General features: G+C 38.2%; 6 protein-coding genes across 6 annotated transcripts; 5 read left to right on the top strand and 1 right to left on the bottom strand.

Annotated features, from left to right (window-relative positions):
- Nucleotides 1-9,786: 9,786 nt before the first annotated feature.
- On the top strand, nucleotides 9,787-10,737 carry LOC131488641 (olfactory receptor 52A1-like). Its single transcript, XM_058690503.1, has one exon. The coding sequence runs from the start codon at nucleotides 9,787-9,789 to the stop codon at nucleotides 10,735-10,737; it is 951 nt and encodes a 316-aa protein (XP_058546486.1).
- A 6,286-nt stretch (nucleotides 10,738-17,023) lies between these two features.
- LOC131488640 (olfactory receptor 52A1-like) lies at nucleotides 17,024-17,962 on the top strand. Its single transcript, XM_058690502.1, has one exon. The coding sequence runs from the start codon at nucleotides 17,024-17,026 to the stop codon at nucleotides 17,960-17,962; it is 939 nt and encodes a 312-aa protein (XP_058546485.1).
- Nucleotides 17,963-25,682: 7,720 nt separating this feature from the next.
- LOC131488639 (olfactory receptor 52Z1P-like) lies at nucleotides 25,683-35,652 on the top strand. Its single transcript, XM_058690501.1, has 2 exons — nucleotides 25,683-26,603; nucleotides 35,641-35,652. The coding sequence occupies exons 1-2, from the start codon at nucleotides 25,683-25,685 to the stop codon at nucleotides 35,650-35,652; spliced, it is 933 nt and encodes a 310-aa protein (XP_058546484.1).
- On the bottom strand, nucleotides 33,846-34,787 carry LOC131488638 (olfactory receptor 51V1-like). Its single transcript, XM_058690500.1, has one exon. It carries the CDS (start codon nucleotides 34,785-34,787, stop codon nucleotides 33,846-33,848), a length of 942 nt encoding a protein of 313 aa, XP_058546483.1.
- A 23,862-nt stretch (nucleotides 35,653-59,514) lies between the features above and the next one.
- LOC131486589 (olfactory receptor 52A5) lies at nucleotides 59,515-60,462 on the top strand. The gene has a single exon (XM_058686496.1). The coding sequence runs from the start codon at nucleotides 59,515-59,517 to the stop codon at nucleotides 60,460-60,462; it is 948 nt and encodes a 315-aa protein (XP_058542479.1).
- Nucleotides 60,463-66,980: 6,518 nt separating this feature from the next.
- LOC131488637 (olfactory receptor 52A1-like) lies at nucleotides 66,981-67,919 on the top strand. Its single transcript, XM_058690498.1, has one exon. It carries the CDS (start codon nucleotides 66,981-66,983, stop codon nucleotides 67,917-67,919), a length of 939 nt encoding a protein of 312 aa, XP_058546481.1.
- The last annotated feature ends 4,170 nt before the right edge of the window (nucleotides 67,920-72,089 follow it).

Below are 72,089 nucleotides of genomic sequence, written 5' to 3'. Positions count from 1 at the left end.
TTATCTGGGTAGCTGAGCAGTAGCAGATATAGAGATACTATGGAGTCAGAACAAATCTTTCTCCCGATGGTTTCTACTGTGCCCTAAGTGGTCTCAGACATGGTGAAACGCTGTGACATGAAGCATAGGGTATTAGGAAAATGTATCCAAAAGTGGGAAGAGGCTAAAGATACTAGTTTGCCATGTCAAAAGTGTTGCAGAATAATATCGTGTTATAATTGGGTTTTAGCTAATATAAGTTAAAGAAGTATAAGAAGTGGGGAAAGAAGAAGACAAATCCTAGGTTTTGTGTCCTAATTTCATTTTCCTTATTTCTTTATTTAATTATTTTCCTAGTCTTTGTAAAGCCAACAGAGTTCCATAAAAAACGGCATAGAAATCCATATTTTCTTATCCTGTATTGTGTACTTGAAATTTTTTGAGGGGTAGACCTTGGGTAGTCTCATCACAAAAAAGAAAAAACATAGGAAAATGGTGCAGGTGTGAAGTAATGGATATGTTGATTGGCTTCGTTTTAGTGAGTATTTCATAATGTATACATATATCGGATCATCAGTTACACAATCCGATATAAGCAATTTCTGACTGTCAATTATACTTCAGTAAACTTGGGGCAGGGGTGAGGGAGAAGACAGTAGTGTTTTATTGTAGCTAGAATGATTAGAGACATGAAATGGAAAAAGACATCATTTAAAATGGTAAACAAAACTGTACATGTGTCTGAAATACATGTAAGAAATGTTTACTGCATATTATTCATTGTAATGATAATATGGCATCCACAATGATCTACAAATTCCCCATAATCCCAATAAATGCTAATATATTTTATCGTTTGCATGCTGATATATTTTTTTTAATTTTATTATGGCAAAATATCTGTACCATAAAGTTTGTTATAATAATGATTTTTAAGTGTATGGTTCAGAGCAATTAATCATATTTGCAATGTTGTGTTACTACTTCAACCAGTTGCAAAAGCTTTCAACACCCAAAACAGAAACCCTATGTCTCTGAAGCAATAATTCCCCACTCCCCTGTTAACCTATAACCCACTTTATATTTCTGTGAATTTGTTGACTTGTAGAGGTGGAATCATATAATATTTATGCTTTGTGTCTGGCTTATTTCACTGAACATAAGATTTTCTTTTTTTTTTTTTTGAACCTCTTAACTTTATTTATTTTTTCAATATATGAAATTTATTGTCAAATTGGTTTCCATACAACACCCAGTCCTCATCCCAACAGTGCCCTCCTCAATACCCATCACCCACCCTCCCCTCCCTCCCACCCCCCATCAACCCTCAGTTTGTTCTCAGTTTTTAACAGTCTCTTATGCTTTGGCTCTCTCCCACTCTAACCTCTTTTTTTTTTCCTTCCCCTCCCCCATGGGTTTCTGTTAAGTTTCTCAGGATCCACATAAGAGTGAAACCACATGGTATCTGTCTTTCTCTGTATGGCTTATTTCACTGAACATAAGATTTTCAAAGGTCATCCATGTGGTAGCATGTTTTTATCCTTCATTCCTTTATACTGATGCATAATGTTCCCTTTATATATATATATATGTATATATGTGTGTTTGTGTGTCTGTGTGTGTGTGTGTGTGTGTGTACATCGTTTTGTACATTCATCTATGGATGTGCAGTTTGGCTGCTTCCACCACTTGCCTACTGTAAATAATGCTGCAATGAACATCCATGTACAAGTATGTCTTTGAATACCTGTTTTTTGGGGGCGGTACATACTCAGGAGTGGAATTACTGCATTACATGTAATTCTGTGCCTGAGTTTTTAAGAAACTGCCAATCTGTTTTCCACAGAATGTGCACCATTTTTCATTTCCTCTGGCAATGTATGATGGTTCCAATTTTTCCCTATTTTGTCAAAACTTGTTAGTGTTTTAATTTTTTAACTGTGTTTTACATTTACTTATTTATTTTTGAGGGGCACAGAGAGAGAACAAGCGGGGGGGAGGGCAGAGAGAGAAGGAGACACAGAATCCAAAGCAGGCTCCTGCTCTGAGCTGTCAGCACAGAGCCTGACCTGGGGCTGGAACTCACAGACCGCGAGATCATAATCTGAGCCGAACTCAGACGTTCAACTGACCGAGCCACCCAGGCACCCCTAGTTTTTAAATTTTTAAAAAAATTATACACATTTTAGTAGATGTGAAGTGGTGTCTTATTGTGGTTTTGATTTTTATTTCATGTGCTATTGGCATTTGCATATTTTCTTTAGAGGATTAATTATTTAATTCCTTTGCCTATATTTAAATTTGGTTGTTTATCTTTTTGGTTTTGAGTTGTTTGAGTTCTCTGTATATTCTGGGTATTAATCCCTTACTAGATATATAATTTGCAAATCCCGTTTTGTAGCTTATCATTTCACTTTTTGTTAATGTCATTTGATAATGTTGAAATTTTAATTTTGATGAAGTCCATTTATCTATGTTTTTTATTTTTATCCTCAGGCTTGGGTGTGGCATTTGAGAATCTATTGTTCAATCCAAGGTCATGAAACTTTATGTCTATGTTTTTTCCCAAGAATTTTATGATTGTAACTTTTATATTTGTGTCATTGCTCTATTTTTATGCATTCTGAGTTGTAGTGTTTATGTAAAAGATGAAACATAAAAATTAGACAGAAAAATTAAAAAAAATACTTGACCAATTAGATATGAACTTACGTATTATAAAATCAGATACTTGCAGCACTGTGACTCTGACAAAATAGGCATTGGATCCAAAAGCAGGATACAGAATCAAGATATAGATCTACATTTACATAAAGATTTAAAATGAGACCTATAGTTGCTCAAAATAGTTGAGGAAACACCAGGCTATCCATTAACACATGTGTTAAACGTGGTTTCTACATTTGTGAATAACTAAATGAAATCCTTAGTCACCCAAGTCCCCAAAACAAATTCCAGATGGAGTTAAACTTCTCTCCTTTCTCCTTGTTCTTTCTGTCAACTCTATTAAAATCTCTGTCCCATTTTCACTCACCAACTCTATCTCAAGCCTGATCTTGAATTCCACCTCTGGCTCCTAACCTTAACACCCAAGGCTCTGCTACTGATGAGTAGAATTTTAGTGTTCATGAACTTGTTCCCAGATAAAGAACCCTCGCCTTAAACTCCATCCTCGCCATCATATTCAGCCTGTGAGACCCTATTGGCTTTGGTGTTGCTCTCAGCTTTGGCCCCGGGTTCCAGCAGGAGACACTTACCCTCCTACAAAATATAGAGAAGGTTTCATCATCATCCATGGAGAGTAGGGGGAGAAAGAGTGAACTGGTAAGTTAAATAAGGGCATTGGAAAATTCTAAAAACTGGGAGAAACTACCTTCCTTTTCTAAGAGACTTAATTGTTTCTTTTATTTCCTGTGTTGAGTATTTACTGTTCCAAATATAATGGTAAACAATTTACATACATTATCTTATATAAGTATTATTTGTTTATGTCAAATACTTGGATCTCAGATAACTTAAGTGGTTCTCCCAAGGTCACAAGTCATTAAGTGTTAGAACCATGAACTCTCTTTATCACTGTGCTACATTACTTTTGCTACTTCCATCACTCTTGCACAAACTGCAGAAAGTTACCAGATCCTTCCGTCTTCCATTTCCACAGGAAGCTGTCATTTCTATGCTTATTATCACCACCTTCACTGCCATAAATGACCCTGTGGAGATTTCTCTCAATGCCTTTTTTGTTTGGCATGTGGCCCGTGTAGAAACACTCTGCCCGGCATCTAAACACATTTCTCTCCCACACAGTGTGCTTTACATGTGTCCTTGTTTCAGAAATACGTTTTCCATCTCTTTTGTAAGGAAATATCTTACATATGATATCAAGAGCTTGACATTTGACATACAATAACTGACCAGAGATTGATATTCTCCAGTCCCCACGTGTTTCCCTGTATCGTCAAAGGAAGTCTTGCCATGACATTTTCGACGGTTCCACTGAGTGCGCACCTGCAACCTTCAGTCTTGTTGGCACTCCAGGGAAGAGGCAGAGCACATCTGGATATCTATCCCTTTCTGCCTGGTGTACATCATCATTCTCCTAGGAAATGGCACCATTCTTTCCATCATCCGGATTGACCCTGCTTTGCACCAACCCATGTACCTCTTTCTGGCCATGCTGGCCGTTGTTGAACTTGGTGTCTCTATGAAGTGTGGTACTCATGTTCCCACTGCTCTTCCCCGTGAAAGGTCTGCTTTTCTGGGGCTACAACACCCTCACACACTCTTACTGTCTCCATTCAGATCTAATCAAATTGCCCTGTGGAGACATCCGCCCCAATAGCATCCTGGGTCTGTTTGTCATTACCTCCACATTTGGGCTGGACTCCTTGTTCCTTGTTCCTTAGGTGTTGATTCTTCATAGGGTACTGGGAGTAGCTTCTGGCGCTGGGAAGTGGAGGGCACTCAACACCTGTGTCACACGTCTGTGCTGTTCTTGTGTACTATGTGCCCATGATCAGCTTCTCCTTGCTGCATCCTTTGAGTGGCAATTACCTCCACTCTTCCAATCTGTCATGGCCAGTGCCTACATGTTCTTCCCACCTGTGGTCAATCGGGTCGTCCATAGTATCATACCCAGGAAATTTGGAATAGCATTGTCCGTACACTGACTAGAAACTGGGATGAGGTCTAATCAAGACAGATAATACGCTAAGAACATAGGAACTTACATCAGGTCAATTGGCTGGATATGAGCCCTGAAAATGGAAAAATTCCATAGTTTATTATTGGTTATGAATAAGCTACAAGGTTTAGTAGATGAAGAAAGTAAAGTAGCCTCACCTTTCTCCCTGAAAATAGAGAATGTCATTACTTTGATGTAAGCTTTTAGAAGGAGGCATGGGCCATGAGATTTTTCCTGGTGAGGAAATCATTTGACCATTCAATACTTAAATACTTGTTTCCTTTGTTTTTATTCCCCGAGGGATAGGCAGATTGGGTCCTAGGGATGTTTTTGTTTCCAAGTACATGCAACTTAGGGATACATATTTGTGAGTGGAAAAGAATCAGGACACAAAAGAGTGTGTGTTATTATTATAATGGGTGTATTACGACAGTGGTTCCTTCTGATGGATTTGGAGGTGACCGAATGACTGGGGAAACACATGAGAACATTTGCCAGAAGATGGAAATGCCATATGTATGTTAGGATTGGAAGGTACATGGTTGTATTCATTTGTCAAAATGGTACAGCTCAGGTTTGCACACTTCCATGAATGTCAATTTTACTTCTAACCCTCTAAATAATAATAATGATGACGATAATATTAATAACAATAATTATTGGGGTAGATACTGGCTGTGAGTATGGAAGATAAAAGAATGGTATAATGTTGATAATTATTGCAGCCCGGTGACGGGTAGATGGAATCTCATTACAATGCTTGTTTTGTGCCTGTTTAAAGTTTTTGTAATTAAACAATTTGGAAACATACTAATTGTGCTGATACTAAATATTCATTGAGTGTGTGCCCTGAAGAAGAGACACCTTTCAACTGGTACCTTACAAAGTGATTTACACAGGTGAAAATAATTTAGTACACAGAACAAATATTTGCAGTCAAACCTATTTGACTTTAAGAAACCATTTTGTTTTTAATTAGCTAATGGTTAGAAAAAACAGTGACCTGAAAACAGTGGTTTCAGCAGGAAATGACTAAAATATGTAAGCCTCTACTTTTTTCATAGCTCTGGTAGACACCAATCTTCCGGTAGTAGACATTAGGATACCTGCTTTTGATCAACAGGAAGGGAGGGAGGGAAGGAACAATTTGAGACAAACTTCCTAGACAGGGTCTGCAGGACTCACCTTTTCTCGTTTTTTTAGAACTCATCATTTGTTCTCATGATTAAAGATATACTAATTCTTCTCCACACATTTCTAAAAATTTTAAAGCATATATCATATCTTCTTTTTATTTGCATCAAGTTCAGAATGTCATGATTGCCTCAAATCTATGAGGCATAAAACACCTGCAATCTGAAGGAAGAGTGCAAGAAAAGCGGAAGAAATGTATGAAAAGGAGGGATGGAGAAAAGTTCAGTCCAATGTGCAACAACTGATTCACGGCTCAGTATGGAAGGATTTAGAAATGTCCATCATAACTGGTCATTTGAGAAAATCACTGAATTTACAAAAAAAGCTTCAATAAAATAAAAATCTGAGGAAGGAGACTGCAAGAGAATTAGAGTGAAATATGTGATAGAAAGCCCTGGTGGATACAGACTTTTCTTTCCAGAAGTGCCTAAGTGAAACATGGGTCAAAAGGATACTTATAGAATTCATGGCATAGAAACATGCCTACATTTAAAGGTTCTTTAGATCTTTTTCCAAAGGAGGACAGCAGGAAAGGAACTGAACTCTTAAAAAATACAACATGGGTACTTTAATTTCTCTGCATTTACCCCGTGGGAAAGCGAAAAGAGGAGAGCAAGGAGATTCTGCAAGTGTTAGAAATGATTTCAGAGACATGAGACGTGATTGGACCCAAGGGGTCTTAATTATGAGCTGCTGGGCCTCCTGTGGCTTGGGCTACTGGCTAGGAAGTCTCTCAGTCCGTGTTCAGACCGGGTCCTTCTCACATTCACTGGGGAACATTACAAGTGGTGGTCAGGGGCTTTCCTCTACAGTTTGAGTTCAATAAATTTATGCTGCTGCCTCAGCATGATACAAACCTTGCTGGGAGTTTTCATGGAGATGAACCCACCAACATGATCTCAGATAAACTGACAGAACAGGGAGCATGTCTGTTCTGCAGCAACAGAAGAAAACCAAGAAAGGCTCTCACAGAGATACTTCCCACGTATTGGCAGATAGCCCAGCAGCAAATGGCTCAGACTTCATGACATTGAAGAGGGCTGTTATAGAGGGTGCAGATAGTAAGAAGAGGCATGGCCAGCACGAGATGCAAGTGAATGAGATGGGAATCTCAGGGGGAGAAAGAGTGGATGACAAGTGAGTGCTGAGTGATTGTATTATGAAGACTGACCTTGGTCTTCAAGAGTCTGGTAAGAGCAGAACTGGCTCCCAACAAGAAAGGGCAAGGAAGTCTCACTCTCGCCCAATTTCACCCCATAATGTTTCATTTCCAGCCTTTCCAAGGATAACCACTCCACCACCCCCCCACCCCTGCTCTGTACTCATGCAGATCCTCTCCCACCTGCCTTCCCACCTTCTGCACCTGTCAGGTAATGCTCCTATGTCAGCTCCTAACTCTTGAATAGGTCAGACAAGGTGATCATTTCTAAAGGATTTCTATGCTTTGGAAATCGAGGACTTTGCTGACTGACTAGTCTACCCTAAATACATGTCAGGTGATACAGCCTGTCTTCATAAATGGTCCTTCTGACTATGATTCCTCACTAGAGTTTTAGCAGCATAAACCACAGCTATTGCTGAATTACTGGTATATTTGGTGACTTTCGGTATATGTTTAAATTTTTAAAAATATTTTTTTTAATGTTTAGTTTTGAGAGAGACAGAGGTAGAATGCGAGTGGGTTAGGGGCAGAGAGAGATGGAGACAGAATCGGAAGCAGACTCCAGGCTCCAAGCTGTCAGCCCAGAGTCCGACACGGGTTTGAACTCATGAGCTGTGAGATCATGAACCGAGCTGAAGTCAGACGTTCAACCGACTGAGCAACACAGGCACCCCTAAATTTTTTTAATGTTCATTTTATGTATGAGAGAGAGAGAGAGATAATGAGCCAATGAGGGGCAGAGAGAGAGAGAGAGAGAGAGTGAGAGAGAAACAAAGAGAGAGTTCGAAACAGGCTCCAGGCTCCCTGGTGTCAGCACAGATCCCAACACAGGGCTTGAACTCATGAACCACAAAATCATGACCTGAGCCAAAGTCAGTTGCTTTACCTACTGAGCTACCCAGGGGCCCTAACATTCAGTATATGTTTAGATGATCATGAGCTTGCTGACATAATGTAACACTGTTGGAGAGACTAGGAATGAATGGAATAACTAAAAGCTGTTTTATACAGGATAGCAACTATTTTTTTTTCATAAATGGTTGTTTGTTTGTTTAGAGAAGTGCATGGGAAGGAGCAGAGAGAGAAGGAGAGAGAATGCAGAGCCTGACATGGAGCTCAATCTCATTAACCATGAGATCATGACCTGAGCCAAGATGAAAAGTTGGAAGTGTGGGGCACCTGAGTGGCGCAGTTGCAGTCCCTTAAGCCTCAGACCGTGGCCAAGGTCATGACCTCACAGCTCATGAACTGGAGCCCTGCATGGAGCTCGGCTGTGAGTGGATCTTCCCCACCCCCATCCCCGCTCCCCTACTTGCATTCTCTCTCTCCAAATAAATAAACATTAACAACAACAACAACAACAACAACAACAACAACAACACAGAATGGGATACTTAACTGACTGAGCCACCCTTGCACCCAGCAGATATTTTTCTATTGTATAACTTGAGAATTTCATGATTTTACATATGCAATTCTTAAAAGCAATTATCTTTATCGGGAAAGAACGTTCATATAGGGACTAAGAACCCAAATTTTGAGGAAATTCAGTCATCAGGGAATTGAAGCAACTAAAGTTTCCTTAGTTGCTCTACAGCCCTCTCTCCTGCATCATTTCTGGAACCCCAAGGTCTGCCTTCTGTCTTCCATTTCTACTTCTATCTTGCACTCTTCTTAAGGAGACTGTCTTTTCACCCCTTTATTTTTATTCGTTCTTTAGGCTTGAGCTCACAATATGAGTGAAGCAATCAAATGGTCTGCATATTATTAAGAATCAATGAGCCTAAACTTGCCAATCTTTTGGTGATAGTAACCTGAGCACTTTCAACCCCAGAAACTAACCTTTATTCTGGCTAAGTTACCTGTTCACCTATTTCCCCTAGTCAGCAAGAATGAGTCCTCTTGCCTATGCACTGTTTCTCTAGATTTTTTTGCCTTCTAGAGATTCCTCCCTTCTAGTCATTCTGAAGCATGTATTTCAGAATTTCCATTATTTGAAGTGTACAATTCATGTCAAAGAATTCTGCCATTACTTACATAGGCAAAATAAAATTAAGTTTTACTTATAATGTAAAAATCAGCATGGAACTTTGATTTAGATTAAGATTACATGGATTTGATCATCTTTTCTCAAGCTCTATTTCACATTTTTTTAAAAGGACAGCCAGTCCTACATAAATACATAATACACAGATACAGTTATCTCAATATATTATGTTCCTGGGTGAAGCTATTTCTATCTCACTTCTCTTTCATAGGAAGCCTTTTAAACCAAAATACTGGTTAGAGTCTGATTATGTGATTGTCTAAACTGACGGTTTCTGACTCCGAGAGTTTGGGGGAAAAATAGAACACTAAGGTCTGCTGAAATGTGGGATAGGGAGAGATTTATTAAAATCTGATTAAAGTGCAATATCCAAGCAAATAAACAAGTATAATTATTTTATCCGCAGGTCCAGAAGAACATAACAGAAAGATTAGCAATTTATTCCTTTACCACGTGATCTGGGTGGTTCTAATGCAGTTGGCCTGCCTTGTACATAACTTCTAATTGTGGTACACTACTTATGGATGTCCTTCTTGAACACAGTGATGTGTAAGTATGGATCTTTTTCCTTTGATAATATAAACAAGATGGATGAGATGTCTTTGAATTCTGACAAAATCACAGAAACTCACTATGATGACTTTGAATTAAAACAGGAGTAGATGAGAAGAGTGGCCCTGAGAACCTTCTTTCATTTTCATCTGGAGGCCGGAGGACATTATGTCCGTTTCCAACATCACCGTCTTCAGGCCTTCTGTGTTGACGCTGATAGGGATCCCAGGCCTAGAGACTGTGCAGTGCTGGATTGGGATTCCATTCTGTGTCATGTATCTCATTGCTATGATTGGAAACTCCTTGCTTCTGATCATCATCAGGTCAGAGCGCAGCCTCCATGAGCCCATGTACATTTTCGTAGGCATGCTGGGAGTCAAAGATATTGTACTTGGCACGAGCATTGTGCCCAAGATGCTTGGAATCTTCTGGTTTCATGTGCCAGAGATTTATTTTGATTCTTGCTTGCTTCAAATGGGGCTCATCCACAGATTTCAAGGCATAGAGTCAGGCATCCTTCTGGCCATGGCTCTGGACCGTTATGTGGCCATCTGTTATCCACTAAGACATGCTGCCATCTTCACCCACCGCCTAGTCACCCAAATAGGGGCTTTGGTAACACTCAGGGCTGCCCTTCTCGTAGCCCCATTTTTAGTACTGATAAAATGCCGGTTTCAGTTTTACCATACAACCATCATCTCCCACTGCTACTGTGAGCATATGGTCATTGTGAAAATGGCTGCAGAAAATGTACGGGTCAACAAAATTTATGGCTTGTTTGTGGCATTCACCGTTGCAGGGTTTGACCTCATATTCATCACTTTGTCCTACATACAGATATTTATTACCGTTTTTCGTCTGCCACAGAAGGAGGCTCGGTTGAAAGCATTCAATACATGCATTGCTCACATCAGTGTGTTTCTCCAGTTCTACATCCTTGCCTTCTTCTCCTTCTTCACACATAGGTTTGGTGCTCATGTTCCCCCTTATATCCACATCCTCTTTTCTAGCCTCTACTTGCTGGTCCCCCCATTTTTAAATCCACTTGTCTATGGTGCCAAGACCAAGCAGATCCGGATTCACCTGATAAAGATGTTGTATTCACAAAATGCACTGTGATTAACATCTTCAACCTTCTCCTTTATGCAAAATAAGAATCCCTCAAAACAGATTAAAACAGAAAAATGCATATTATTCATGATATTTGACTTGTCTCCTTAATTGTTTTGTGAAATTTGCCTGCATTTTAGGCAGTTTTCACATCACAGCCCATGGCACCTATCAGTCAGTGAGATTTAGATCCTACTAGGTAATGAGAATGGGAGTGGTAGAAACAGCAATAGTGAATATGCATCATTTACCTTTTTTTTTCTTATTTTGCAATTCCTGATTGAATTCTCTCATTCAAATATTCTCCACAAGGTACCACAATATCTATTTCTCAATGAATTTCCAAGCACCCAAGACTCATTGTCTTGGATTGTCCAGATACTTGATGAAATCATGTTATTGATTCTATTTGTTTCTGGATCATCTTTAAAGTAAATGACAGGAGGGGTTCCTGGATGCTTCAGTTGATTAAGTGTCCAACTTTGGCTTAGGTCATGATCTCCTGGTTCATGAGTTCAAGCCCTGCACCGGGTTTTTTGCTGAGAGCACGAAGCCAGCTTGAGATTCTCTCTCACCTTCTCTCTCTCTGCCCCTCCCCACTTGTGCACTTCCTTTCCCTCTTTTAAAATAAATAAATAAACTTAAAATGTAAAATTAATGAGAGGAAGCATTTTGTTCTTATTCAAACAAAAAACCTAAAGAAACAAAAAACTGTATTCAATCTAATGACACATAGTCATCAAATTTCAACATTTCTGGTGTCATTCAGGGCATTAAGGTTTGAACGGTATGACCAATACAGTATTCTATTTCACAATTCAGTACTTTTTATGCCCAGTCACCATTTATGTCTTTATTAATTCCTCAAGTGTTATCAAAACCCTACAACATTATAAATGTATACTCAAGAATAGAAGCATATTCTATTGTGTTATATTAGTTTCAGATGTGCAATATAGTGATTCCACACTTCCATACAACACCTTGTGCTCATCATGACAAGTGGACTTCTTAATCCCCGCCACCAATATAACCCATCCCTCCACCCACCTCCATGCTGGTAACCATCAATGTGTTCTCTACAGTTAAGAGTCCTTTCTTGATTTTTATCTGTCTCTTATTTTTTTCCCTTTGCTTGTTTGTTTTGTTTCTTAAATTACACATATGCTTGCAATCATGTGGTATTTGTTTTCCCCTATAGGGGGGCTGATTCTTAAGGAATGACAGATGAATTGCTGGTAGGTAAGGACATACCATGCCAGGTAGATGATCCTGGAGCTTAAATAGAGAATCAAGAAATGGCACAGTTTTTCCTCAATGTAATGCACAACTTGTAGAGACAAGAAAACTACAAATGTCAAGAATGGCTATGGACACTATGCGAAATGGGTGAACTTTATTCTGAAAGCTATCATAGGTCACTGGCCAGTTTTGACTCCAAATGCGCATGTGTGTGAATGTGCGTATCTATTTGACATACAGCAGCGTATGTTCTCAGTGGACTTAAAACATTATGCTTTTAAATCACTCAAGGTTATTGCGTTAATGAACACACAAAGTGTTCTGTCCAAATTAATGACTTGAGAACTTAAGGCTTGTGGGCTGTTCCAAAAACCTGATCTCATGGATCATTTTTAAAAAGAGCATGGAGGGGCGCCTGGGTGGCGCAGTCGGTTAAGCGTCCGACTTCAGCCAGGTCACGATCTCGCGGTCCGTGAGTTCGAGCCCGGCGTCAGGCTCTGGGCTGACGGCTCGGAGCCTGGAGCCTGTTTCCGATTCTGTGTCTCCCTCTCTCTCTCTGCCCCTCCCCCGTTCATGCTCTGTCTCTCTCTGTCCCAAAAATAAATAAAAAACGTTGAAAAAAAAAAATTTTAAAAAAAAAAATAAAAAAATAAAAAGAGCATGGAAAATATTCCCATGTGTGCAGGTGTCCATACTTTTATTTATGACACTTAAATCAATGTATACATAAGAATTTATTAGACTGCATGTCACATGGATGTAGATACTCTGGCTTGTTTTATGGACTGGGCCTTATCAGTGAATACTGAATTTGATCACTTTGTAAATCTAGAGGCTATCTTGAAGCATCTTTGGAGGCTGTTTTAAATGTCAGTATGTATTATGGATTGAGCCTAAATATCCATCAACTGATGAAAGGATAAAAAAATTGTGATTTATATACACAATGGAATACTACTTGGCAATGAGAAAGAATAGAATGTGGCCTTTTGTAGCAACGTGGATAGAACTGGAGAGTGTTATGCTAAGTGAAATAAGTCATACAGAGAAAGGCAGATACCATATGATTTCATTCTTATGTGGATCCTGAGAAACTTAACAGAAGACCACGGGGGCGGGGAAGGAAAAAACAAGTTAGAGAGGGAGGGAGACAAACCATAAGAGACTCTTAAAAACTGAGAATAAACTGAGGGTTGATGGGAGGTAGGAGGGAGGGGAGGGTGGGTGATGGGCATTGAGGAGGGCACCTGTTGGGATGAATTGGGTGTTGCATGGAAACCAATTTGACAATAAATTTCATATGAAAAAAGAAAGAAATGTCAGTATTTATCAGATAGGATTTGCTTGGATAACCAATAGGCGTTGTGGTTCTTTAATAACAATTTCTTTGAAATAAAAGTAAAAAGAAACATCGGAAGTGATTTTAATATTCTAATCAGAGTTCAGCAAACTTTTATGCAAATAAAGTTTGGGTTATCGTGGGCAAAGAAACAAAAACTATTTTGTAAGTATTTATATAAAAAACGACAAAGCATATTTCCACAAAGATTTCGATGAAATTATATATAATTATGAATCATTTATAATTGACACTAATAACAATTAGGTGTGTAGTTTTCTGTAAAGAAAGTCTACTAATCAGGGGAAGGTGGAAATGTCCGTCATAAGTGGTCATTGTGAGAATACTACTGAATTTACAAAGCTTCAATAAATAAAGATCCAAAGAATGATACTGCTAGAGAATGAGTGTCAAATGTGTGATAGAGATCCATTGTGGATACAGATTTTGTCTCCAGAAGTGTCTCAGTGAAAGAAGGGTCACAGAATACTTATTTATATGTAACTCATTGGCACAGGAACATACATTTAAGTACATTTAAGTGTCCTTTCGATCTTTTTCCAAATGAGGACAGCAAAAAGAAACTGACAAAAGTAAATGTAATTACTTAATTTTTACAAAAATCTTTTTATTTTGTAAGGAATGTCAAAAAAAAAGATTGCATATATTAATTTCTCTACATCTCCACTGTGGGGAAAAAGAAATGAAGAGACCAAGGGGATTCTGCAAGTTGCAGAAATGGCTTCAGGGACATTAGATGTGGATGGACAAAAGAGGGCTTCATTATGAGCTGCTGGGTCCCTGGAGGCTTGGGTGAGTGGCTGGGAAATCTCATATTCAGACCTCCTCCCTCTCCATGTACACTGGGGAACGTTATACTTGCCAATTCAAGCTTAATAAAGTGATGTTGTGTCTAGCAAATTACAGACCTTCCTGTGAGTTTTGTTGGAGTGTGATTCCACCAACAGGAGATCAGACACATTTACAAAAGAGGGTGTAAGTCTGTTTTTCAGGGACAGAAGAAGAGAGGAAAGTCTATTCCAGAGATGTCCACATTTTGGCAGATGGCCAAGCAGCAAATGGATAAGAGTTCATGATATTTACAGCGGGCTGTTCTAGAGGGTGCAGAGAGAAGAAAGAGATGCTGCCAGCATAAGCACAAGTGAATGAGATGAGAGTCTCAGGAGGAAAAAGAGTGAATGACAGGTGAGTGATGAGTGATGAGTGATGGTGTTACGAGGACAGACCATGGTTTTCAGTTGTCTTGTAAAAACACAACTGGCCCCCAACAACAAAGCATGAAGTCTCTTTCCTCAATTTCACCCAATAATGTTTCACTACCAGCTTTTCCAGTGATAACCACTCCATGCCCCCTGCTCTGTACTCACTTAGGTCCTCTCCCACCTGCCTTCCCACCACCTGTGCCTGTCAGGAAATGCTCCTACATCAGCTTCTTTCTCTTAAATATGCCAGACAATGTGAATTCTAATAAAGGACTTCTCTTCTAATTCTGATTAACTCTAGAAAGAAGAAGTGAATGAAAGAATACATGATCGAGGTATCTCTAGGATTAAGCATTAGGGAGCAAAGCTTTGGAAAATCAAGGAAATAGTTGACTAGTGTATTCTAAATATATATGAGCTGATACAGACTTGCTTCTGGAATGGCCCCTGTTGAGTGGGTTCCTTCACTGAGGTTTAGCAACATAGACCACAGCTCTTCCTGCATTACTGGCATTTTTGGTGACAATAAGTATATGATTAAATGATCATGGGCTTGCTGACAGAAAGCAACAGTGTTGGACCAACTAGGAAAGAGTGAAACAACTGAACCCTGCTTTTCACCAAATAGAAACTTTCTAATGTAGCTTGAGGCTTTCTAATTTAAGATATGTGATTTTTAAAAAGCAATGATCTTTTCAGATACAAATGTATCTGAACTAGACTAAGACCCAGTTTTTGGAAAAGTCAGTCATCAGTGAATCGAGGTGATTAAATGTTCTTTAGTTGAGCCCTCTCCTCCATCATTTCTGGTATCCCAAGTCTGCTCCCTATCTTCCATTCCTACTTCCATATTAGACTCTTGTTGGGAAACATGTCCTTCACCCCTTTATTTTCGACTCATTTCTCATGCCTGTGCTCATGAAATTCAAATGTTCAAGTGATATATATTTCATTAAGAATTAATGAGCTTACATTGGCCAAATCTCATGCTACTGGCAGCTGTGAGCAGTTTAAGCCCAAGAACCTAGCCTCTAGTCCATGAATTACCCATATACGCATTTTCCCACAATCTGTTGTCAGGAAGATTGAGTCCCCTTGCCTCTATACATTGTCGCCTCTGAGTTTCCATGTTTTCTAGAGATTCCTTCCATCTAGGTATTCAGAAATGGGTATTCCAAAATGTCAGCGATTTTAAGCACACCACTAATTTTCAGGAATTCAATTGTTAGTATGTGGGCAAAATAAAATAGAGTTTTACTACATGTAAAAATGGCATGAATATTTCACCCAGACTCACCAAAAGTTCATGGGGTTGGATGATCTTTTCAAAGCGCTTCCTTTACTTTCTTTTGAACGGACTTCTGGGGAAGGGAAGGAAATATAAGATAAAAATAGAGGGGGACAAATCATGAGAGATTCCTGGGAATAAAGAACACTCTGAGGGTTACTGGAAGGGTGGGGGGGGGATGGGTTAGATGGGTGATGGACATTAAGGAGTGCACTTGTTGGGATGAGTTCTGGGTATTATATTTAAGTGACGTATCACTAAATTCTACGCCCGAAACCCTTCTTACACTATATGTTAACTAATGTGGATTTAAATTTAAAAAGTGAAATTGCTATTGGAAAAGAAAAAAACAAAGAAAAGAGAGATATCCAGTCTTACGTAGATACAAATGCTATAGATAGATGAACATATTGTGCTCATGGGTGTCACCAGTTTCTGTTTTCTCTTTCATAGGGAGTTTTCTCACTTAAAAAAATCAAGAAGTAAACAGAAAAAGAGGCTCCTGGGTGTCTCAGTTGAGCATGCCATTCTTGATTTCAGGTCAGGTCAAGATCTTGGGGTTGGTGAGCTCAAACCTCATGTCAGGCTGTGTGCTGATGGTATGGAGTCTGTTTGGGTTACTCACTCTTTCCCTTCTCTTTGCCCCTCCTGTGATCTCTGTCTCTCTCTATTAAAAAAAGCACCTTAAAATATAAACCTTATGGAGATTTATCTACTAATATACTTGTCAGAGTCAGATTTGTTGATCCAAAGTGTCAGTTCCAGACCTAGACACAATGGAAATAACAGAATATTATCAGGTTGTTAGAATGTGGAATACGGACATTCATCAAACTCTGCTTGAAATGCCATTTCCAAGCAAGTTTAACAGGTATAATTATTGTAACCCCAGGTGCAGAGGGACATAACAGAGAGATCAGCAGTTACTGTGTTACCCACGTGATCTGGCTGGTTGTAATGCAATTAACTTGCCTTCTACATAACTTTTTGCGCTACACTACTAGTGGATGTCTTTCTGAAAAGAATAATGTGTATCTGCGGATTTTTTTCCTTCCATAACATACATAAGAAGGATGATATGATCTTAGAGTTCTGACAAACTCAGAGACCCACCATGATGACTTTCTCCAAACAAGAGTAGCGGAGAAGAGTGCCACTGACTGAGAAGCTTCTTTCATTTGCTTCTGGAAGCCCAAAGACATTATGTCCACTTCCAACATCACAGTCTTCATGCCTTCTGTGTTGACGCTGATAGGGATCCCAGGCCTAGAGACTGTGCAGTGCTGGATTGGGATTCCATTCTGTGTCATGTATCTCATTGCCATCATTGGAAATTCCTTGCTTCTGATCATCATCAGGTCAGAGCGCAGCCTCCATGAGCCCATGTACATTTTCGTAGGCATGCTGGGAGTCACAGATATTGTGCTTGCTACCACCATTATGCCCAAGATGCTCGGAATTTTCTGGTTTCGTGTGCCAGACATTTATTTTGATTCCTGTTTGCTTCAAATGTGGCTCATCCACACATTTCAGGGCATAGAGTCAGGCATCCTGTTGGCCATGGCTCTGGACCGTTATGTGGCCATCTGTTATCCACTAAGACATGCTGCCATCGTCACGCACCGCCTAGTCACCCAGATAGGGGCAGTGATAACACTCAGGGCCGCTGTCCTAGGAGCCCCGTGCCTGATACTGATAAAGTTCCGGTTTCAGTTTTACCATACAACCATCATCTCCCACTCTTACTGTGAGCATATGGCCATTGTGAAACTAGCTGCAGAAAATGTACAGGTCAACAAAATTTATGGCTTGTTTGTGGCATTCACCGTTGCAGGGTTTGACCTCACAATCATCACTTTGTCCTACATAGAGGTATTTATCACCGTTTTTCATTTTCCCCAGAAGGAGGCTCGGTTGAAAGCATTCAATACGTGCATCGCTCACATCTGTGTCTTTCTCCAGCTCTACCTCCTTGCCTTCTTCTCCTTCTTCACACATAGGTTTGGTGCTCATGTTCCCCCTTATATCCACATCCTCTTTTCTAGCCTCTACTTGCTGGTCCCCCCATTTCTCAATCCACTTGTCTATGGTGCCAAGACCAAGCAGATACGCATTCATGTGGTAAAGTTGTTCTCTTCATAAAATTCACTGTGATTAACTCCTTCAACCTTCCGTCTTAGTAGCAATCTCTCAAAATTAACTATAATATTTAAAAATCCAGACTGTCGGGGTGCTTGGGTGGCTCAGTCGGTTAAGCATCCGACTTTGGCTCAGGTCACGACTTCACAGTCTGTGAGTTGGAGCCCCGTGTCCAGCTCTGTGCTGACAGCTCAGAGCCTGGAGCCCGTTTCAGATTCTGTGTCTCCCTCTCTCTCTGCCCCTCCCCTATTCATACTCTGTCTCTCTCTGTCTCAAAAATAAAATAAATAAAAATAAATAAAAAATAATAAAAAATAAAAAAAATAAAAAAATTCAATTCTTCAGTTTTGTATATTTGTTTTGTTTAATTTGTCTGCATTTTATGGTTTTCATATCATTATACCCCATGACAACTATTATTCGGTCGGTTTTGGGATGCTACCGCCTAATAAGAGGAATAAACATAAAGATCAAAATAGTGAAAATATATTGTTACCTTTCCTCTTTTATTTTTTATTTCCTGGTTGAATTTCTTCTCTATGGATTCTTCTCCAGAAGAATTCATAAATATGCATCTATCACTGAAATTAAATGCAGCCAAACTCTTTGTTTTAGAATGTGCAGGTACTCAAAGAAAACAAGGTGTTCATGTGGCTTTTTAGTCACCAAAAGGTTTTTTTTTTGAGGAGGTGTATTTTAAGCATATTGTACTAAAACAAACAAAAAACAAACATGTTTACAAAAAGGTAATTTGTAAATTAAACAACAATATGAGAAATAAAAGAAAAAAACAATGAAACTCCCAGAAGATAGATATAAGAAACCAGAACAAAAGGACACATGTTAACTTTGGGGGCTGTGATTAAAAACTATATAGGGTCAATCCAAGAACAACAACATATCACTAAACAGGAGTTCTAGAAATCAGGGAAGATAAAACTATAGGTGGACTGTAGTAGACCAGGAACATATTAGAAAATTATACAAGACTATTACAAAAACTAAAGGACACAAATCCAAATTGGGAGTATCCACCGTGTACCCAGGGAAAAAAGAATACAGTTTCATAGTAAGTTAAGAAAATGAAAAGCCTATGGCTACAGACTGGCAGAAAGTATTTGCAAAATACATGTTTAACAAAGGACATATATCCAAAATATACAAAGAACTTTTAAATCTCAACAATAAGGAAATAAACAAGTCGCTTAAAAAGTAGGCAAAAATCTGAAAACATATTTCACCCCAAAAAGACATAACAAAGAGCATTAAGCATGTTTTAAGATGCTCAATATCATTTGTCATTAAGGAATTGCAAAGTAAAACAATGGGATACCATACACACCTATTAGAATGGGTAAAACCTGAAATACTGACAAAACCAAATGCTGGTGAGGATATAGAATAATAGGGACTCTCGTTCATTGCTGGTGAAAACACAAAATAGTACAGCCACTTTGGAAGAGAATTTTGCATTTCTCACCGAACAAAACATAGTCTTATCATGTAGTTGGCCTTGCACTCCTAGATATGGTACCAAATGGGTTAAAAACTTATGTCTACACAGAGACACGCACATAAATGTTTAGAGCAGGTTTCTTTTTAATTGCCAAAAATTGGAGGCAACTAAGATGAAGGGAAAAACAGACTGTGGCACCTCTTTAAAATGTAATGTGAGTATTTGATTAAAAAGAGAGAGAACTAGGGGTGCCCTAGAGGCTCAGCGGGCTGAGCATCTGACTTCGGCCTAGGTCATGATCTTGCCATTTGTGGGTTCGAGCCCCACGCCGGGCTCAGCGCTACAGCTTGGAGCCTGGAGCCTGCTTCGAATTCCATGTCTCCCTCTCTCTCTCTGCCCCGCCCCTGCTCACATCTGTCTCTCTCTGTCTCTAAAGCAATTAAACATTAAAAAAAATTTAAAAAGAAAAGAGCTATCAAGCTATGAAAAGACATGGAAGAGCCTTTAATGCACAGTTTTGAGTGATAGAAGCCATCCAGAGAAGGTTACATCTGTATATGATTCCAACTATATGACTTTCTGGAAAAGGCAAAACTATACAAATTAGAAATAGCATAAAGATGAGTGTAGCCAGGAGTGTAGGAAGACAGAGGGAGAGTTGAATGGGTGGAGCACAGGGAATTGTAGAGTAGTGAAAGTGATCTGTATGATACTGTGATGGAGGGTATATGACATGATGTACAGGTATCCCCCACTTTCTGAAAGTTCACTTTATGCCCCTTAGCTCTTCGGAAAGACCTACATCAGTACCTGTTGTCACTACTTGAAAGAACTCTGAAGAGTATTTTCACTTTTACAACAAAAGCGAAACAAACGTTCAGTGTGTGTTTTGCATTGAGCCATAACAGAGGGAGCGAGAGGAGGCCAGCCTTCCTGGGACCCACACTCAACATCACAGCATCAACCCCCCAAGTTCTGAACCGTGTCTCTGAGCATCTGTGCTTTATCCGGATTAATTTTGTGCATCTGTTAGCAAGACATGTCTAAAGGTGCCAGAAAACCTTAACAGAGGTTATTTTGGGGGACTGAAAATGCTAAAACAATTTTTCAAATGAATTAATGGTAATTGCTTCTTTGTTTTATGCCATTTAGGCTCAGGAATAGTTCCATAGGAAAGTACTATTTTTGGATAGATCTGTGCTTATCAGAACCACAGAACTGTAACAGAGAAGGTGAATCTTGATGTAAACTGTGGGCTTTGGTTAATAATAATGCATCAATATTGGCTCAATTGTTTACAAATCAGACAGGCAATCATTAAGTTTTTACATAAAATGGGAGTAGTAAAAAGGACACACTAGTAGCTTCAAAAGGGAAACAAATAAGTTAGTAAACAAAGAGCTGATACCTATTGGATTGGAAAACAGAATGGCCTTGCTGATTTCCACAGTAACACAGGATCTAGAAGATAGCATAAAATCCCTGTGAAATGTTGAGGAAAGCTACTGGGATCTTGACGATAACAGTAGACACTTGTATCACAGTATGTTTACACATTCCTTGCCCTCCCTCAATCGAAAAGAGCAGAAGAAGAGCCAACCCATATTTTCACAGATAGGGAAAAAAACAATCTCCTACTTTCTGAGCCAGCCCCCAAGCCACACCACAAAAGACTGTCTAGGGAGAGAGGGTTGGGGGACAGTAGCCTACTGTTAGCGAAAACACTGGAAATACCACAAACCCCGACACAAATGCCAAAAAAGAGAGTCCACCTTGTCATGGAAAGTAGTGAGAACAGGGTGAGGCCTTTTGAGTCAGACATTCCTCAAACGGGGAATTAATAGGAGTATTTGCAAGTGCATGGAAACAGGCTTGAAAATACTCTTGAGCAAGTGTTGTTTTTGTGGGAGGAAAAACCATGACAGAAATGGTTGTCAGTTAAAACTGACAAAAAACTAGTAACCACCTTACTCTGAAAGAACCCCCTCACTCTCCTGTATACAACTGTTATCAATATTCCTGGAAAACAGGAAGCATTTCCAGTGAAGAGCTTCTGTCGAAAATAGGAAACAAAAATAAAAATAAAAATAAAAATAAAAATGTTTCTGGTGATAAATGCTCTGTCTCCCCTGCAAGAACACCCACACAACACACACAGACACACTCACACACCGGTGTGTCCTAGAGAAACTACATTATATTGCTTCAATCTGAAGTCATTCTCTATGAATAATTGGTAGATATGGGAATAAAATAAGAAAATAAAGACAGTAGAGAAATAGACAAGAAATAGATCATATGATATAAGAATCGTTTAAAGTTGGGGTGCCTGGGTGGCTCAGTTGGTTAAGCTGCCGACTCTTGATTTCATCTCAGGTCATGATCTTGCGATTAGTGGGTTCAAGCCCCACATCAGGTTCCGTGCTGATAGCACAGAGTCTGCTTGGGATTCTCTCCCTCTCTCCCTCTTTCTCTAGCCCTCCCCCGTTCATGCTTGCTCTGTCTCAAAAATAAATAAACTTAAAAAAAATTAAATTTAACAAATTGTTTGCAGTCAGGACCAAAAGAAAATTATGAAATCATTTCAAAATGTTTGCTATGTTATAATTGTTATCTCTTCTGTGACAAACCATCCCCAAACTTAGTGTCTCCAAACAACAATGACTTATTGTTTCTCACAAGTCTGTGGGTCAACAATCCAGGCAAGGCTTGACTGTATGTTTCTGTTTCCATAAGGAGTGGGCTGTGGTACCTCAATAGGCAGCATTCAACTAAGAATTCAGCTTCAGCTGAGTTGAAAAGTCCACGGACTTCAGTCCCATGCCTGGTGCCTTTGGGCTCATCTCCACAGTCACCATCTCACCATGGGGATAGCTTCTTCATACTATTAGTATGATTTCAGTGGAGTTCTATTCCTAAAATGGGTGCCTGGCTTTGAATAAAAAACAAGGTAGAAGTTGCCAGACTTCATATTACATTGGCTCAGACAGCTGAGAACATCACCATCATTCCTGCTACATTATGTGGTCACAAGAACTGTCATCCCAGGTTCAAGGGGAGGAGGATTGGGCTCCACCACAGAAGATAGCAGCAGCACACACAGAGAGATAGAGAAGGGCATGATTGCAGTCAGCTTCTCAGATTACCTTCCACAGTGTGCAGAAGTGAAAAGCGAACCTATTGTAATAGGAATGGAGAAAGAATAATAACCAAGAGAGACAAAATTCGTGTGAGGGTCCGTGATAGATACAGAAAAGACAAAAAAGGTTTACTACATATATGAAAGGATTCTCCAAATTTTTTTTAAAAGCAAAATCAAACAATAAAAGAAATGTGAAATTAAGATTATGATTGTAATTAGAACCTTAGCCCTACCCCCCAGACAATCCCAATGCATTTAGAGAAAAGTTACCCGGACAGAGAAAGTTTAAAAAGAAAAAGGAAAAGGAAAAGAGAGGCACCTGGGTGGCTCAGTCAGTTAAGCGTTTGACTCATCATCAGGTCATGATCCCAGGTTGTAGATCAAGACTCATGTCAGGCTCCACGCTGAGCACTGAGCACTGAATAGGGATTCTTTCTCTCCCTTTTCCTATGTCCCTCGTCCACTCTCTTTGTCTCTGAAAGAAGAAGGAGGAGGAGGAGGAGGAGGAGGAGGAGGACGAAAGGGAGAAAGAAAAGAAGAAGAGCAGCTCAGGCTGAGAAAATAAAAATCCACATAAAAATCCAAATAAAACTCTCTATGGTAGCTAATGGCATTTCTGGACCCTTCTGATGCGAATTCTACCACTTGACCAATGGAAGAGAGAGAAAACCAAGGAGCCTTAAAATTTCAAGGTAAGTAAGGTGACAGAATCTAGGCTTAGGTGCCCTCTCAAAAGCATACAATCCTTCCACATGTGGCATTCACAGTCTACATTTGCAGATGCCTCCATGGGAACAACACAGTATTGCACTGGCAGGAATCTCTGCCATGCAAAGGAGATCTGGGTACTCAATGCAAGTGTGTGCTAACTTGGATGTCCCAGAGTGCTGGACCAAGGAAACCCTGCACATGTTGTAGAGGGAGAGACAGTGGGCGTGTTTCTCCCAGGAGCCGACTCTGGGCCATCTCCTTCCACCAGTGTGTAAAGTTCAGTCCTCTGGGGACTGAAGGTCTAGGGCCTGAGAGATGCCTAGAGGAGGTATAAATAGCTCCACATTTGCTGTTTGTCTTCTGAACATCATCTTGCTTTTATTTTTCCCTCTCAACCAGTTAAATACCTTCAGGATCCAAGAAAGTATAGGTAAGTAAGCTGAGTTTTGCTCAGCAAAGACATATAGAAAAAGGCACCTGGAAACACAGGAAAAAGAAAGAAAGAAAGAAATCTTAGGGAACTCCAGAGGCAGCTCTGTCTTCCTAGCACCTGATCATCTTGTATTTCTCTCAGCCTTGCCCTATGAGGCATTGGATATGGCTGTAATGGGACTCGTGGACAATTGTAGTATCTCTTTGTGCACTTTTCCTAAATGGGCCATCTGCAACGGGCACAAATGGGCATTTTTCCTTTTAGAATATGTTACGCAATGGTTCTTTTTCTTTGAAATGTGGCCCTGAATGCTGTGCATAGATGCAATGAATTTGGAGTCAAGTTCCAGTAGTAAAAGCAAGGCTTCGTAACTAAACAAGTCTAGTAGTTAAAGACAATGCATATATATATGTATGTATGTAAATACATGCACGCATTTCCCCCTAAAATTTGCTGACCATTCATTATACATCAGGTGCTGGGCTAAACACAGATTAAAAAACTGAACCTCAGAGATTTCAACTCCCTTCCCTATATAGACGTTACACTGAACATGAGGCTAGAATAGAACCCCATTTCTTTTTGTTAATGTTTGTTTGTATTTGAGAGACAGACAGAGTGAAAGCAGGGGAGGGGCAGAGAGAGAGGGAGATACAGAATCCAAAGTAGGCTCCAGGCTCTGAGCCTGAGCTGTCAGCACACAGTCTGACCAAGGGTTCCAAGGGCTCCAAGTTACAGACCATGAGATCATGACTTGAGCTGAGGTCGGACGCTTAACCAACTGAGCCACTCAAGTGCTCCTAAAACTCCATTTCTAAGCCAAGTTCACCATGCTGAACCATCTGTACCTGTAAGACAGAAATGATAGATTGGGGGTGAAAATTACCAATTCACATTTGTGTCTAGCATACGAAAGTAAGTCTTGGCCTTTATGGATACTCTAAATTAGCTCAATCTCTGTCTAGCGGATCCGAAGCTTAAAGTCCAAAAATTTGAACTTGTTCAATGTAATAATTATTTTAATCTTAATGATGGTAATTTTGTAAATTCCCTAATCTCATCTGTTGCTGAGCTAAAAATGTATCTGACTTATGTGGCAACCACCCTAACATACTGACCCACATTTGTAATTGATGTTTACTTTTAGGTGTTTTACAACTGGAAACCAAGCTTCCCATGAAGTAGTTTTTAGTGGTAATACAGTCAGAATAGGATGTTGGCATCACTTAAATATAATTCTATGGGCCCCAGATGTACACAATCCCTATTAACCACACTGCCTCTATGCATATATTCACGATTCAGTCAGAATCTGCCATAAGTAATATTATAAAAAATGCTTCCTTGAGGTCCAGAGTTAAAGTTGGGGAGCTGCAGTGATAATGCTATATCACAACAAAAAGGAACACAATAAAATAGATCACTCACTGGTGTCCCAAAAGATCACTGGGGAATTTGAAGAAAATCTGTAAAATTTGTCTTATGTCCCCTCTACCTCTGTTTCTGTTTCCTCCATCATTTAGACTCTCTACTCCCCCATCTCGGATATCCTAATGAAGCCCCACTCACTAAACATCCCCTCCCCATAACTGCACTTCACTCACAGAAGCTGAAAGTCTGTGGAATATTTTGCATCTGTTGGAATAACAACAGTATCCATGTTGAGGATCATTGTAAAGGTCTTTTCAACAGGCTATTGTGAAGATTTAATAAGGTGATATTTATAAACTGCTATGGCACATATTAAGCACTTATTAATGTGAAGCATTTTTTTCCCAAGATACGACTTAATTCTTCCATGGAAGGAGTCAGAGTGCAATATTAGGCGCATTAATACATCTCACTATCTTTTCACAGAGAAGAAAATATTGTGAAACAATCTAATCAGACGTCATTCAACCTAAAGTGGTGCTGCCTCTCAATCCTCAGTCAGCCCTGTGGTCTTTAATCCAGATACTAGGTCTGGAATATACTGCCCCAGATGGCCCCTTTCTCTTACAATCACACCCATCCCCAGGACATGTGGTATGTCCTGACTGGAATCCCAGGACTGGAAGATTCTCATACCTGGATCTCCATCCCTATCTGTTCTATGTACATTTTGGCTGTCATAGGCAACATCTTCTTGATCTTCCTGATTGTAACTGAGCGCCGTCTCCATGAGCCTATGTATGTCTTCCTTTCCATGCTGGCCTTATCAGATGTCCTGCTCTCCACAGCCACAGCCCCCAAGATGCTGGCCATCTTCTGGTTCCATTCCACGGATATATCCTTTGGGAGTTGTGTATCTCAGATGTTCTTCATCCATTTCCTCTTTGTGGCAGAATCTGCTATTCTCCTGGCCATGGCGTTTGACCGCTATGTGGCCATCTGTCACCCACTGAGATATACCACAATCTTAACCTCCTCAGCCACTGGGAAAATTGGCATCGCAGCTGTTGTCAGGAGCTTTATCATCTGTTTTCCATTCATCTTCCTGGTACACCGACTTACGTATTGTGGGAGAAACATCATTCCCCATTCCTACTGTGAGCACATGGGCATTGCCACATTGGCATGTGACAATATCAGTGTCAACATCATTTATGGCCTGACTGTGGCCCTACTGTCTACAGGACTAGACATTGTGTTCATCATTATGTCCTATGCGATGATCCTTTGCACAGTGTTTCAGATACCTTCCCGGTCTGCTAGATTCAAGGCCCTCAACACATGTGGTTCCCACATCTGTGTCATACTTATGTTCTATGCCCCAGCATTCTTTTCCTTTTTTGCCCATCGTTTTGGGGGTAAAACCGTCCCTCAGCACATCCACATCCTGGTAGCCAACCTCTATGTGGTAGTGCCCCCTATGCTAAACCCCATCATTTACGGGGTGAAGACCAAACAGATTCAAGACCGAGTAATTTTGCTTTGCTCCCCCATCAGCACGCATTGTTAAAATGGAGAATAATGCATAATGCTGGCTATTTCTGAATAAACCCCCCCGCCCCACTTCTCTCTCTTTCTTTTCTCTCTCTCTCTCTCTCTCTCTCTCTCACACACACACACACACACGCGCGCGCGCACACACACACACATACACACACACTGAATGAGCAATGGGAATAAAGAGAATCCATAAGTAACTCTCAATAAACCAGAAGGATAATAAATGCCAAAGTTTCCAATGTATTTTCCTAAAGCACATAAAATTTTTGAGAAAAATAAATTAATGATATTCTCACTTCTCCTAGATATCCTATTATCTTGCAATTTAACTTATTCTTAAGCATACATAAGATAACGTAAGAAAAACATATTTTAGGGTTAAACCCAGATGGAATTGTCTTGGGTAGATCTGGGAAGTGAAAATAGTGACTCACTGAGTGTTTGTATAGACAGTTGAAATTCTGCTGAAATATTAAACACTCCCACCACAGTCAGTAAATACTTGGGCCAAGAACATAAAGCCACAATAAACAATAAACAATAATTATTTCTATCTGTACCTTTCACGGCAATTAAAATGTGAGTTCTAAAGGGATATTTTCTGAATCTCTGATACAAAGTCTATGTATAGAAAAGGCACACCGTATAGGTTTATTGAATGAACAGATAATACTGAATGAAAACAAGTAATAAGTGAAATCAACCCACCTCAGACCACACTTTGTTCCCTACATAGTGATGACCTTGGGGCCAAATCATTAATGAAGCATCCTGGTGTCAACAGACTTCACCAAGGGAGGGACTAACACATGAAAAATACCATACCCAGGTCCAAAATTAAAAGGCAGTGAAAGACTAAATACAATGTTTGCACATATTTGTATTTAAAAGGTTCTATTCACACCAAATATTATTTTATAGAAGCTTGTCTCCAGATTGTACCTTAATTTCTTCATTCAAGATAGTATTTTTACAACCTCTCCTTCAGCAGGCCTTAGCACATGCTCTGAGAATGTGCAATCTGACCTTACATACCCTTGAAGATAGACAAACAATGAACTTTCAAGCATTACCTTGAACACGTGCAACCTTTTCCGGGTTAGCCTCTTTATTTGTTTTTCTATTATGTATATATGATGTGTGTTTGTATACACTACACACATTAATATATGTACAATGTTATATACACATTATAAAAACACACATATATACACATGCATGTTCATGATATATATATGATATATATGTATATATACATATATATAGATGTATATATACATATATATGTATAATATCAGATATATATATATAAAACAATCAATGTGGGAAATGAACGTGTGTTGCCTTGACCCTTGGAATCCTGGACAACTACATTGGTTTGAAATATATGTTATATTCACTTGAATTTGAGCAAGGAAATCTATTTTAAGATATAAAAAAAAAAAACCCTTTGATATGAGAAATCCTGGTTTGCCAGTCCCACACTAACTGTATAAGTTTGTCCTGTTATGTAACTATTGGTTCTTGACCAATAAAATGGAATTATTTTAGTACCTTCCTTATTGGCTTGACAATTAAATGAAATATGTCATATGATGTATTTGTAATTTAATAAAAGCAAATTTTATTTTGATGGTGTTGGTAACTTTTATGAACAGAAACATCAAAGAACTGACCTCACCAAACTCAACATAGCCCTGCTAACAATAATTCATAGAAAAATGGTTGGAATGGGTCATCACCATAGATACGGAAGTCACATAAAATGTTGCTAAAAGTTGTAGCAAATAGGATTCTGGTTCAGAAGTAAATTCTCCAAGGATTGAAGGGGAGTCAGAGAGGAAATACAGTACAGAATGATAACAAAATATATTTAATGAGTGGTGTAAGTGAGCCTTCAAGGAGAAAACTTTTTAAGGGGGTACCTGGGTGGCTCAGGTGGTGAAGCATCTGACTTCGGCTCAGGTCATGATCTCATGGTTTGAGGTTTGAGCCCTGTGTCGGGCTCTGTGCTGACAGCTAGGAGCCTGGAGCCTGCTTCAGAATGTGTGTCTCTCTCTCACTGCTCCTCCCCACTCAGGCGCTCGCTCTCTCTCTCTCTCTCTTTCTCTGTGTCTCTGTCTCTCTCAAAAATAAACATTAAAAAATAATAAAAAAGAAGCCTTTTTAAGGCTTGATTTTTGGCAGTGAGGTACTAAGAAAATACCAATTTCCCACCCAGAATGTATGAAATATGACAGGAATAAACAATGATTGAATCATCAGCCTTAATTGTAGAGAAGCTTTCAGGGTGAGGGCTCAGGGATTGGTAGATGCTGAAGGAGTCAGGATATCACTGTGTGTGCTGAGCTGCTAGAAGCACAATCACTGAGTCGTTGCCCTGGAAATTTTGAAGGGGATGCTCCTATCCTACCATTCTACCATCTTCTTGACCACAGAGTCCCCCGCTGGGTAACAGTGAGTAAGAAAAACGGTATACCATGCACGATAGAAACGGAGAGCCCTGGAGGGGCTTAGAGAAAACTGACCTACTCTTCCAGATACAATTAAAAAAGAAAAAGAAGTGGAAGAAAAAAAGCACTAAGAGATTGTTAAAGTGAGTACCATGTTTCATGAGAGGAAGACGCCGGGTCATTTAATATCAGACTCTGAGACCCAGAGATTCAAAGAATACATTACCTGGGTAGCTGAGCAGTAGCAGATATAGAGATACTATGGAGTCAGAACAAATCTTTCTCCCGATGGTTTCTACTCTGCCCTAAGTGGTCTCAGACATGGTGAAACGCTGTGACATGAAGCATAGGGTATTAGGAAAATGTATCCAAAAGTGGGAAGAGGCTAAAGACACTAGTTTGCCATGTCAAAACTGTTGCAGAATATCGTGTTATAATTGGGGTTTTAGCTAATATAAGTTAAGGAAGAATAAGAAGTGGGGAAAGAAGAAGACAAATACTAGGTTTTGTGTCTTAATTTATTTTTCCTTATTTCTGTATTTAATTATTTTCCTAGTCTTTGTAAAGCCAACAGAGTTCCACAAGAATGGCATACTAATCCATATTTACTTATCCTGGATTGTGTATTTGAAATGTGTTGAGGGGTAGACCTTGGGTAGTCTCATCACAAAAGAGAAAAAACATAGGAAAAAGGTGCAGGTGTGAAGTGATGGATATGTTGATTGGCTTCGTTTTAGTGAGTTTTTCATAATGTATACATATATTGGGTCATCAGTTACACACATCCGTTATAAGCAATTTCTGATTGTCAATTATACTTCAGTAAACCTGGGGCAGGGGTGGGGGAGAAGACATTAGTGTCTTATTGTGACTAGAATGATTAGAAAAATGAAGTGGAAAATGACATCATTTAAAATGGTAAACAAAACTGTACATGTGTCTGAAATACATGTAGGAAATATTTATTGCATATTATTCATTGTAATGATAATATGGCATCCACAATGATCTACAAATTCCCCATAATCCCAATAAATGCTAATATATTTTATCATTTCCATGCTGATATTTTTTTCAAATTTTTATTATGGCAAAATATCTGTACCATAAATTTTGTGATAATAATGATTTTTAAGTGTACAATTCAGAGCAATTAATCATATTTGTAATGTTGTGTTCCTATTGCCACCAGTTGCAAAAGCTTTCATCACCCAAAACAGAAACCCTATGCCTCTGAGCAATAATTCCCCACTCCCTTGCTAACCTCTAACGTACTTTATATTTCTATGAATTTGTTTACTTGTAGAGGCGGAATCATATAATATTTATGTTTTTTGTCTGGCTTATTTCGCTGAATATAAGTTTTTCAAAGGTCATGCATGTTGTAGCATGTTTTTATCCTTCATTCCTTTATACTGATGCATAATGTTCCCGATACATATATATATATATATATATATATATATATATATATATATATATACACACACACACACACACACATCTGTGTGTGTGTGTGTGTGTGTGTGTATACATCGTTTTGTACATTCATCTATGGATGTGCAGTTTGGTTGCTTCCACCATTTGCCTACTGTAAATAATGCTGCAATGAACATCCATGTACAAGTATGTCTTTGAATACCTGTTTTTAATTTGGTGGTACATACTCAGGAGTGGAATTACTGCATTACATGTAATTCTGTGCCTGAGTTTTTAAGAAACTGCCAAACTGTTTTCCACAGAATGTGCACCATTTTTCATTTCCTCTGGCAATGTATGATGGTTCCAATGTTCCCTATTTTGTCAAAACTTGTTAGTGTTTTAATTTTTTAACTGTGTTTTACATTTCCTTATTTATTTTTGACAGAGGGAGACAGAGCACAAGCGGGAGATGGGCAGAGAGAGAAGGAGACACAGAATCCAAAGCAGGCTCCAGGCTCCAAGCCAACAGCACAGAGCCTGACCTGGGGCTGGAACTCACAGACCGCGAGATCATAATCTGAGCCAAACTCGGACGCTCAACCGACCAAGCCACCCAGGCACCCCTAGTGTTTAAATTTTTAAAAAAATTATACACATTTTAGTAGATGTGAAATGGTGTCTTATTGTGGTTTTGATTTTTATTTCATGTGTTATTGGCATTTGCATATTTTCTTTAGAGGATTAATTATTTAATTCCTTTGCCTATTTTTAAATTCAGTTGTTTATCTTTTTGGTTTTGAGTTGTTTGAGTTCTCTGTACATTCTGGGAATTAATCCCTTATTAGTTATATCATTTGCAAATTTCATTTTGTAGGTTATCATTTCACTTTTTGTTAATGTCATTTGATAATGTTGAAATTTTAATTTTGGTGAAGTCCATTTATCTATGTTTTTTATTTTTATCCTCAGGCTTTGGTGTGGCTTTTGAGAATCTATTGTTCAATCCAAGGTCATGAAAATGTACCTCTATGTTTTTTCCCAAGATTTTATGATTGTAACTTTTATATTTGTGTCATTGCTCTATTTTTATGCATTCTGAGTTGTAGTGTTTATGTAAAAGAAAAACATAGAAAGTAGTCAGAAAAATTAAAAAAAAATACTTGACCAATTAGATATGAACTTACGTATTATAAAATCAGATACTTGCAGCACTGTGACTCTGACAAAATAGGCATTGGATCCAAAAGCAGGATACAGAATCAAGATATAGATCTACATTTACATAAAGATTTAAAATGAGACCTATAGTTGCTCAAAATAGTTGAGGAAACACCAGGCTATCCATTAACACATGTGTTAAACGTGGTTTCTACATTTGTGAATAACTAAATGAAATCCTTAGTCACCCAAGTCCCCAAAACAAATTCCAGATGGAGTTAAACTTCTCTCCTTTCTCCTTGTTCTTTCTGTCAACTCTATTAAAATCCCTGTCCCATTTTCACTCATCAACTCTATCTCAAGCCTGATCTTGAATTCCACCTCTGGCCCCTAACCTTAACACCCAAGGCTCTGCTACTGATAAGTAGAATTTTAGTGTTCATGAACTTGTTCCCAGATAAAGAACCCTTGCCTTAAACTCCACCCTCGCCATCATATTCAGCCTGTAAGACCCTAATGGCTTTGGTGTTGCTCTCAGCTGTGACCCCAGGTTCCAGCAGGAGACACTTACCCTCCTACAAAATATAGAGAAGGTTGGGGCGCCTGGGTGGCGCAGTCGGTTAAGCGTCCGACTTCAACCAGGTCACGATCTCGCGGTCCGTGAGTTCGAGCCCCGCGTCAGGCTCTGGGCTGATGGCTCGGAGCCTGGAGCCTGTTTCCGATTCTGTGTCTCCCTCTCTCTCTGCCCCTCACCCGTTCATGCTCTGTCTCTCTCTGTCCCAAAAATAAATAAAAAACGTTGAAAAAAAAAAAAATTAAAAAAAAAAATATAGAGAAGGTTTCACCATCATCCATGGAGAGTAGGGGGAGAAAGAGTGAACTGGTAAGTTAAATAAGGGCATTGGAAAATTCTAAAAACTGGGAGAAACTACCCTCCTTTTCTAAGAGACTTAATTGTTTCTTTTATTTCCTGTGTTGAGTATTTACACCAAGATTAAAGTCAATTGACAATTCTCATGACTATTGTAAACTATATAGAATTGGGGGTACATCGTAGACTATGTAGAGATATGATAGCTGATTCAGTCACTGTTGACCAAATCTTTTACATTAAACCGTGTAATCTAATCTACCAATCCTGCATTCTATTAGGTGAGACAGAACAGGCTTTCTAGGCACTTTTGCTTAAACATATGTAAAAGAGGTGTGAATGACCTTGTAGGGACCTAGGGAAAGCTGCCCCAAAGTATGCCACAATACCATTAAGATTATGCTGAATTAAACTTATTTAAGAAACAGCCAGTGCAAGACTGCTGATTCTTTGTCTCCAGAAAGCAGAAAGCACATCTCCCATGTGAAAGGTACCTTCTCTGCATCAAGAGGTAAAGAGACATCCTTATCATCAGAGATAGGGAATCAGGGCCAAAGTAGCCTATGTAAATAAATTTTATAATTTTTACAGATTTATTACCCCAGCCCAAATTCTAGTCCACATTTAGAATTCTTTACTAATGGAAGCTCCTGAGCATAAGTTTTCTTTGTCCCGTCAATTCCTCACAGATGGATGTTTCTTTGTCTAAAATGTATAAAAACTTCATGTCTTGGTCATTTCCTTTGGTCTTAATTTTACTATGGACCTCTGTGTGCATTAATTAAATTTTGTTTTTTTCTCCTGTTCATCTGTCTCATGCCAATGTAATTATTAGACTAATTTAGAAGAACCTTGAAGGGTAGAGTAAAATTTTCCTTCTCAACAAACTCAACAGAGTCAACTTGTGACACATGGGAATAATATGTAAAGGCTACTTGTCCTATACAAGTGAACGTACCGATATACCAGTTCTATGAAAAATAAAACCACATGCTGAACTAGAATTCAAAAAGCATGGATGGTACCGTAAACTCAGTAACTACCCAGGCAAGTGCTCACTGATACACTGGGGAACACAAGTCACTGTAGTTAACGTTGTACTTAATTTTAAAATTAGGAAATGAGATCAGTAACAGTTTCTCTGCTTATTTCTCCGGCTCTGGAAAACTAAATTAAGAAATGACTATAAATATGCCTTTAATCTGTTAAATATTACATATACATTTATTATTTCTGCTACAAATCATTATCAGTCATTCCTCTTGCAAATACGACCTTCCCTTCCTTAGAACACACTAACTTCTAGTACTCAGTTTTGTTTAGTGAACCATCTCTGGATCCTGCTACGTATTTGTTGGGTTTTGACACTGTAGATGATAGGGTTCATCAAGGGTGGGAAAAGGATATAGATATTGCCCATGAGGACATGGACCACAGGAGAGAGGTGCTTTCCAAAGCGGTGCACCATAGTCAAACCAATAATTGGGATATAGAAAACCAGAACAGCACAGATATGGGAGACACAGGTCTTCAAGGACTTGAGCCGCTCGTCCCGGGATGCAATAGTCAAGACTGAATGCAGGATCGAGATGTAGGAGATGAGAATGAGCACCGAGTCCAAAAAGAGCGTGCAGATCACCAGGGCTAACGCATAGAAGCTGTTGAAGCGGATGTCGGAGCAGGCAAGCCGAAGTAAGTCTTGGTGCAGGCAGAAGGAATGGGAGAGGATATGAGGATGGCAGTAATGGAAGAACTTTAGGCGGACAATGGGAGCAGTAATGAACAGGAAACTCCTCCCTAGAATGGCCACACCAATGGTGATGATTCTCATATTGGTGAGAATGGATGTATATCTCAGAGGATTGCAGATGGCAGTAAAGCGATCAAAGGCCATGGCAAGAAGGACTCCAGACTCTGTGAGGGACAGACCATGGATGAAGTAAGTTTGGGCAATGCAGGCATCCAGGCTGACTTCCCTGCTCAGGCCCCACAAGATCCCAAGCACCGTGTGCACTGTGGACAGCCCCATGCACAGGTCAGTGAGGGCCAACATGGCCAGGAAGCAGAACATGGGCTCATGTAAGCTGGGCTCCGTCCGGATCACATGCAACACCAGGCAATTCCCTAAGAGTACCATAGCATAGATACAGGAGAAAGGAATGGAGAGCCAAGGATATTCCCGTTCCAGGCCAGGGAAACCCGTAAGGAGAAAGGTGGAGTTACTGACTTTGGAATCAGGTTGAACAGACATGGATCTCTAAAGATGGATACCTCTCAGAAAAAAAATATACTTAACAGCTTATTAAGAATCACATGTGTTTTCCACTGCCTTAATATACAGTTTGAAGTAACAGCTGTAAAAGGAATGATTACATTTAGCACAAGAACTCATTACACGTACTACCAATGCTTGTATTTTATAAGAAGCTTCATTTGCTCTGAAACAGAAACTATGCCTCCATATGAAACCTTATTCGTTCACTGACCCCATCAGAGGAATTGTGTCCATATCCATAATCTCACTGTCACTTTCTACCTCAGTGCTTCACACACTACAAATAACAGAGAAAATACCCGACTTGTGAAGGTATTATAATGAAGTTTAAGTACACCAAATAGAAAAGGAAAACACATTCGAGTGTTTGCCTTTAAAACTTCGTGAAATGAATTGCAACTCACTGCCGTAGTGTGTAAGATTCACCTCTGCTTATTACATAAGACACTCAGTCATTTATAGAAGTCATCTCTCAGTCATGTTGTCCACTTGTACATGTACATTTCATGGACTTAATAAAGAATAACTGTCGCTCACAGCAGAGATGGTCTTGCCAATCTTGAAAATGGATCTGGTTCTTTTCTCTTTGTCATGGTGGCATGGATATTCCACAAGAAGCAAGATTTATGCAGGTCTAGGAGTCACTGGAGTAAATCCCAAACCCTGGGAGGTTCTGAGAGTGAATGATGCAACATATAGGGGCTGTGCTTCTTTGGGAGAGTGAGAGAAAACCCATGGGGAGTATCTGTAGAGCAGATGTTCCACTCCACTAAATTTTGAGTATTCTTACAAGTGCAAGTTCATAAAAATAATTCCTTCATTCAGGGAGATTTTGAAATGAGTACTGGACAGACAGTTCCAGAAACATGTAGTAGTTTGCTTCCTCCCTCACTGGTCTCTACATGTTTTTTTGGAGGACGGCAGATACATCCTATATAAGACAGGTTATTCTTATTGACATAAAATTTCATTTTATTTCCCTTCATTTCAGTATACCTTTTCTCTTTTTATTTGAACTCATGCCATCAGTATTTAAAGAGTTTGTGTGCTGGCAAGTAAAACGTTGCTTTGTAAGTCATAACAGATTTGTATACGGTTGATAATCCTTTTAAACTGCTTGAATTAGAGTCTCTATTTTCATAACAGTAATGTCACCGAGCATTTTTTTTTTTTTTGCATTTACTGTGTACTAGGAATCTTAGCATTATTTAACTCTCAGAATTAGAGTACTTCTGTTATTAATTTAATTTCTAGAATTACTTAAGGATTATATCTTTTCATAGGCAGTAGACCACAGAGATAAATAATGTGCTTACAAAGCCAGACTTTCTGGGTTGAAAACCCTTCTCCAACCCCTGTGAGTACTGTGTCCTTGGGCAACATACTTAACCTTATATCAATTTTCGAATCTAAAATGGGGACAATTGGGATGCCTGGTGGCTCAGTCGGTTAAGCATCTGACTTTGGCTCAGGTCATGATCTCATGGCTCGTGGGTTCAAGCCCTGTGTTGGGCTCTGTGCTGACAGCCCAGAGCCTGGAGCCTATTCATTCTGTGTCTCCTTCTCTCTCTCTGTCCCTATCCACTTGTGCTCTTTCTCTCTCCCTTTCAAAAATAAACATTTAAAAATTAAAAGTAAAATTAAATGAGACAATAAAGGGCATCTGTGTGGCTCATTTGGTTGAGCCACCAACTTTTGATTTCAGCTCAGGTCATGATCTCGTGGTTCATGGAATGGAGCCCTGCATCTGGCTCTGCACTGACAGTGCTGGACCTGCTTGGGATTCTCTTTCTCCCTCTCTCTCTGCTCCTCCACTTGTGCTGATGTTCTCTTGCTCTCTCTCTCTTTCTCTGTCAAAATAAATAAATAAACATAAAAAACCCATATGCAATGATTCAAAAGCAGTTTTAACAGGGAAGTCTATAGCCATAAATGCCAACATTAAGAAACAAGAAATATTTCAAATAAAAACCCTCACTTTTCTGGGGTCCCTGGGGGGCTCAGTAAGTTAAGCATCTAACTTTGGCTCAGGCCATGATCTCACAGCTTGTGAGTTCAAGCCCTGTGTCTGGCTCCATTCTGACAGCTCAGAGCCTGGAGTCTGCTTCAGATTCTGTGTCTCCCTCTCTCTCTCTTCCCCTCCCCAGCTCACACTCTGTCTCTCTCTGTCTCTTATTCAAAAATAAATAACAAAACATTAAAAAAAAGCCTCACTTTTCATCTCAAGGTATTAGAAACAGAACAAACTAAGCCCAAAGATGGCAAAGAGAAAGAAAGAACAATGGCCATACTAGAAATAAATAAAATGGAAATTTAAAAATGTGGAAATAATCAATAAAACTAAGAGTTGTTTTTTTAGAAAAGGTAAAAAGAATTACGAAACTTTAGCTACTATGAAAAAAAGAGAGAAGACTCAAGTAAATAAAATTAGAAAAGAGTAAGGAGACATTACAACTGATATCACAGAAACAACAAATGGGATAATGTAGAAGAAATGGATAAATGCCTAAAAACATAAAACTTACAAAGACTGAATCATTAAGAAACAGAAAATTTGAACAGACTAACAATGAGTAAGGAAATGTAATCAGTAATCCAAACCATTCCACGCAGAAAAGTCCAGGATCAGATGGTTGCACTGGGGAATCCCAATAAATATTTAAAGTAAATTAATGCCAATACTTCTCAAACTCTTTCAAAAAAAACTGAAGAGGAAGGAATACGTCCAAACTCATTTTACAAGGCCAGCATAACTCTAATACCAAAGCCAGATAAGGACACTACAAGAAAACAAAATTAGAGACCAATAATCTTGATGAATACAGATGCAAAAATTTTAGATGATATATTAGCACTCTGCACACACAAAGCACACAACACAATAGTATATTAAAATGATCATAAATCATGATTAAGTGGGATTTATCTCTGGGATATAAGGATGAGTCAACCTATGCCAATCAATAAATGTGATATGCCACATTAATGGAATAAAATAAAAAGTGATGTGATCATCTCAATAGATACAGGAAAAAGAATTTAACAAGGTACATTATCCTTGCATGGTATAAACTCTCAAGAAATTGAGTATTGAAGAAACATACCTCAACATAATAAGGGCCATATGAGACAAACCCATGGTCAACTTCATATTCAATGGTGAAAGGTTGAGTTTTTCATCAAAGATCAGGAATAAGACAAGTGTGTCAATGCTCCCCACTTTTATTCTACAAAACTGAGAATCCTAGACAGAGCAGTCAGGCAAGAAAAAAAGGGCATCCAAATAAGAAAGAAGAAATAGAACCATCTCTGTTTGCAGATATGATCCTATACAGAGAAAATCCTGAAGATTCCACCAAAACAAACAAAGAAACAAACAAAAAACAAACAAAAACAAAAAACAAAAAACAAAAAAATCCCTGCTATAGTTAATCAGAAAATTCAGTAAAGTTGCAGGATATAAATCAACATACAGAAAACAGTTGTATTTCTATACACTAACAACAAAGCATTTGAAAAAGAAGTGAGGAAAGCAATCCATTTACAATAGCATAAAACAATAAAATACTTAGGAATAAATTTAACTGAGCAGTTACAATATAACACCCCCCATGTCCATCACAGCATGATCCACAACATGGAAATAACCTGTGTGTCTACAAATGAATGAATAAAACAACATGATATATGTATAAATAATATTATAATAAATAAATATTAATAATAAAATATTATTCAGCCATAAGAAAGAAGAAAATCCTGCCATTGTGACAACTTAGATAGAACTTGAGAACATAATACTAAGTGAAATAAGTCAGACAGAAAAAGGCAAATATTGTACAATACATCTTATATGTGGAATCTATTGAAGTTGAAGTCAAAAACAGAGTAGAGTGGTTGTTCCCAGGGACAGGTGGGTAAGAGAAATAGAGAGATATTAGTCAAAGGGCACAAACTTCCAGTTATAAAATTAACAATTTCTGGGTATCTAATGTATAGCATGGCCATTATAGCTAATGATACTGTATCATATAGGTGAAGGTTGCTAAGAGAATAGACTGTAAATGGTCTCACCACAAGAAACAAAAATGATAATTATGTGACAAGACAGAGATGTTAGCTGATGTTATGGTGGTAATAATTTTGCAGCATGTAAATGTATCAAGTCAACATGTTATACACCTCAAACTTTATACAATGTTATAAGTCAGTTATATCTCAATAAAGCTGCGGTTGGGGAAGAGACAGATTGAGAAAGTTTTCTATTGACGGAAAGCAGTTGCTCACCAACGTTGAAAAGTCTCTGGGGCAACAGATGAAACAAGAGTGTCCACTCTGTGGTAGCTGATGAGAGTTGAAAGGCTGGTTTGTGAAGAAAGGGAATATGATAGTGTATCTTAGGCTCACAGATGATCTTGTTGAAAGCAAATAGAACTGATACATGAGATAGTTTTAATAACCTTTTAAAGAATAGAGAGAACACGTGAAGTCTTTAACCCTCATGCCATAGAAGCAACAGGCAGAGAAAGTTGATTGCAGTGAAACTGAAAACTAAGCAGAGCAGTTAAGAGCATTGGCCTTGAAGCAAGCTTGCAAAGGTTCAAATATTCACTTACTGTGTGTCTTTACCACGCTGCTTAACCTCTCTTGAACTCAACTTATTCATCTATAAAGCATGGCTCATAACAGCACCTGCTACTTAGGGTTTGTGTGATATTACCTATTTTTTAAGTATAACTAATGTACAGTGTTATGTTAGTTTCCCTAATATTTTTTTAAAATTCATGAAACAGTGTTTGAACAGTTCAGAGCATCAAATAAATATGTGTTTGTTAAATAGAACAAATGTTCTCCCCATGGATAATTCCAGATTGCAGTCAGATGATAGATGTTTTGATCATTCTCTTTGAAATGTGAACAGAATATCCCTAGGGACATGATGTCCATTTATACCAATCTCCTTTCTGATGTACATCACAGCCCTCTAGCTCTCTCTTCATGCAAACACTTACAAAGATACGATCTGCTTTCTTGGGAGCAGAGAAACAAATATACCTGAATTTTGTCAACTGAGTTAAGACTTGAACAGGATTGCCAGATAGAAGAGACAGATGGAATCACAGGATATATGAAGAGATATACTGAATCACACTCTGAAGGTGAAGGGTAACTACTTTTCACAAATACTCTGAAAGATTAATATACATGTGGGAAGTTAAAATTTATCATAATCTCTAGTTTCTTGAGAAAAGACAAAACTGATGTAAGATCAGTTTTTCCTTTGTCTACCCTCAATGTTTTACTAAATAGAAATAGTAGTAGAAATAGTAGAAATAGTAGATTCTTAAGCGTGGAGACGTACTTGGATAACAGATGTGAACAATAGTGAATGTGACTTTTTTTTTTGAAAGAATTCAAAAAGAGCCAAATAATGGAAGGAGCCTAAATGTCCATCAACTGATGAATGGATAAAGAAATTGTGGTTTATATACACAATGGAATACTACTTGGCAATGAGAAAGAATGAAATATGGCCCTTTGTAGCAACGTGGATGGAACTGGAGAGTGTTATGCTAAGCGAAATAAGTCATGCAGAGAAAGACAGACACCATATGTTTTCACTCTTATGTGGATCCTGAGAAAATTAACAGAAGACCATGGGGAGGGGAAGGAAAAAAAGTTAGAGAGGGAGGGAGCCAAACCATAAGAGACTCTTAAAAAATGAGAATAAACTGAGGGTTGATGGCGGGTGGGAGGGAGGGATGGGTAGATGATGGGCATTGAGGAGGGCACCTGTTGAGATGAGCACTGGGTGTTGTATGGAAACCAATTTGACAATAAATTTCATATTAAAAAAAAGAAAGAATTCTGTATTATATACATATACTACTTTTGCTCAGATTGGTCCTGTATGAGATAACAGGCTATGTGAAAGTTATCTACTGAATGAACATAAGTGCTGACTCCTAGAGAAAATACCTCAAATTATCTATGCCTGCTTTCCCTGCTTGTGACACCAATTCCTCAACCTTTCTCTCTGTGAAGACCCAACAGATCCAGGGCAGGATTCAGACGTGGTTCTCCATGAAGAGGGAATAAACCATTTTAGGTTAAACAGACAGACACAGATCATTTACATGTAGAAAACTTCAGGCAGGGAGAGGGAAGGAATCTATTTATTTAAGGAAGTTAAAACTGAGGCAACTGAAACCTTAGACTTACAGGATATGCCAAGTCTTGAAAGATTTCTGAGTGTCAAGTATAGTAATTAAGCCAAGGTTTCCCAATTTAACTATAATGTTGTAAGTTCTGATAGTACAGTCATTCATCAAATATTATCATTTCTTACCAGGAAAAAATAATACTCACATTTGTTCAGAAAAGTTTAACTTGCAAGGAATATCTACAAAAAAGTGCTCCAAAGACACAGTGAACATTCATCAATGGAGGCACAATTTTATCACCACTTGGTGTGGTTGCCTTGATCCACATAGACATTACAGTTGGTCTCTAACCTTAAGTGATATTTTCAGGCCGGTTAGTAGTTTGATCATAAGTCATTCCAAAGCATCATTACCCTTCTTTTCTTATTTAACTTTTTAAATGTGTATTCATTTTTGAGAGACAGAGTGTGATCAGGGGAGGGGCAGGGAGAGACAGGGAGACACAGAACCCAAAGCAGACTCCAGGCTCTGAGCTGTCAGCACAGGACCTGACGCAGGGCTCAAACTCACGAACTGCGAGATCATGACCTGAGCTGAAGTTGGATGCTTAACCGACTGAGCCACTCAGGCACCCTACCCTTCTCTTCTTATTAATTCATCTACAGACAACTCTGTTTCCTGCTCCTCAGAAGAACTTCTATCATTTTTTTATAGATCTCTAAATGACTACTAAAGTGACTATCTTAGAGTCTTACAGAAATTGATGCCCTTTATTGTGTAGAATATATACTTCACTGATCTGCTTTACTGGATCTTCTTTTTTCTCTATGGACTTTATAAGTATCAGCAAGATGAGCTTTTTTATTTTTTCCATAGGAACATTTCCTATTGATGGGGCAAATATGTGTTACTTAATAATTAAGGGGAGGTCAGATAACTAGCCATTTGGGAAAGTAAAAAAGCCCAGTCTGTACTGCAAGCCATGTGCAATTGTCATTCATGAGGATCTTGAAGAGAGAGAAGATACTGTTACCTTTTTGTTTTTCTAGCAACAACTCACCTTCACCATTTTCACCCTCTTCAGCATATTAGGAAAAATACTCACGCATATGCTGTTAGATAGAGCCGAGCTTTATTGCTTTGTGGAACTCTGTGCGGAAGTTTCTGAGAGCAAACGTGGCAAACATTTCATCTCCTTAAAGGACTTCTCTAACTTTGCTAATTCACAGTCCTCTCCCTCTTCTATTATTGGAGATTCTGAATCATTAATCCCATGATTCAATCGCTATGGCATGGATCCCTGAAGAGGCAGTCCTGTTTTGACATACATAAAAATGTATTAAGACATGTGGATGTATATGAGATCATCTGATTGATAGCAAATACATAAATGTATAAATTGATAGCTGTTAAATTTCAGTCTTTCAGAAAATGTATAGAGATAGAAGAATTGGTGAAAAACTCTACCTAGGGAAAATGTATGTTTGTTAGTAATTCCTTTGAAGTCCTTACTTCTATTTTGGAAACTCAAGATTTGAACAAATCATTAATGACATAGTGGACTGATAATAAAAATAACTGTCAATCTTCCAGGGTAATAGGACATCAGGTTTACATATCATATTGGCCTTTGTTCCTACTTCCAACTAACACGCATTTACATGTATATCAAAAGGTAAAAGTTCACAACAACTTGAAAATAAGAAAAAATAGTAAAATGACTGAAAACATGGAAGTTATTTTTATAATGTAAATGAGGCTATACTCTAAAGGAATCTGGTTCAAAACATACACTTGATGATTCATGCCTCTTGACTTTATAAACATGAACAGAATCACCAATCCAAATAGAATAGGGAATACATTTTTTCCTTTCAACTACTAATCAAAGAGAGAGAGTTTAAAACAACAATGTATATTAAAACAGATTTTTCATAGATTATGTCACAATTTTCTTTAAAGTATGGAAAAAATAAAGAATTTTCACTATAGGATGATAATTTAATCGTATTCCTTTATTAGTCAAAGAAATGAAATCAGACATTAATTTAAATGTTCATATGAAATGGAAGAAGGCAATGTTCTTATTTACTTCAAACTTATTCTAAATGTGATATTCAATAATTTGTTTCTAACAATTTGTTGAAATTATAAGCATTTAGGAAATAACACACCCTAAAAATAAGCCTTCCATTTATTTATATTCAAAAATACAATAGAAAGCAAACTAGAATGGCAAATCCCATTCACAAATGCAGCACCTGTAGATATAAATGTACATAAACACATGTAGAAATCATTAACACTCCGATGGGGCTTGTAATGGCATGCACCTGAAATAGAAATATATTCTTTATGTAACTGTATCTATTCTCCTAAAACATTTCCATAGTTGCACTGTGACTAAACAAATGGCAATATTTTTAACTTAACAAATATTTTAAAGCTTCTTAGGGAAGATTAAAAGTCAGAGAGATAAAAGAATTAAGGGGCCCCTGGGTGGCTCAGTCGGATGAGTATCCCGTTCGTGATTTTGGCTCAGGTCATGATCTTAAGGTTCCTTGGGATTGAGCCTTGCATAGGGCTCTGCGCTGAGTGTGTTTCCTGTTTGGGGTTCTCTCTCTTTCTCTGTCTGTCCCTACTCTGCTCACATGTACACACTATCTCTCCCTCAAAAAATAAAAATTAAAAATACACTTCAAGTAATGCTTGGCAGTAGTTTCTATAATTAATAAAATACATATAAAGCAACAATATTTTATACAATAAGAAATATGAGGGAGGAGCCAAGATGGCAGAACAGCATGGAAGCTTTTTGTGCCTCGCATCCATAAAATACAGCCAGACCAACACTGAACCATCCTACACACCCAGAAAACTGATTGGAGGATTAGTACAACAATCGGCACAACCTGAACCACAGAATTCAGCAGGTACATGGAGTGGAGAGCTAAACTTGGGGAGCAAGAAGCCCCGAAAGGTAGGGAATCTCTTTTGCGGGCAGAGAGAGGATGGAGATTGGGGAGGGGGGAGAATACGGGAATATCACCCCTCCCCAAAAGCAGCTGGAGAGAAAACAGAAAATTGGAAACAGCTGCAGGGACTAACCTAAAAAGGGAGAAAGGAGAGGGTTTAAACTCTATTAAGACTGTAAACAAGGGGAGCAGAGTCTGCAACTCTGCAGCTCGATACCTGGCGGTGCTCTGGTGGGAAAGGTGAATCCCCAGGAACAGAGTGGGGCCCGGGAGGTTCTTGGGCCACACGGGAAAAAGCAGTTCCACTGCTGGAAGGACATTTGGTAGAGACTGTTGAAGCCACCTGGTCCCAGCAGACCCCAGAAAATGGCCACATTCGCTGGTGCTGTAACAAGGTCGTTAAGGGTGAAATCTGGTGCCAGATGCGTGTTGCGATTTTCCATAATCCCTGAAATGCTGCTGCTACACTCTCTTTTGAACTTTTTCTCAGGCGAGCTGGTACCTGGCCACAGTCTCGGGGCACCAGCAGCAGCAGGGTCCAGAAAGTATTCCTGGGTACAGCCGACCTTCAGCCATTGCTCATTCGGCCATTGCTCGCTGAGACCCTCCTGAAGAGGGGCGGGACGGGTCAAAGCCGTAGTCCTTCGGAAGCAAGGGGCCAGGGAAAATAGCCACATATCTGAGACACAACTCGGGAGACAAGTACTGCCTGGGGCCTGGTCACGGAGAGTGAAAACACGGGGAGTAGACGAAACCTGAAGACAAAGGTGTGCGATTACTGATCAGGGAGAACAGAGTTGGTAGCTGGGTGATGCCATTTTTGCCACTCTCGCGAATGCGCATACGCACGCACCTAGGAGCCCGGCAACAATCCACCCCAGTAGGCTAGCAGCGCCACCTAGTGAAAAGCGGAGCCATTACACCGAGCCCCGCCCAACTAGGCCAACATTGCTCTTCAAGAACACAAGACTCACTGCCAGCTTAATTTATGGACTAGAAAGAGCTGCATAGACTGACTTCTAGGGGAAAACGAATCACTTTCAGTCCTACTTCAATATGTTAGCAGGTTCATCTATTCAATTTTCTTTCTTTTTTTTCCCCTCTTTTATACTTCTTTTCTGTTTCTTGAATACAGAAAGAGAAAAGACTCATTTTTATTTTCCATTTTAATTAAAAATATTTTTCCTTAATTTTTATTAGTATATTTTTGATGTTATGTACATTTTTTCAAATTCTATTTACTTCATTTTAGTTTAGTAACTTCAGTTTAGTAAATTCTATTTACTATCATTTTAGTTTAGTCTACTTCAGTGTATTCACCTTTTCAAATTTTCGAACGATATCCTTTTTTTCTTTTTTCTTTAGTTTTTTCTTTTTCCTTTCTTTTCTTTTTCTTGAGTGCAGATAGAGAAAAACTTCATTTTTACTTTAAATTTCTATTAAAAATGTTTTCCTTTAATTTTTTCACTATATTTTTTGCTTTTATGTAAATTATTTCAAATTCTATTCACTTCCATCATTTTATTTTAGTCTACTAGAGTGTATTCACCTTTTCAAATTCTCAAACGATTTCCTTTTTTTATTATTTTTTAAATCTTTTTTCTCTTTTTTGTTTCTTTTCTTTTTGTTGAATACAGGAAGAGAAGAGATTCATATTAATTTTTAATTTTTATTAATTTTCATTGATTTTTTTTCTACTTTATTCTTTACTTTTCTGTATATTTTTTCAAATTCTATTTTACTCATATTATCTCATTTTAGTCTACTTCAGTGTATTCATTTTTTCAAATTCTCAAGTGATTTCATTTATACTTTTTTATTTTTTATTATTTTCTTCCTTCCCTTTATTTTCTCTAATCTGTCAAACTACTTTCAACACCCAGACCAAAACACATCTAGGATCTAGCATCATCTATTCGATGTGTGTGTGTGTGTGTGTGTGTGTGTGTGTGTGTGTGTGTTTAATTGTTTAATTTTAATATTTTTTATTTTAATTTTTTTAACTTCGATTTTTCTACCTCATAAATTCCTTTTCTCCCTTAAAATGACAGAACGAAGGAATTCACCCCAAAAGAAAGAGCACGAAAAAACGAGAGCCCCAGGAATTTAAGCAACACAGATACAAGCAAGATGTCTGAACCAGAATTTAGAATCACGAAAATAAGAATCCTAGCTAGAGTCAAAAAAAATTAGAATCCCTTTCTGCAGAGATAAAAGAAGTAAAAAATAGAATGAAATTAAAAATGCTATCACTGAGCTGCAATCATGGATTGACGCAGCGGCGGCAAAGATGGACAAGGCAGAACAGAGAATCAGTGATATAGAGGACAAACTTTAGAGAATAACAAAGCAGAAAGAAAGGGAGATGAAGGCAAAGAGCACGATTTAAGAATTAGAGAAATCAGTGACTCATTCAAAAGGAACAACATCAGAATCATAGGGGTCCCAGAAGAGGAAGAGAGAGAAATAGGGATGGAAGGGTTATGTGAGCAAATCATAGCTGAAAACATTCTTACCTGGGGAAAGACACAGACATCAATATCCAGGAAGGAGAGGACCCCCATGAGACTCAACAAAAACCGACCATCAACAAGACATATCATAGTCAAATTCACAAAATACTCAGGCAAGGAGAGGATCGTGAGAGCAGCAAGGGAAAAAAAGTCCCTAACCTACAAGGGAAGACAGATCAGGTTCACAGCAGACCCATGCACAGAAACTTGGCAGGCCAGAAAGGAGTGGCAGGATATATTCAGTGTCCTGAATCAGAAAAATATGCAGCCAAGAATTCTTTATCCAGCAAGGCTGTCATTCAAAATAGAAGGAGAGATGAAAAGTTTTGCAGACAAACAAAAATTAAAGGAGTTTGTTACCACTAAACCAGCCTTGCAAGAAATTTCAAGGGGACATCTCTGAGGGGAGAGGGAGAAAAGATATATGTATATATGTGTATATATGTATATATACATGTATATATACATATATATATGTATATATATATATGTATATATATACCAAAAGCAAGAAAAATTAGGGACCAGAGAACACCACCAGAAACTCCACCTCTACAAGCATCATAATGGCAATAAATTCATATCTTTCAGTACTCACTCTAAATGTCAATGGTCTCAATGCTCCAATCAAGGACATAGGGTAACAGAATGCATAAGAAAACAAAATCGATCTATATGCTGTTTGCAAGAGACCCACTTTAGACCTCAAGCCACCTTCAGATTGAAAATAAGGGGATGGAGAACCATCTATCATGCTAATGGTCAACAAAAGAAAGCCGGAGTAGCCATACTTATATCAGACAATCTAGACTTTAAAATAAAGACTGTATCAAGAGATGCAGAAGGGCATTATATCATAGTCAAGGGGTCTATCCACCAAGAAGACCTAACAATTGTAAACATTTATGTACCAATGTGGAGGGATGCAAATATATAAATCAGTTAATCACAAACATAAAGAAACTCATCAGTAGTAATACCATAATAATAGGAGACTTCAATATCCCATTCACTGCAATGGACAGATCATCTAATCAAAAAATCAACAAGGAAACAATGGCTTTGAATGACACACTAGACTAGATGGACTTAACAGATATATTCAGAACATTTCATCCTAGAGCAGCAGAATATGCATTCTTCTCCAGTGCACATGGAACGTTCTCCAGAATAGAACATATACTGGGACAGAAACCAGTCTTATGTATGTACAAAAAGATCGAGATCATACCGTGCATATTTTCAGTCCACATGCTATGAAACTCGAAATCAACCACAAGAAAACATTTGGAAAGGTAACAAATACTTGGAGACTGAAGAACATTCTACTAAGGACTGAATGGGCTAAGCAAGCAGTTAAAGAGGAAATTAAAAAGTATATGGAAGTCACTGAAAATGATAACACCACAACCCAAAACTTCTGGGACACAGCAAAGGCGGTCATAAGAGAAAAGTATATAGCAATCCAGGCCTTCCTAAAGAAGGAAGAAAGGTCTCAGATACACAACGTAACCTTATGCCTTAAGGAGCTGGGAAAAAACAGAAAATAAAACCCAAAACCAGCAGAAGACAGGAAATAGCAAAGATTAGAGCAAAAATTAATGCTACCGAAACCAATAAACGAGTAGAACAGATCAATGAAACCAGAAGCTGGTTCTTTGAAAGAATTAACAAAATTGATAAACCACTAGCCAATATGATCAAGAAGAAAAAGGAAAGGACCCAAATAAGTAAAATCTAGTATGAAAGAGGAGAGATCACAACCAACACAACAGAAATAAAAACGATAATAAGAGAATATTATAAGCAGTTATATGTCAATAAAATGGATAATCTGGAAGAAATGGACAAATTCCTAGAAACATATACACTATCAAAACTGAAAGAGGAAGAAATAGAAAATTTGAACAGACCCATAACCAGTAAGGAAATCGAATTAGTAATCCAAACTCTCCCAAAAAACAAGAGTCCAGGCCACATGGCTTTCCAGGGGAATTCTACCAAACATTTAAGGAAGAGTTAATACCTATTCTCTTGAAGCTGTTCCAAAAAAATAGAAATGGAAGGAAAACTTCCAAACTCTTTCTATGAGGCCAGCATTACTTCGATTCCAAAACCAGACAAAGACCCACTAAAAAGGAGAACTATAGACCAATTTCCCTGATGAACATGGATGCAAAAATCATCAGCAAGATATTAGCCATACGGCTCCATTAAAAAAATTATTCGCCACGATGAAGTGGGATTTATACCTGGGATGCAGGGCTGGTTCAATATCCACAAAATCCACAAAATTAATTAACGTGATTGATCACATCAATAAAAGAAAGGACAAGAACCATATGATCCGCTCAATAGATGCAGAGAAAGCATTTGACAAAATATAGCATCGTTTCTTGATAAAAACACTCAAGAGGGTAGGGATAGAAGGAACATACCTCGAGATCATAAAAGCCAGATATGAATGACCCAACGCTAATATCATCCTCAATGGGAAAAACTGAGAGCTTTCCCCCTAAGGTCAGGAACGAGACAGGGATGTCCACTCTCACCACTGTTACTCAACATAGTATTGGAAGTCTTAGCCTCTGCAATCAGACAACACAAAGAAATAAAAGGCATCCAAATCGGCCAGGAGGAGGTCAAACTTTCACTCTTTGCAGATGACATGATACTCTATATGGAAAACCCAAAAGATTCCACCAAGAAACTGCTAGAACTGATTCATGAATTCAGCAAAGTTGCAGGACACAAAATCAATGCAGAGTAATCGGTTACATTCCTATGCACCCACAGTGAAGCGACAGAAAGAGAAATCCAGGAATCAATCCCATTTACAGTTGCACAAAAAAACATAAAATACCTAGGAATAAATCTAACCAAAGAGGTGAAAAATCTATACACTGAAAACTACAGAAAGCTTATAAAAGAAATTGAAGAAGACACAAAAAAATGGAAAAAGATTTCATGGTTCTGTATAGGAAGAACAAATATTGTTAAAATGTCAATACTACCCTAAGCAATCTACATATTCAAGGCAATCCCTATCAAAATAACACCAGCATTTTTCACAGAGCTAGAAAAATAATCCTAAAATTTGTATGGAACCAGAAAAGACCCCAAATAGCCAAAGCGATCTTGAAAAAGGAAACCAAAGCAGGAGGCATCACAATCCCGGACTTCAAGCTATACTACCAAGCTGTAATCATCAAGACAGTATGGTACTGGCACAAGAACAGACACTCAGATCACTGGAACAGAATAGAGACCCCAGAAATGGACCCACAAACATATGGCCAACTAATCTTTGACAAAGCAGGAAAGAATATCCAGTGGAATAAAGACAGTCTCTCCAGCAAGTGGTGCTGGGAAAACTGGACAGCGACATGCAGAAGAATGAACCTGGGCCACTTTCTTACCCCATTCACAAAAATAAACTCAAAATGGATGAAAGACCTAAATGTAAGATAGGAAGCCATTAAAATCCTCGAGGAGAAAGCAGGCAAAAACCTCTTTGACCTTGGCTGCAGCAACTTCTTACTCAACACGTCTCCCGAGGCAAGGGAAACCAAAGCAAAAATGAACTACTGGGACCTCATCAAAATAAAAAGCTTCTGCACAGTGAAGGAAACAATCAGCAAAACTAAAAGGCAACTCACAGATTGGGAGAAGATATTTGCAAATGACATATCAGATAAAGGGTTAGCATCCAAAATCTATAAAGCACTTATGAAACTCAACTCCCAAAAACCAAATAATCCAGTGAAGAAATGGGTGAAAGACATGAATAGACACTTCTCCAAGGAAGACATCCAAATGGCCAACTGACACATCATGAAAAAATGCTCCGCATCACTCGTCATTAGGGAAATACAAATATAAACCACAATGAGATACCACCTTACACCTGTCAGAATGGCTAACATTAACATCTCAGGCAACAACAGATGTTGGCAAGGATGCTGAGAAAGAGGATCTCTTTTGCATTGTTGGTGGGAATGCAAGCTGGTGCAGCCACTCTGAAAAACAGTGTGGGGGTTCCTCAAAAAACTAAAAATAGAACTACCCTAAGACCCAGCAATTGCACTACTAGGCATTTATCCAAGGGATACAGGTGTGCTGTTTTTAAGGGACACATGCACCCCCATGTTTATAGCAACCCTATCAACAATAGCCAAAGTATGGAAAGAGCCCCAATGTCCATCCTTGGATGAATGGATAAAGAAAATGTGGTATATATATACAATGGAGTATTACTTGGCAATCAATAAGAATGAAATCTTGCCATTTGCAACTCTGTGGATGGGACTGGAGGGTATTATGCTAAGTGAAATTAGTCAGAGAAAGACAAAAATCATATGCCTTCACTCTTATGAGGACTTTAAGAGACAAAACAGATGAACATAAGGGAAGGGAAAGAATAATAATATAAAAACAGGGAAGGGGACAAAACAGAAGAGACTCATAAATATGGAGAACAATCTGAGGGTTACAGGAGGCGTTGTGGGAGGGGGGAATGGGATTAATGGGTAAGGGGTCCTAAGGAGTCTACTCCTGAAATCATTGTTGTACTATATGCTAACTAATTTGGATGTAAATTTAAAAAAATAAAAAATTAAAATTGCAAAAAAAGTAAAGTAGAGGGATTTAATTGTTTTGGGGGGTGGGGACATTTGGTTTAAGTGGGCCTCAATTTAGATTTTCCTTATCACCACATTGATTGAAAGAGTTCATCTGTACAAACAATTCTTGGCTAGTGAGTTTTCCAAAAGCAGGCAGCAAGCCATTTTAGGATGGTCCACTATAATTTCAAGCTTATCGGGAGAATTTTGAAATACATGTAACAATGACCAGTCCTGACAGTTATACTAAAAATAGTGGGAGTCTAAAACAGACATGAGACAGGACATGAAACTGGCAACTGTTTGCACCATCCTCAGTTGTCAATGTGTCATACAATATCTGGTCTAGGATGCGGATGTTTCCACTATTGTAGCCTTCAATCATCAAGACCAGCTCCAACCTGAGACCTAAAAATGGAAAAGAAAAAAACAAACGGCTCATTGCAAACCCAAGAAGATAAGCAGCACTCTCTATCCTCCCACACACTTGGCCAGGAAAATTATAGAACATATTCTTGAACATAAAATTGCCTGGAAAAGAAAAAGGCATATTTTGTAAAGGGTAATGTTACTGATTTCTAGAAACTTCAAAATGATCCTTCGAAAAGAGTGCATCAGTTACAAAAGTGACTAATAGCATGCTATATGTCTGCGTTCTCAAAAGCACTGGTTATGATTGAGATTTTTAATCTTTGGCAGTCTGATTGGTGAAATATGATTGTCTTTACAAGTAGCATTAACAAAGAGTACAATAACTCTTTGCTGCTGTTTTCCACTTGTATATCCTTTCTTTGAAGTACTTTATTTTGTCCTTTGATTATTTTCTGATTTGTATTCATTTTTGTCTTTGTATGCTTGAAATCTAACAGCTAAATAATCAATTAATATTTTCAAGGGCTTTATTCCTCAGGAGTGATTTCAGAAAAAGAAAGAGGTCTTCATAATGGTGAGTTTTGACATATCAGGTGTGGGAGTTGACACTTGTCACTCTTGGTGCTGGTGTTCAGTTGAGGGAGCAATAATGCATTGACCCTTTGGATTTTTCGAACCCTTATTTAAACATTCAATTTGTACAGAATAACATGCAACATTTGGCCCCTCTCCACTCTTGTCATCTTGGTAGAAAACTCCATGGGCTGCTATAAAATTCACCCTCTAAAGTGTACAAGCCACTGGTTTTTGGCATATTAAAAAAGGTGTGCGACAGTCTCTTCTCTAATTCTAGAACGTTTTCATGACCCCCAAAAGATACCCCATTCCTACTAACAGGCACTGCCTCTCACCCTATCCCCAGTTTATGGAAACCCCACTACCACTTTCTGTCCCCATGGATTTGACTAGTGTGGATATTTCACGAAACTAGATCATATAACACATGGCCTTTTACATCCGGCTTCTTTCACATAGTGTCAAGTTTTCAAGTTTGCACCTTGTTTTCAAGTTTAGAACTTCCTCTTTTATAGTGGATGAAATGGCATTGCATGGATGTACGTGCTATTCTTGCACGTGGCAGGCGGGACTCCAGCCACATAAGTTTATCCATGATCCTTCTCCTCTGTGTGTGGTAAGGACCCCCGTTTTAATTCAGAGATTACCACAAAAAGTATAGGCACGTCCAAGTCCTCCTAATTTGTATTTCCCATAATTCATTTAAATTTATATCTTCTCACTTGATGAATTTTATAAACCATTGCAGTAAGAGACGAATATTCAACTCCATCTCTAACACTGTTGTATGGGAAAATTAAACCTTTGTTTCTGGTCTTCTCAAAAATACATGCGGAATGAAGAACCACTTATGAAAATTTGAACTCTGTAGTTCCCATTACATTACTCAGAGGTAATTATTTCTATTTAATATTAGGAATTTTAAGGAGTCACATGGTTTTTAAATTTTTTTAACGTTTATTTATTTTTGAGAGACACACATTGTGAGCAGGGGAGGGGCAGAGAGAGAGGGAGACACAGAATCTGCAGCAGGCTCCAGGCTCTGAGCTGTCAGCACAGAGCCTGACATGGGACTCAAATTCATGAACTGCAAGATCATGACCTGACCCGAGGTCAGCTGCTTAACCAACTGAGCTACCCAGGTGCTCCAGAAATCTCATGCTAAAACATCTTATTCCCCTTTAGCTCTAATGGGTTTTAACTAAACATTATCCGAGAGTAATTTTGTCTCTAACATTAAATAGTACTATGATTCTGTGAGGTTCAAATACTTTTTACATTTCCCAAAAGTATCACTTTTGTGAGTCATTATGTATGTTTATAATATTATTATTCTCTATACAAAGAGTCGTGTACAAATTTCAGACCCTGCTGACCTCACCTCAGCCTACTTCGTAATCTATCTGAAAAGCATTCTTTTTGTTTTATCTGAAAAGTATTCTTTTTGTTTTACCTGAAAATATTTGACTTTGAGTTCATCAGATTCTACTCTGTTGGGTGACTGGAATTCTGATATATATTGTTTGTCTTCTGGTCTACCGATTTCTGCTCTGTTGATTTCAATCTACCATGTAACGTTATCAGTCAGAGCTGGAAAGAGATGCACACAGCCAGCACTCCAAAGCCAGTGTGAGCTCATCGAGCACACAATGCAGCCAATCCTATACCGTTGTTATTGCTTTTTGTTTTTTTTCTAGGATGAATAGAATTCCATGGCAGTTTAATGACAAGTGGAGACTCAGAGAGTGTTTCAATGTAAACGGTTTCCTAAATAGGGCCAGACTCAATGACTCAAGAGAAAAATCATGTAACTCTATAAGGCCATCATTTCTCTCAGGGAGATATATGTAATGGAGCCTTGTTAAACTTTTTCTTGTACATAGAAAGATTTGGATCTTTTCCTTTTCCCTCTTTGACACCAAAACTTAAAATCCATTTTAAATCATAACACCCATTTTTTAAAGTAACTAAGTCAACACTGGTCATAAATAATATTTAATAGGGAAAGTTGATATATATAAGGTGACTGGCACTAAAACTTGAAAAAGCATATTATTATTTCATGAGAATTCTAAACATATGGGACAATTTCTATATCATATAGAAATAGTCCATTTATTTCTCTGTTAGCAATTCTATACTAATTAGTCTGAATATCTTGAGATGTTCTTATTCCCCTTCTCTGGCTCATTGTTTGGTAAATAAGTGTCATTGATTGTGTTACCTTGGGGCACTGTGTTCTCTTAGAAGTTTCTAAAGAGACAGTCATTTTGGCTTCCAGTCCCCAAGGACACCACAATTTGTGAGTTTTTATTAGATGCAGATCTGCTATTAGACAAGTTCTTCCAGGTTTTGAACCATATTGCCCCTCCTTTTCACATTTGTCCCAGATTAATTTAAAGCTCACCAGCCATTGGTGAAAAAGAATCCCCCAGGTGGCTTCTATAGTACAAAAGAGCCATCCTCATGATCTGAAACACCAAAAGATTTTCACTCTGTGGCTTCTACATATGATATCACAGATGATTCCTGGTAAGTCTCAGGGCTTATGTCTTAGCTTAAGTGTGGGAAAATGGAGCATTGGTTTCAAAGAGAACACGTAATGCTAATCCAATAAGATGCTATGGTGATTAGCAAACAATAGACTCTTACACTAGTTGGCAGTTTAAACATGAAGGTTTTGTCTCATGCTGTTCAGAATATTTCCCAATCAGTTTATCACACAATGGGTGATAATTTTTAAAGTGAGCCTGACAGGACCCTAGAGAGGGATCTGTGCTGCTCAATGTGTAAAAACCTTATTGGTTAAAAGGTCAGAGAATTATATAGGTTTAGACTGGAAAACTTCGGTAGAAATGGTGCCCTCAAGTCATTCAGGGAAAACCCCATCTGGTGAAATAATCTTTAAACATTGGAAGTTATTCATGGGAAGGAGAAACACGTCTATGAATGAGTCACTGCATTTAGACAAAATGATACATTTTATATTTCTTTCTAAATATGTTAATACATTACCTCGTTAAATCCTCACAGTCACCCTGCAGTGTGTTTCTATCTGTTAACTTTCAGCAAGAAAGAATTGAGACAATTACAAGTTTTACAACTGCCTGAAGAACATGCAAAGCTAGAGTGTCCTAAGGATTTAAACTGTCTGATTGACTTTAGATCCATGCCGTAACCACCGTGTTCCACGGCTGATGTGTATCTTTAGAAGGTGGGTTGAGGACTTTTATGAGAACTGAAGAGGGAAGCAGTCTGGGAATCAGTAGAAAGAAGCCAAATCTGACATTTGCAGCTGTCTTGCGATGGACAAGCTATCTCCGAAACAAAGAGAGTCCATCCCTGGGGGCTTGAGGCAGAGAACAAAGGGTGGATGTCAGTGACTTTGCAGGGGGAAAGCTTTCCTGAGACTGTAGGGTGTGTGGTTTAGACCTAAATCCTTTGATTCTTTTAGGTTCCGCGAGTCAGCCCGAGTCAGAATTGGAGTTGTCAGTAACATTAATGGCTGACGATTCACGCTGTAAATGAGACCCGTGATTGTTTTCCTGGCCCCTGAATCTCAAGGGCTTATGATATGTCTCCTCCATCTTCTAAACTTGCACATATGTGTGCACACACAGCTGTTTCCAGCTTGTCCTTGTCACCCTGTGCTGTTACTCTCAACCCAAGAACATCTTAGCCTGTCCTCCCACCATTCGCCTCCATCAAGTCAGCGAGCAGCACAGATATTGTTCCCTTGTGACTCCTCCGATGTGGCCAGGCCACTTCATCATGTCCCATCCGGACTATCACACGTGTCCTTCTAACTTCGTCTCCCTATGCCAGCTCTCATCCTTTTAAGACGTTCATCCATCTGCCGGCAGAGCAGAGTTTTAAAGGCAAAAGACCTGTTACTCTACCTAAGGCTTAAGTTATTTCATTTAAACCTGTAACTTTACATTGGTTATTCTTCCCCTTTCCTTAGCCTCAACAACCACCATCTCTGCTTATGAAATCATTCATATGTGAAAATTGCTTATTGAACTGCAACCCCACTGTACGTTTCATGCTGCTTTGATTTTGTCCGAAGTATTTCCTCTTGGAATCCTCTTCCATCTCCTCTATCTGGCTAATACCTACAGAAGAATGATTTCCCTTGATAGCCAGACTTATTCTGCCCGGTTTTTATTACAGCTATAAAACATTAATTCTTATTTAATTGAAGACTCTGTTTTTTCCAGGGTAAAATTCTAGAACAATGGTTAGCAACCATGTGTGATGTGTCCCACCCCGCACATGCATTGGTATTTGGCAATGCAGGAGATGGTTTTGATTGTCATGACAAGAGAGAACAGCTGGAATCTAATGGTCAGGAGTCAGGGATGCTGCTGAACCTCCCTCCTGCAATATAGAGAATTACTGCAGAACCCAAAATTTATCTCACCACAGTGCCAGTTGTGCTGAGAAGGAAAAATCCTGGTCTAGAAGAATATCCAGTTGGCCTCATGAAGTTGGAAATGTAAAACTATCAGGAAGGAAGGTAACTGTTTTCTTTATAAGATGTGTGGTGTTTGAGACGTTAGGCATGATCTCCTATTTTATTTACCCACTACTTTGTTTACATTTCTCTTTCCTTTCTTTTTTACTCTCTTTCCTCTGGTTATTCACAATATATATTTCTGATGAGCTTCAGTTTGCACAGCATCTTTTACAGATTCTCTAGGCCAACTCTGACCCACGTGGCCATTTAAATCTCCCCAATGAAAATTCCAGATAAAGGCAGTAGCATACACTTTTGAGTCAAGTCACAGAGAGCGTTATCCAGTATACGGATGACATGGCATGGATATGTGGTTTTGTATCAGACGTGCACCAGATGGTAACGTGTATGTAATGTGTGTATAATATTTTTTGGTAAAAATGAAAAAGGAATATTAGAGTTTTTTCCATAAGATTCTAAACAGGCACTACTGATTAAAATTTGTTTTATATATTTGTACCACCCAGCCTCACGTACTTTCACACTGTTGTATATCCCAAATCCTTACTGAGGTTTAATTATAAAATCTCAGAAGACACAAATTATTTTTTGTTCTTCCTAGGTCTGTATGTCATGGAATTTGGATCCAAGCAGATTTACCTGTAACAATAAGTCTTAGTTTTTCATTAATATAATATAGGTTAATAATGTGAGTATAAAATTTAAGGAAGATAAAATATCCTAAAATGTCTAAAGATTTTATGAGGATGAATGTTGTAGTGCTTATTTAACAAATGGTGAACAGCAACTTTGAATTTCAAGACTTAGCATAATTTAGATGCTTCAAAAAATTGAATAGATATATTTTACTTATTCTCCAATTGTTTCAAGAAATCCTTGGAACATAGTAAATACTCAAGCATTGAGTATTTACTGAAGAAAATTATTAGAATACAAACTTCTGATTTGTGGGTCATAATGTTATTTGTGAAGATGAGGAAGATCTAGTTTGGCATACTGTACGTTTGTTGAAAGGAAGAATTTGTGAACAAAGGATATCTAAAAGGAAAGCCTCTCTTGGAGTTGAATAAATTTGGAGAAAATGAGGCAATAAATACTCCTGTAATTGACCTGAGGTGTGTTCTAGGCAATCCTACATGATTAGAAATTGTCTAAGTGTATAGATGGTCTACATTATTCTCAGTACTTAGGAATAGGGATGCCTGGGTGACTCAGTCAGTCCAACGTCTGACTCTTGGTTTCAGCTCAGGTTATGATCTCACAGTTTCATGAATTCAAGCCCCATGTAGGGCTCTGTGTCAGCAACAGGAAGCCTGCTTGGAATTCTCTGTCTCCCTCTTTTTCTGCCCCTCCCCCACTCTCACTATCTCGGTTTCTCTCAAAATAAATAGATAAACTTAAAAAATAAAATAAAATACTGAGGAACCAGAGAGCAGCCATCTGATTCATTTAATTTTTCTCACTATAAATGATTAAGGCATGTAGAAACATAGAACTTGATGGTTGTTCTTACAATCACTTTGTGAAAAGAGAAAATTTGAAAGGAGTAGTTGAAAAGAAACAATAAGATGGGGGTAATAGTCCATTGCACTTATATGCCACATCTTTATCCATTCATACGTAAATGAGGACTAAGGTTGTTTCCCTATTGTGGCTGTTACGAATAAAGCTGCAGTAAACATGGGATTACAGATATCTCTTCAATATTCTGTTTTCCTCTCCTTTGAATATATGCCCAGAAGTCAAATTGCTGGATTATATGTAGATCATTTTTTCAAAATTTTTGTTGAACCTTCATATTTATTTCCATAGTGTATACATTCCCCCCATCAATGGGCAGTGTTACCCTTTCCACCAAATCCCCCAATCCTTATTATCTCTTGACTTACTGATTTCAAGTCTTCTAACAGGAGTGAGTGAAGTGATATCTCATTGTGGCTTTGATTTACATGTTTCTGATTGTTTATTTAGCCATGAGAAAGAAGGAAATTCTTTCATTTGCAACAGTAATAATGGCCTTTGAGTACATTGTGGTGAGATTAATTACAGAGAAAAAGAAAAATACTGCATGTTATCACTTATATGTAAGTGGAATCTTAAAAAAAAAAAAAAAGCCAACTCCATATGGTTTAACATATATGGAATCTAAAACCAAACCAAACAAAACAAAACAAATGTACAGACAAATAAAAATAGAAACAGATCCAAAAATACAGAATAAACTGATGGTTGCCAGAGGGGCAGGGATTGCAGGGTGGCCAAATTGGTGAAGAGGAGTGGGAGACAGAGGCTTGCAATGATGGGATGAATAAGCTATGTGGATAAAAGGTACAGCATGGGAAATACAGTCAATGGTTTGTAATAACATGTACAGTGACATGCCATAGCTATACTAGTTGTGAGCACAGCACAGTGTAAAGACTTGTTGAATTACTATGTTGCATTTCTGAAACTAAAATATTGTGTATCAACTCCCCTGCAACAAGCACAAAAAGCCAAACTCATAAAAACAGATAAACTTGATAAAAACAGATATAATTGTGGGTACTAGGGGCTGAGGCTGAGGAAATAGAGGACACAGTGTTTTAGTAGATAAATAAATCTTCCTAGCAATCTAATATACAGTATAGTAAGTATAAACAAAAATATTATATAAAAACATCAAACTTGCTAAAAGACCAGATCTTCAATTATTCCCATCACAGAAGAGAAAACATAATTATGTGACATTTTAGAGTATTAGCTAACACTGCAATGGCACTCATATTGCAATATGTGAATGTATCAAATCAACATGGTATGCAAGTAAGCTTTAGAAAATGTTTGATGTAACAGTATTTCAATACTAAAGGAAAGAGAAGATCATGTATGTTTTATCTAACTAAATATACTTTGCTAAAAAAAAAACGTAATTTCTTCTCATTTTTAATTCATGTCATCTTGGCAGGGGATAGAAGATGAAACAGCAAAGCCACTACTTGATTCTGCTGACCAAATCATCATGCTCCTCCTCAATGGCTCAGTCTTTATGCCCTCTGTACTAACACTCATTGGGATTCCTGGACTACAGTCAGTGCAGTGTTGGATTGGGATTCCATTCTGTGTCATGTATGTAATCGCTGTGATTGGAAATTCCCTAATCTTGGGTATCATCAGATATGAACGCAGCCTCCATAAGCCCATGTACATATTTTTGGCCATGCTGGGGGCCACAGACATTGCACTTAGCACCTGTATTCTTCCCAAAATGTTAGGCGTCTTCTGGTTTCATTTGCCGGAGATTTCCTTTGCAGCCTGCCTGCTACAAATGTGGCTTATCCATTCGTTCCAGGCAATCGAATCAGGCATCCTACTGGCAATGGCCCTAGATCGCTATGTGGCCATCTGTGACCCCTTGAGGCACACCACCATCTTCTCCCAGCAACTCTTGACTCACATTGGAGTTGGGGTGACACTCCGGGCTGCCATTCTTACAGTACCATCCATTATGCTCATCAAATGTCGTCTGAAACTCTACCGAACTACGGTCATCTCTCACTCTTACTGTGAGCACATGGCCGTTGTGAAGCTAGCTATTGAAGACGTCCGGATCAACAAGATATATGGTCTATTTGTTGCCTTCAGTATCTTAGGTTTTGACATAATCTTCATCACCTTGTCTTACGTTCAAATCTTTCTCACTGTGTTTCAATTGCCCCAGAAGGAGGCACGATTCAAGGCCTTTAATACGTGCATTGCCCACATCTGTGTCTTCCTCCAGTTCTACCTCCTTGCTTTCTTCTCTTTCTTCACACATCGGTTTGGTTCTCACATACCACCATATGTTCATATCCTCCTATCAAACCTTTACCTGTTAGTCCCACCTTTTCTCAACCCCATTGTCTATGGTGTGAAAACCAAACAAATTCGTGACCATGTCCTAAAAATGTTTCTTCCTAAAAAACCTTAACCATCAGTGGCTCCTGTTACAGAGATTTTAGGTTGATTCAAAGTAACAACATGAATGTGGTAAAAGTCAAATCCTCTACAGAGGTCTGTATTCAAACTTTGGAGCGTCTGCATGGCTCAGTCGGTTGAGTGTTCAACTCTTGATTTTGGCTCAGGCCATGATCTTAAGGTTTGTGAGTTCAAGTGGGCATTAGTTCTGTGCTTTCAGTGCAGAGCCCATTCGTGATTATCTCTCTACCCCTACCCAGCTTGTGCATGTGCTCTGTCTCTCAAAATAAATAAATAAATAAATAAATAAATAAATAAATAAAACAAAAAAAATGTGTAAATCTCAGATGCTCACAACTGCAGGAGGCATTTAAAAACTCATGAAATACCTAGGAACTTTGGTTTGCCACTCACATACAGAACAAAGTTCTCTTGGGCTGAGATTTCAAATTGTTTTCATTTTCTTTTGTTTTTGTTCTGTTTACCCTAGAAATTCCTGTCTGGCAACACTTAGACTTACATAGAAATAAAATGTGAGAAAGACAAATCTTGATTCCTGGTAACATCCAAGGACCATGTCACACATCAATATTCTTCAATAGCCAAACCAGCACATAGCTATGTGCTCCTGGCTATGTCTCTTTTTCAATATCCGAGCACCCAATTAGGTGAAGCAAATGTTAATACAGCTTAAGGGGAAAAAAGACAGCAACATGAAAGTAGTATGAGAGCATCCAGAAAGAAGATCAATTAGCGACTGAGGACTTGAACACTATTGTCCAAATAGACCTAACATGCACATACAGACTATTTCCCCTAATGGTATCAATACACATTTTCCCTTAGCACACAAGAAACATTTTCCAGGATAGATTACATGTATGATCACAGAGAAAGTCTGAAATATTAAAGAAGATTCAATAATAATGAGTGTATCTCTTCTGATTACCATATAATGAAAGTTGAAATCAATAACAGAAGGCCAACCAGAATATTCGTAAATATGTATAAATTAAATAACACAGTCTTGAACAACTAACTGATGGGTAATGGCTTAAAGAAGAAACCAGAATGGTAAGTACAAAATCTCTTGAGACAAATGAAATTAAAAGACAACAAACTAAAGCCTAAGGGACACAATAAAAGTAGCACTAAGACAGAAGTTTATAGGAATAAATGTCTGCACTGAAAAGATAAAAGACCTCAAATAAATGATCTAACTTTACACCCAGCTAGCAGGAGAAGAACAAAGCGAACCAAAATTAGCAGAAGTGAAATAAGATTACAGCAAAAGTAAACATAGTGGAGAATAGAAAAACAATAGGAAAAAAAATACAAAAATAAGAAGTTGTTTATTTTGAAGCGATTAGAAACGTTGACAAACCTTTAATCCTGAAGAGCGATAGAAGACTGAGAAGTAAATCATAAGTAAAAGAGGAGACATTACAACTGAGGTCACATAAATACAAAAAATCATAAGAGACCCTGATCAAAAATGACAGGCCAACAAGTTAGATAAGCTACAAACACGGGTTGACATTTTATCTTTGTTTTTAAGCCACAGTAAGAAAAGAAGTTAGTATAGTCATTTTCCTTGAAGAAGTGACGACTGCGATGCAGAGTGTTAAGGAGCACAGGGGAAAGGTGGTTCATTCTAGGATGCAAGTAATGTGGTACTTCTCAATGGGGGGCTTACTGATTTACGTCTACCTTGTGACAGTTATTTAAGCTGGACAACATATGATTTTTGTACGTATGTTAGAATTCAATAAACTATTTTTAAAATGTTAGCTAAGTAAGTGCTCAGATATGAAATAAAACAATCAGAAAGAAGGAAAAGATCTGCTAATGACCTGTTGTACATCAAAGGATTCTGAAGAGACATCAATATGAAATGCAGTGTGAGATTCTGGATTGGATTCTGGGGAATAAAAAATATACCTAGGAGAAGTCATTCTTTGGATTATTGTCTACATGTGAATATGGCAAGTACATTTGGTGATAGTTTTATTGCAATATTAGGTGCTCTGATCTTGGTTATAGTATAGCTAATGCAATAGAATATCTATGTTCTTGGTCAAGAAACAGAATTACTTAGGAGCAACCATGTCTTCAAAGTACTCATAAATAGTGCAGAAAAAGATTATCTATCTATGTATCTATCTATCTATTCATCTATCTATTATCTATCTATCTATGTATCATCTATCACCTATCTAGCTACCAAATAATAAAGCAAAATGTGGAAAATAGAGACAATTTCTGAATCTGGACTATTCTTGCACAATTCTGTACATTTTGAATTATATCAATATAAAGCTTTTTAAAGAGCTCTTTTCTTGAAAGTATTTTTTAATTCAGTAAAGGATGCAACACTCACTTACTTGTCCATTCCAGAAATATAATCATTGCTTCTGATGTTGGGCTCCACTGTATGCCTACTCCATCACCAATCCTAGTGATTATCTACTAAATAATTCTGAAATACGATCTCTCTTTTATATCAGTACTTATTCCCAATTTAATCTTTCATGAAATCTCGTGAGAAATGAATATTTTTCATCATTCACTTATTGGTATTTATTTATACATCTTACTTCTGAAAATTATGACAATTAGCTTTCTAAATTTGAAAACAGATATATCTCCATATATTATGTAATATTTTTTTCAAGATGCTCTGAATTGCTTGCATTTTTTCCAGAAAATAAGCTGCTCAATGCATCTGTTTCTTCTATTCTATATGCAAACATATACAGTTTTGCTAGCCTGACTGCTATTCAGATTTTAGAATTTAGTTAGGAGTTTCTTTAACTAAGGAATATTGGCCATTTCTCTTTTTTTCCCTATAACCTTTCTAAACTTTTCACAGCATATATCACATTAGCTTCCCCTTCCATTTTTTCTTTATGCAACTGCTTCTTCCATATAGATCACATCTGATTTATCTGTGCTAATGACCTGGATAACACATAACACATTTAATGATAAATGTATATTGAATGAAGGTATGAGAGAATAAATACACATTAAATTTTTAACCAAAACTTACATAATATATAAGCATTACTTTTTTTACCATAGCATTATTTATATATTCTCCAACTGGAAGAACAAATATAGGAAGAGGTGTTCCAAACTCAAATAACTTAAAGAAATGTTTTATTAACCCAGAAAAATTTTTATAATTCCTGGTAGTAATAGCCTTGTATCCTAATTCTAACTTCAAAAGCATCCATAATTAAAGCCATGCATTTATTTCACAACAGCTGTATATAGTGTACCATATTAAGGACATAATTTATATAGACTAAGATGTCTTAATCCATAGAACAAATGCATGAAGATAGAGATATGGAAACAGAAACATAGAGAAGTCTACTAGAATGCCTCCAGTACAGAGTTAAATCATGGTAGAATCTGGTTTCAAAACTAGACAGTCCTACTCAAAACTCGTTTTTAAAAAGATTTTATTTATTTAATTTTTAATGTTTATTTTTGAGAGAGTGTGTGCGCACATGAGTGGGGGAGGGGCAAAGAAACAGGGAGACAGAAAATCTGAAGCAGGCTCCACACTGTCAGCACAAACCAAGTATGGGGCTTGAACCCACAAACTGTGAGATAATGACCTGAGCCAAAGTCAGACACTTAACTGACTGAGCCACCCAGGCACTCCTGGAAACTCATTTTTAATCAATCATATCACAAGTGGTCTCATAACTGAAAAATAAAATCCATTTAACATGAAATTCAAAGGGCCTCAGGCAATTATATAAACCATTTTCCATTTAACATGAAATTTAAAGGGCCTCAGGCAATTATATAAACCATTTTCTCTTTTGAGACTCAGTGAAAGAAGAGTCACAAGGATATTTATTTAACTCATGGCATAGAATCATGTCTACCTTTAAGTGTTCTTTACATATTCTCATAATGAGGACAGAGGGAAAGAAACTGAACTCATAAAATATAATGTATATATATATTAATTTTTCTGCATTTACTTTGAGGAGAAAACAGAAGAGAACAAGGAGGTTCTGCCAATGTAGACATGATTTCAGAGACATTAGGTGTGGATAGACCCAGGAGGGCTTTATTATGAGCTGCTGGGTCCCTGGTGGCTTGGGCTTGGGCTAGGAAATCTATCAGTCCATGTTCAGACCTCCTGCTCCCTAACACTCACTGGGGAACATTACAATTGGCAGCCAGCTGCTTTCTCCTACAATTTGTCCTCAATAAATTTATGCTGTGTCTCAGAATAGCACAGACCTGGCTGCAAATTTTGTTGGAGATGAACACACCGACATGATCTCAAACAAATTTACAGAATAGGGAGCATGCCTGTTTTGCAGGGACTGAAGAAAGCAGGAAAGACTATCCCACAGATGTCTACAGATTGGCAGATGGCCCCAGCAGCAAATAGATCAGAGTTCATGACGTTGAAGAGAGCTGTTACAGAGGGTGAAGATGGAAGAAAGAGGCATTACCCATCACAAGATGCAAGTAAATGAGACCAGAATCTTAGGAGGAGGAAGAGAGAAGAGGTAAACAATGAGTGATGGTGCTATGAAGACTGGCCATGGTCTTCAGGTGTCTGGTAAGAGCAGAACTGGCTCCCAACAACAAAGGGTGAGGAAGTCTCATTATCCCCAAGTTCACCCCATAATGTTTCGCTTCCAGCTTTTCCAATGATAGCCACTTCATCCCTCCTGCCCTGTACTAACTTAAGTCCTCTCCCACCTGCCTTCCCACCATCTGTACCTGTCAGGTAATGCTCCCATGTCAGTTCCCTACTCTTGAATATGTCAGACAATGTGATTGTTACTAAGTGATTTCTATTCTGATTCTGAGTAAGTCTAGGATGGAAAAGTTAATGAAAGTATCCATGATCTAGGAATCTGTAGAATTAAGCATTGGGGAGCAAAGCTTTGGAAATCAAGGACTTAGTTGATTAGTCTATTCTAAATATGTATCAGCTGATACAGACTTTCTTCATAGAATGGCCCCTGTTGATTGGGTTACATCATTTTAGGGTTAGCCATGTAAACCATAACTCTTCCTGCATTACTGGCATAGTTGGTGACAATAAGTATGTGATTAGAGACCTTGAGCTTGCTGACATAAGGCACCAGAGATGGAGGTGTCTAGGAAAGAATGAAATAACTGAATCCTATTTGTTTTTACAATATAACAATTTGTTTGTTTTATCTTGAGAATGTCTTGATTCAAGATATTGAATTTTTAAAAAAAACAATGGTTTTGATCCAAGAATTACTTTATGTAAGGACAAAGACCCCATGGTTTCAGACAGTCATTAGTAAATTGAGAGGTAACTAAGTGTTCCTCAATTAATCTACATCCTTGTCTTGACTCATTTGTGGTATTCCAAGGTTTGCTCTTTGTCTTGCATTTCTACTTCTTTATTTGACCACTTTTAAGGAACCTATCTTTCACCACTTTATTTTCTATACATTTCCTATGTCTGAGCTCCCAAAGTGATACAATCATTCATATGGTCTATATTACATTACATACATTACATGGCATACATTAAGAATGAATGAAGCTATGGGTCAAATCTCATGCTAATGGAAGTTCTGAACTATTAGACCCAGGAAACTGGTATCTATTCTTCCAAGTTACCCATTTACCCATTTTCCTATCTTCTGTAGTCAGCAAGAATGAGTCCTCTTGCCTCCTACGGATTCCTCACTTCTAGGTGTTCAGTGATGTGTATTAGAGAATGGCAGTTATTTTAAGCACACAACTAATTTCCAGGATTTCAGTTGTTAATAATATAGACAAAACATAATGCAGTCTTATTAGAAATGTAAAACTTGCATGGAACTTTGACTCAGAACTCACCAAAGTACATTGAATTAGATCATCTTTTCCAAAGCTCTTCCTTCACATTCTTTTGAAAGGACATGCACTCTTACATAGGCACAGAAAATATAGATAGATATAGATATCTATATATATTTCACACTAGGATTTCAGCTGTTCCTCTCTGTTCTTTAACAGGGAGCTTTAATATGAATGTACCGGTAAGAGATTTTCTGGTTCACACTGACAGTTACAGACCTAGAGACAACAGAAAATAATAGTACAGTTTAGTAGCAGGGACATGGGATAGGGAGAGATTCATCAAACTCTGATTGAAATGCCCTTTATACGCAAATTAAATAGGTATAATTCTTTTGTCCACAGGCCCAGAAGGAAATAACAAACAGATCGGCAGTCAATTCCCTTATGCAGATGATCTGAGGGATCTAATGCAGTTGGCTTGCCTTCTACATAACTTCTTATTGTGCTACACTACTTGTGGATGTCCTTCCTGAACGCAGTAATGTGTATCTATGGATCTATCTTTCCCCTTCAATAATGTAAATGTGATGGATGATATGATCTTAAGGTTCTGCCAAAATCAGAGATACTTGCTATGATGACAGGATAAAAACAGGAGGAGAAGAGAAGAGTGCCACTGACTGAGAACCTTCTTTCATTTTCATCTGGAGGCCGGAGGACATTATGTCCGCTTCCAACATCACCGTCTTCAGGCCTTCTGTGTTGACGCTGATAGGGATCCCAGGCCTAGAGACTGTGCAGTGCTGGATTGGGATTCCATTCTGTGTCATGTATCTCATTGGTATGATTGGAAACTCCTTGCTTCTGATCATCATCAGGTCAGAGCGCAGCCTCCATGAGCCCATGTACATTTTCGTAGGCATGCTGGGAGTCACAGATATTGTACTTGGCACGAGCATTGTGCCCAAGATGCTTGGAATTTTCTGGTTTCATGTGCCACAGATTTATTTTGATTCTTGCTTGCTTCAAATGGGGCTCATCCACACATTTCAGTGCATAGAGTCAGGCATCCTCCTGGCCATGGCTCTGGACCGTTATGTGGCCATCTGTTATCCACTAAGACATGCTGCCATCGTCACGCACCGCCTAATCACCCAGATAGGGGCAGTGGTAACACTCAGGGCTGCCCTTCTCGTAGCCCCATCTTTAGTACTGATAAAATGCCGGTTTCAGTTTTACCATACAACCATCATCTCCCACTGCTACTGTGAACATATGGCCATTGTGAAACTGGCTGCATCAAATGTGCGGGCCAACAAAATCTATGGTTTGTTTGTGGCATTTATAGTTGCAGGGTTCGACCTCACATTCATCACTTTGTCTTATGCACAGATCTTTTTCACAGTTTTTCGTTTGCCCCAGAAGGAGGCTCGGTTGAAAGCATTCAATACATGCATCGCTCACATCTGTGTCTTTCTGCAGTTCTACCTCCTTGCCTTCTTCTCCTTCTTCACACATAGGTTTGGTGCTCATGTTCCCCCTTATATCCACATCCTCTTTTCTAGCCTCTACTTGCTGGTTCCCCCGTTTCTCAATCCACTTGTCTATGGTGCCAAGACCAAGCAGATCCGCATTCATGTGGTAAAGATGTTGTATTCATAAAATGCACTGTGATTAACATCTTCAGCCTTCCCCATTATGCAATAGTAACAATCTCTCAAAATTAAATATAGTTAAAAGGCCACATTATCTGCAATGCTTCAGTTTTACATATTTGTTTTGTTAAATTTGTTGGCATTTTATGGTTTTCACCTCATCATACCCCATGACAAATATCAGTCAGTGTGCTTTTGGATGCTACTGGGTAATGAGAACAAGGAACATAAGAACAAATTAGTGAACATACATTGTTTCCATTATTTATTTATTTATTTATTCATTCATTCATTCATTCATTCATAAAGCTTACTTATTCCTTTGAGAGACAGAAAGAGAGAGAGAGAGAGAGTGGAAGACGGTCACAGAGACAGAGGGAGAGAGAGAGTCCCAAGTAGGCTCTTTGCTGTCAGTGAAGAGCCCAATGTGGGGCTCAAACTCACAAACCATTGCATTGTTACCTGAGCAGAAACCAAGAGTAGGGCGCTCAATTGACTGAGCCCCTCAGGCACCCTTCTGTTTTATTTTTTATTCCGTGGTTGAGCGTCCTCCTCTAAGAATTATTTTCCAGAGATTCACATATATGCATCAATCACTGAATTTAAATGCATCCAAAACCATTTTTCTATAGTGTCCAGGTACTCAATGAAAACAAGTTGTTGACCTGTCTTGAAACTTCTTAGTCAACTAAAAAATGTTTTTTGAGAAACTGTTGAAACCATGATGTGTCAAAACAAACAAACAAACATATAAATAATAAAAACCAAACACTTATGGATGCAATGAGATAATAATACAAAAATTTCAGTACATCTCCAGAGTCATTCAGGAATTTACAGGTAAAAAAATCATGAGAAGTGAGGTGTTCCATTTTACACATCAAGACATTTCTTTTTTTCTTATTTAATTAAATGTTATTTATTTATTTTTAGAGAGAGAAAGCGAGGTGGAGAGAGAGGGAGAGAGAGTATCTTAAGTTGGTGCCACACTGACGGTACTGAAGTAGGGTTCGATTCCAAGAACCCATGAGATTGCAACCTGAGCTGACAAGGGTCAGACTCAACCAACTGAGCCACTGAGGAACCCCCACATCAGTACAGCTCTGTTACTTATTTATTGATTCAGCAATTTAAAATCAAACTACAGGGGCTCTTTTGTGGCTCAATCGGTTAATCTTCTGACCCTTCATTTCAGCTCAGGTCATGATCTCACAGTTCATGACTTTGAGCCCTGCATCAGGTTCTGTGCTGACAATGCAGAGCCTGCTTGGATTCTCTCTCCCTTTCTCTCACTCTCAAAATAAATACATAGACAACTAAAAAACAAATCTTAGAGTAAAATAAAATCACAAAATTGTAATTATTACACTAGACAATATTGACAGACTGGGAATTTGACACATTGCTTAACATATCCTTATATTTCTGGAAGAGAAACAGAGAGAAAGAAAGAGAAGGGCAAGTGAGAGAGAAGTTGTGGTGGTTTTCAGGGACACTGTCCATTAGAGAGAATGAAATACCGAAGTCCAACAGAAAGTAGTAAGCAGGAGAGTGAAAATTGTGCTTCTCGGGGTTTAATTAGGAAATCTGATTCTTAAGGAATCATGAATGATTGACCAAGTAGGGACACACCACGTCAGGTAGATGAAAATGAGACTTATAGTACAAACGATGGGCATGTAAATGCACAAGGTTTGTTTGTTTGTTTTAATGTAAGATACAATTTGCAGAGACAAAGGTAATGTGAATATCAAGAATGGCCCCACAGGGCAAAATAGGTGAAAGGTGAGCAGGAGATACAGCTTCCAGTTATGGAAAGAACAAGTTATGCAGATAAAAGGTCCAGCATCGGGAGTATAGTCGGGGGTACAGTAATAGGCTCGTATGGTGACAGATGGTAGATACACTTGTGAGCATAGCATTAGGTATAGACGTGCTAAATCACCATGTTGTACACCCGTAACTAATGTCACATTTTGTGTCAGTTATACTTGAAAAGCACAAAAAAGGAATAGCCATAGACACTCTGCAAAGATGTTGAACTTCATTATGAAAGCTATGTGTTATTATAATTTTTTCTCTGTAAAAAGGGCACGTGTTTTTTGTATGCTTGTGACAGCATACTTCTCAGTGAATATAAGACAACACACTTTTGGGGCGCCTGGGTGGCTCAGTCGGTTGAGCATCCAACTTCAGCTCAGGTCACGATCTTGCGATCTCGCGATCTCGTGGTCCGTGAGTTCCAGCCCCATGTCAGGCTCTGGGCTGATGGCTCAGAGCCTGGAGCCTGCTTCCGATTCTGTGTCTGCCTCTCTCTCTGCTCCTCCCCCGTTCATGCTCTGTCTCTCTCTCTGTCTCAAAAATAAATAAAACGTTAAAAAAAATTAAAAAAAAAAGACAACACACTTTTTAATCAGTAAAGGCCACTAAATTAGTAATGAGATGGAGTTTTTATCTAAGATTAAAGACTTGAGCACTTAAGGATAGCAGACTATTCCTGAAAATTTCAGCTCATAGATCATTTAATGAATGGTCACGGAAAACATGCACATGTGTGCAAATGCCCATAATTTGATTTATGACATTAAAATCAATGCATCTATAAAATATACTAGATTGCATGTCACATAAATGAGGAAAACTCTGACTTGTTTCATAGAATCAGCCTCATCACATATCAATGACTGCTGAGGATGGTTACTTATAAATCTAAAGGCCATCTTGGGGAATGTTTTGAAAATATTTTCAATATCAATATCTATTGCCTATGATTAGAACAGGTTGCCAGTAGGAATTGTTGTTCTTAGGTAACATAATTTATTTAGGAACACAGCTGAAATAACATCAGAAGTAGTTTCCTCGTGCTTTAGCCAGGGTTCAACAACCTTTATGGAAAGGGACAAATACATAACTCAGGCTTTGTGGACAAAGAGACAGTTGAAGATTATTAAGTAGGTATTTAGGTAGCAAGATAGAAAATATATTTCGACAAAAATTTTGATGACATTCAAAATCTAATATTAGCAATAGTCATAGTTATATAGTTTTTCTTTTGCTAAGTTCTACTAAGTAGAAGAGTGGAATTCATTTTTTCTGGGGGATAATATTCTGCTGAAACTTACATTTCCCTATCACCACACTGACTGAAAGAATTCTGTAAAAACTGTTCTTAGCTACTGGACTATACAAAAACAGGCAGCAGGCAGCTTGTGGTGGTCCACTAGAATTCCAAGCTTATCTGGAGAAGTTCGAAATATATCTAACAATGACTCGTCCTGACAGTTATCCTAAAAATACGGGAATATGAAAACGACAGGAAGATAGAATGTGAAACTGGAACCTAGTTGCACCATCCTCAAGTGTCAGTATTCAATACAAAATCAGGCCTAGAGTCCAGATTAGCCATTATTATGGCCTCCAAATTTTCAAGACCAGCTCCAACCCGACACCTAAAAATGGAAGAAAAAACAAATGGGTTATTGCAAGGACATAAGGTAACCAGGACTCTCTATCCTCCCACACACTTGGCCAGGACAATTATAGGATACATTCGTTGTTTAAATATGTATTTATTTTTGAGAAAGAGAGTGAAAGAGAGCGATCAGGGGAGGGGCCAAGAGAAAGTGAGAGAGAGAGAATCCCAAGCAGGCTCCATGTGGACAGATCAGAGCTCAACATGGGGCTCAGTCTCACGAAATGTGAGATTGTGATCTGAGCCAAAATCAAGAATCGGATGCTTAACCAACTGAGCCACGCAGGTGCCCCAGAATACATTCCTGCACATAAAGCTGACTGAAAAAGAAAAATATATATACTTTTTAAAGAGTAATTTTAATGATTTCTAGAAACTTCAAAATGATACTACAAAGAGATTGCATCATTTACAACGACTAATAGCACTTTCATGTCTGAATTTTCGAAAACACTGGTTATGACTGAGATTTTTCAGCTTTGACAGGCTGATTGATGGAAGATGCTTGTCTTCATAATTAACATTTATAAGACTGCATCAGTCCCCTGCTTCTTTTTTCCACTTGTATATCCTTACTTTGAAGTACTTGTTTCCTTTAATCATTTTCTGATTTGGGTCCAGTATTTTCTTTGTGTGATTAAAATATGATAAATAAATATTGAATGAATATTTTCAAGGGTTGTATTCCTCAAGACTTCATGACAG

Source organism: Neofelis nebulosa, chromosome 10, assembly GCF_028018385.1.
Source record: "Neofelis nebulosa isolate mNeoNeb1 chromosome 10, mNeoNeb1.pri, whole genome shotgun sequence".
NCBI lineage: Eukaryota > Metazoa > Chordata > Mammalia > Carnivora > Felidae > Neofelis > Neofelis nebulosa.
Note: the sequence above shows the minus strand (reverse complement) of the source record. Positions and strands in the feature narration are given on the sequence as shown.

What these genes read in the sequence shown, in the direction of transcription:
- LOC131488639 (XM_058690501.1), top strand. Translation starts at nt 25,683, where the DNA reads ATGGCCCCTTTCTCTTACAATCACACCCATCCCCAGGACATGTGGTAT.
- LOC131488637 (XM_058690498.1), top strand. Translation starts at nt 66,981, where the DNA reads ATGTCCGCTTCCAACATCACCGTCTTCAGGCCTTCTGTGTTGACGCTG.
- LOC131486589 (XM_058686496.1), top strand. Translation starts at nt 59,515, where the DNA reads ATGCTCCTCCTCAATGGCTCAGTCTTTATGCCCTCTGTACTAACACTC.
- LOC131488640 (XM_058690502.1), top strand. Translation starts at nt 17,024, where the DNA reads ATGTCCACTTCCAACATCACAGTCTTCATGCCTTCTGTGTTGACGCTG.
- LOC131488641 (XM_058690503.1), top strand. Translation starts at nt 9,787, where the DNA reads ATGTCCGTTTCCAACATCACCGTCTTCAGGCCTTCTGTGTTGACGCTG.
- LOC131488638 (XM_058690500.1), bottom strand. Translation starts at nt 34,787, where the DNA reads ATGTCTGTTCAACCTGATTCCAAAGTCAGTAACTCCACCTTTCTCCTT.